This window comes from Phyllostomus discolor, chromosome 1 (assembly GCF_004126475.2).
Source record: "Phyllostomus discolor isolate MPI-MPIP mPhyDis1 chromosome 1, mPhyDis1.pri.v3, whole genome shotgun sequence".
NCBI classification, from domain to species: domain Eukaryota; kingdom Metazoa; phylum Chordata; class Mammalia; order Chiroptera; family Phyllostomidae; genus Phyllostomus; species Phyllostomus discolor.
The window spans coordinates 185,956,122-186,028,210 of record NC_040903.2 but is presented as its reverse complement, the minus strand read 5'-3'; the positions used below and the strand labels follow the sequence as shown (position 1 = coordinate 186,028,210).

At 39.3% G+C, this 72,089-nt stretch overlaps 1 protein-coding gene across 3 annotated transcripts; it reads right to left on the bottom strand.

The window, feature by feature from the left end:
- Positions 1-35,690: 35,690 nt before the first annotated feature.
- On the bottom strand, positions 35,691-71,296 carry PPM1A (protein phosphatase, Mg2+/Mn2+ dependent 1A). Of its 3 annotated transcripts, XM_028505958.2 has the most exons (7): positions 70,866-71,003; positions 66,802-66,877; positions 50,315-51,168; positions 47,837-47,954; positions 43,575-43,683; positions 41,755-41,812; positions 36,309-40,766 (listed from the first exon to the last, which is right to left on the bottom strand). In XM_028505958.2, exons 3-7 carry the CDS (start codon positions 51,146-51,148, stop codon positions 40,737-40,739), a joined length of 1,149 nt encoding a protein of 382 aa, XP_028361759.1. In that variant the 5' UTR covers positions 51,149-51,168; positions 66,802-66,877; positions 70,866-71,003; the 3' UTR covers positions 36,309-40,736. The 3 variants fall into 3 exon arrangements, with proteins under 3 accessions (XP_028361758.1, XP_035866524.1, XP_028361759.1); XM_028505957.2 differs by lacking the exon at positions 66,802-66,877 and having other exon boundaries at positions 35,691-40,766; positions 70,866-71,296; XM_036010631.1 differs by lacking the exons at positions 66,802-66,877; positions 70,866-71,003 and adding an exon at positions 61,087-61,442 and having other exon boundaries at positions 35,691-40,766.
- Positions 71,297-72,089: the final 793 nt, after the last annotated feature.

The following is a 72,089-nucleotide window of genomic DNA, read 5'->3' as shown; positions in this document are numbered from 1 at the left end:
GCGGCAGAACAATGGCAGATGCCTGCAAAGGGAAACTTCTGAGGATTCACTGGAGCCTGAGATTGAGGAGTTAACGATTTGGCCACCAGCAGCAGCAAGGGATGACAGGCAGATTCCTGTAACAATTTCGAGGGGTCCCTGGAAATACTTTAGGAAGAGGGGAATATGTAAAAGAAGGTGTTTCCTATGGCCAAGTAGGGAGCAAGGGACTTGGGGCCACTGAAATTCGGGCACAAGGGGGTTGATGTCCCTCTCGCCCACTGCGGAAGGCTGAGAGGTGTGGCCTACGCCCCGGAGACACGCTAGTGTGGCTAAACAGGAGCTGCTGTGCGGGTGAGTCCCCTGTAGTCCTTACTGCATGTCTTCCACTGAGCAAAATGTTGGACATGTTTGGCAGTTTAGTGACTTCCATCACATCCTCCTATTTGATCTTTCTAGAAGGAAAACTCCTGCCCGCGGAGGCATGGGGACTCTGGTGACACAGAAGGAGGTACGTGTAGTCCTAGGCTTGTGCTAGCAGAGGAACGTGTGAAACTCCCTTCCTGGGGCATCGATTTTTTTAAAGATTTTTTTTGGACAAAAACCAAACTTTTTAAAAAAACGATTATTTGTTTATTTATTTTTAGACAGAGGGGAAGGGAGGGAGAAAGAAAGGGAGAGAAACATCAATGTGTGGTTGCTTCTCATGCTCCCCGCACTGAGGAACCTGGCCTGCAACCCAGGCACATGCCCTGACTGGGAATCGAACCAGTGACCCTCTTCTTTGCAGTCCAGCACTCAGTCCACTGAGCCACGCCAGCCAGGGCCCAAACATTTTAACTAGTAAGAATTTAAGGTATTTTGTATTAGAACCATCATGGTTATATGAAGCAATAGTACAAGTTTAAAAAGCACACTGAACTGTGTGTACTGTGTAAGCAATATATGAAACTGAATATAAAACAAAGATAAAACCATTGACTTCAAAGAAATACCGGGCTTGCATGTGGGCACTGGGAACCTCACCTCCGCTCCATCCCCCGGGCGTGCGCCTTCACCACCTGTGGCCAGTGAAGATACTTGAAAAGTCTGGAGATCACTGGTCAGATGTGTGCGTGAGGGGGAGGGGGGTCAGAAGATAACGTGCTTTCTACTTAATAATAATCCATTTCTACCTAATGATAACAATAGCAGCAACAAAAATAGCTAGTGTTTTTCAAACTCACTAAGTGCAAAGTACTTTTAATGCCTTAACTCCATCCCTACACATACATGTTTCTCGAGGTCTACACTGTTAACGTCAATTTACCCACAAGAGGCTGAGGAACAAGACAACTGAAGTTGCCCAGGGGTTTTGGGATGGATCTGGCTTTCAAACCCTGGCAGACTGCCTTCAAAATCTAGCTATGCTGCCCCCTGCTGGGTAAATAGGCTGTTGGTCCTAAGCCCAAACAACCAGCCTCAGGCTGCATGGGTGGCCTCTGGGGTAGCCTGGGAGACAGCTCTGCCCCAAGAGCATGCTTTATGTTGGTGATGTCCAATGATCCCATTTGTATTTTCTTGAGAAAAGTGTGAATGTAAGACAATCAGAAAGAGGGTAACAGGGTAGAGGCCATAAGGAAATGGTCTGAGGGGAAGCAAAGCAGGAAAAAAAACCAGCAGAAGATGATGCCCTTAGAGGAAAGCCAAGTGCCCTGTGCCCTTGAGCACCTGGGACAGATGGCATGCTGGCCAGGTCCCTGGAGCTGCCCCTGAGAGCGCACATCTGCTGTTGAATCTGCAGCGGTGAGAGACGGTGCTCTGCCTCTCCGTTAGGCTGGGACACCCCTGAGTTGCTTCCTAGGTCTCCTCACCCACACTGTAACCTTTCAGTCATCTCCAGTGTCTGAGGTGGTCTGACGCTCTCTTCTTTTCTGCCTGGAAACCCACACGATACCAATTAGGTGTCATTTTGAGGGGGGATCCCTTGTCCTTTCTGGATGTCAGGTTCCTTTGAATAAGTAAGGCAGTTGTGTTCTCAAGCAAGGGAGATACTGCCCACTGGGGACGGGTGTGGAGGGGGAGGTGGCGGTTAATTGTCACAGACACTTGGAGGGGCGCTCCTGGCAGTTAGCACCATGAGGCAGCAATGCTAAACTACTGGCCCAGGCCCTGAGCACCCCTGCTGAGAAGCACTGGATGATTCCGTCTACGTGGTTATTTCTTCTTTTAAAAACATAAATAAATCCATTTTAAGTTTTGAAGTTCTGTTAAAGAAGCTTCTTGGAGCTGAGAGTTGAAATGTTAAAGGGAAGCAAAAACATAGCTCATGATTGACATGGAGCTTTCCGAACAGGCTTTAAAATAGTGGGCGGTTTTCTAAAGGAAGCTTTGCTGTGACTGGAGGGCTTCTGGCATGTTCCTAATGCCCGTGAGCTCTAAAGACCTAAAGCCATGATCGCACTGAACACAGATGACCTTGGAGCTGGACAGTGTTCTGTTCATAACATTGTGTGGAAGAATTGTCTTGAGTTGCAGAGAAAATAAATATTTTACTGAAGCCATGGGCACCTGGTTGGTTTTATTCGTCTGCTAGTGAGGGCTAATGGGCTGTCTGGCAAATTCAGACTGGAGCATATTTTATTAAGGGCTCTTTCTGTAGGGCCAACAGCAGTTGCCCTTTTCGGTCCTCCTGGGTCATATATGAACCTGTGACCAGTTTTAGGCCTTGCTTCCTGCCTGCATTATTTTTGTTGTATCTGAGAACCATGTGCCTTATATGTACCTTGATTTAAAAAAAAACAAAAACTTGTTTGCATCCTGAGTGATTTCTGTGAAATGAGTTTGATAATCCATTTATATATTTTAAATAGACTTTTAAAACATACACAACTATATGCTCGGTGTGGCTCAGTGGGTTTGGCATCATCCCACAGAGCAAAAGGTCACAGGTTCGATTCCAGTCAGGACACACACCTAAGCTGCAGGCCAGGTCCGAGACTGGGGGAGTGCAAGAGGAAACCGATTGGTGTTTCTCTCACACATCCATGTTTTTCTCCCCTTCTTTCTCCCTTCCCTTCTCTCTAAAAATAAGTAAATAAGTAAAGATAGACATAACTATTATAAAATTTTAAAGTTCATCCATATATTTCCTTAAATTATCTTGAGTACATGTAACTATAACTATAATCTACAATGATAAAATAAAGTATTTTTAAAAATCCAGATTCTATATAGAAAACAAAGGGAATAAAAGAGGATACATAAACCCATGTTTGTAAAATGGGCACATATAGGCTTGATAATAGAGTTGACTCAAGCCCGAGTGTGAGTGTGTGAGTCCGTGTGTGTGTGAGTCTGTGTGTGTGAGTGCGTGCAATCAGTTGTATCTAATATTCATTGTGGCCTTGTACGGCATTCTGGTATTAACGTCCAAATACTCCTTAGTAAGTAACTGGGAACTGCTCAGCCACTGTCACCACAGCGGATAACGATTGCTGTCAGAAGCAGAGGAATTGGACAGGTAGGTTAGTCTGTTCCAGCTTATCTAGGATAGATACACAATTACCTCTAGGCTTTGGAAACCATTGAAACAGGACCCTGTGGCAGAGATAAGGGAATAATTACACTGCCTGCCCACAGAAGTGAAGGTGGGGAAGGAGGGGGGGGGGGGGACATGAGGGGGCAGAGGGGGAGTTAAAAAGGGTTAATAGATTGTGGTCCCAGTGAACTCAGGTACCAGAGGCCCTGCATTTTCTGTCTGACCTAAGAGTTCCCAAGAATGGAGACAGAAAGCTCATTTTCTTAAGGCCCCACAATCACACGTTTACTTGACTCACAGACCAACATTACTGGGGAGAAGTTCGTATGTAGCCCAAGACCCCTCCACCAGATGAACTTCCTAAGTTCGTAAGAAGGAATTAGAACTTTCTTCTATCCCTTCAAACAAATGGGTTCTTCCATCAACTCTGCCTTTTACTTTGAAATTGCTGAGTAACCACCATAATAACTTCACACGAGGTGGGGACCCTTCCTGTTTCAGTTTCTCATTAAGTCAAAAGGAAGGATTCTGTTTGCAGGAGACTGTCACCAGCCCATTGCAGGTGGACACTGTTCACAGATTTTACTGGTTTATCTTGCTCCTTACAAGTGCCACACAAACAGGGATTCCCACCTATGTTGTTTAGAGTGTGAGTACCTGGGCTTAACACATAAAAGACTCTCAAACAGTTCTTGAACGAATGAATGAAACTTGGGCTTACTTAGCATCAATGGAAAGCACTGTAAAGTGACTGAGGGGAAAAGAGGGAAGCCTGGGTCCCTGCCAGGTATTGATGGAGGGTCAAGAAGCCTGTGAGGGGTGGGGAAGAGGAGACTTTTTCACGGACTCTGCCACGCAAGCCAGAGTGGAGCATGACAACCCGTGAGATCATTGTCGTGATCTGTTGCAGAGACTCAGAACCTTAGCCGGAAGTCTGGGCACAGTTCCTCGCCTCCCCAGTGATTTAGAGATAAACTGTCTGATGTACAATTTGTCTGCCCTTCAATCCCAATGATCTTTGCAGCTTGAAAATTATAGTAACTATGGCTATTCTGTCCTCAGAAGTCTCAAATACCTGCCCCCTTGCCCCCAGCCCCAGCTCAGAAGCCTACCTGCCTCTTTCTGTCCTCCAGGAAGCTTCCCTGACTGCCAGTGCTGTCCAGTGTCATTTGATTTTTACTATTTTCTGTAAAAGTATTAAAATCTGTACTATATCTCTAAAAAGCACTTAATTTTGCCAGTTTTGTAGGACCTTCCACATCTGAATAAATCTCCCAATCAGAGAAAAAAGTCATCTGACAGATGATTGATTTGAGGTTTGGAAAATAGGTTTATCACGTGGAAATCGTGGCTGAGACCCATTGCACATGAAATTAAGCCTCCAACGTCGTTCCATATCATTCTTAGTGCGGGCGTGTCTGCTGCTTTACCAGCAGCACTGGGGCCTTGTAAGGCTGCAAGAGTTACCGCATCCCAGCATCACGCGCGTACCCTGGCAGGGCGACGAGCCGCGCCGGCCTGGATGAATGCTTGCTGGGCTCAGTCACCCAGGGAGGTGAAAGAGGGGAGCCTCCTGAGCGCCGCTCGGGGGTGGGCGCCGGGCGGGGTGGGAGGGCAGATGAAGCCAGCGAAAGGCCTCTTCTGTCCCGCCCAACCCGAGCCGCGCAGTTAGACCGCCCGCACCTTGCACTCCAGGGGCCTCGCAGGAGGGCAGCCTTCTCCCGGGTCCTCGGAGCGGGGCGGGGCGGGCGGCTGCACCACGTCAGCAGCCCGCCGCCTCCCGAGCGCCCCAGGCCGCCCTGGGGATTTGTCAGTGCGCCCTATATAGCCGCAGACAGCTGCCATCTGTTATGTTTAGTAACCACCCCACGCTGCTCGCCCGTCCCCGAGAATATCTGTCTTGGTCTTGAAGCTAGGAAGTTGTTGTTGTTGTTGTTATTTATTATTATTATTATTTTTTAATGACTCCCACACTCTCTCGAAAGCAGGCATGGCTCATTAGGCACCGGCTGAGTCCTCAGCGCCGGATCCTCCTCTCTCCTGCCTCCAGGCTCAGGGAGGGTGCAGAAGGCCCATTCACGGTTAGCCTGGATCTTGAGGCAGGTGCTTCAGCGAAAGGACGGAGTGAGCCCCCATCTGCATGAGTTCAGTGAAGAGAATAATCGGTGATGTTCGTACCATCTTAATGCACCGCACTTCAGTTCTGCAAATTCAAAGTGTAAATTGGGCTAGAATATGATTGTGAATCAGACCAGACGTCATGATTAATTTATCACCATGCTCCAGATACATCAGCTAAAATAATATGAATTTAAAGTAATGGTTCTTCCTGCCTTTGTGTTTGATGGTGAACTCCAAAGAATAGATCACTAGAGAAATAAAGGATCTAAGATCCTTGCATTGGCAAAGCATGTATGTAATTACACATTCTCAACCACGTTTCTTCCACTGATCGAAATTGAATTTTCCCACTGACACTTGACATCAACCTGTGTCCCATTCTCAATGACACACCCTGAGCTATTGATGAACACTGAAAATGGGCTTTTCATGTTTCAAGCAATATTTGCGATGCCTAAAAAGTTCTGATTCCTCAGCTTGATGATTGTCAGATTTTCAAGGGCATTGCCACTCGGAATGTGGTCCATGACCCAGCAGCACAGCATCACATTCAAGACGGTCAGAGACAAAGAATCTCAGCCCCCACCCAGACCTATGGAACGGGAATCTAAATTTAACAAGAATTCTGCCTTAAAGTTAAGAGCTAGCTTCTTAAAACCACAAATACCTTTGTCCAAACATCTATGTAAGCAACCCAGGTGACTTAATAAATTGAGTAGTCAGGTTGGGAGCTCACCCTCTGAGGTCTAAGGTTCAGGTGACTTTTATGCTGAGGACATCAGCCAAATTTTTTGAGTCAGCATAACTGCCTTCATGTTTGGTCATCCGTGAATTACAGAAGCAGGAAAGCTGATGAATTACTTGGTTAAATAACAGCACATTGATTGCTCCACTAGGAAAACTCAACACTGGGAAGGTAGAGTTTCTCCTCGCATAACTGGCTCATTCACTCCCAGGCTGAGTGTGGGCATGAGAAGACCTTTCGCTTGGTCATTAAGTTGCGCCCCCCCCTACCCCATTCAAATGGTCTGACATGTTTATCACAGTACCTTTCATTCAGAAGGACACAATCGTCCTCTATGCTGATGCTCAGTGCTATTTAAGGCTGAACGGGAGGACGGTGTCTGTGCCGGACTTCACAATAAAAGGGATGTGGAGACCTTGGCAAAGGTTCAGAAAACAATTCCTAAGGGTTATTTTTAAAATTGAAAGTGAGTCATCAAATTGTGTGGCACTCTCTAGGAAGTGCTCATCCATTCAGTGATATAAACAATGGGGAGAGATTTTCACTGTTAGAGAAATAAATATTGTAGGACTAAGTATAGGACAAGGAAAGGATGTGTCTGAAGCTCAAGTTCTCCACCTTATTGGCTTATTGCAGTTACCTGGGAAGGCTTTAAAAATCCCAGTGCCAACTGTGTCGGGATCTTTGTGGGCAGGACCCAGGGATCAGTGCTTCCTAAGGCTCCCCAGTGACTCTGATATGCAGCTAAGATGGAGAAGATGGCAGCGTGTCTCTCACATACTACACATTAGCCCCACACAGGAACTTTGTTAAAATGCAGGTGCTGGTTCAGTAGGTCTGGATGTGGCCAGACCTTCTGCAGGTTTTTTTTAATTTTTAAAAATATATTTTATTGATTATGATATTACAGTTGTCCTATCCCCCCACCTTTATTCCCCTCTGCCCTGCACACCCTCTCCTACCCGCATTTGCCTATTTAGTTTATGTCCATGGGTTGTACATATAAGTTTTTTGGCTTCTACATTTCCTATACTATTCTTAACCTCCCCCTTTCTATTTTCTACCTACTATTTATGCTACTTATTCTCTGTACCTTTTCTCCCTCCCACTCCCCCTCTGATAACCCTCCATGTGATCTCCATTTCTGTGATTATGTTCCTGTTCTAGTTGTTTGCTTTGTGTGTGTGTGTGTGTGTGTGTGTGTTTAGCTTTGGTTGTTAATAACTGTGAGTTTGCTGTCATTTTACTGTTCATATTTTTTACCTTTTTTTCTTAAATAAGTCCCTTTAACATTTCATATAATAAGGGCTTGGTGATGATGAACTCCTTTAACTTGACCTTATCTGAGAAGCACTTTATCTGACCTTCCATTCTAAATGATAGCTTTGCTGGATAGAGTAATCTTGGATGTAGGTCCTTGACTTTCATGACTTGGAATGCTTCTTTCCAGCCCCTTCTTGCCTGCAAGACTTCTTTTGAGAAATCAGCTGAAAGTCTAATGGGAACTCCTTTGTAGGTAACTCTCTCCTTTTCTCTTTGCTGCTTTTAAGATTCTCTCCTTATCTTTCATCTTGACTAATGTAATTATGATGTGCCTTGGTGTGTTCTTCCTTGGGTTCAACTTCTTTGGGACTCTCTGAGCTTCCTGGACTTCCTGGAAGTTTATTTCCTTTGCCAGATTGGGGAAGTTCTCCTTCATTATTTGTTCAAACAAGTTTTCAACTTCTTGCTCTTCTTTTTCTCTTTCTGGCACCCCTATGATTTGGATGTTGGAATGTTTAAAGATGTCCTGGAGGTTCCTAAGCCTCTCCTCATTTTTTTGAATTCTTGTTTCTTCATTCTGTTCTGGTTGAATGTTTCTTTCTTCCTTCTGCTCAAACTGTTGATTTGAGTCCTGGCTTCCTTCCCATCACTCTTAATTCCTTGTACATTTTCCTTTATTTCACTTAGCATAGCCTTCATTTTTTCCTGTAATTTTTTATCATAGTCAACCAAATCTGTGAGCATCCTGATCACCAGTGTTTTGAACTGTGCATCTGATAGGCTGGCTATCTCTTTGTCGCTTAGTTGTATTTTTTCTGGAGCTTTGATCTGTTCTTTCATTTGGACCTTTTTTTTTTTGTCTCATTACGACTGTTACGTAATAAGGGGTGGAGCCTTAGGTGTTCACGTGGGCGAGGTAAATTACCTTGCCGCATTGTGATGCTGAACTTGGAGAAGGGGTCCGAGAGGGAACAGTGCCGTTTGCTCCGCATTCTGCTGGTTTTGTCACTTTCTCAGCTATCCACAAACAATTTGGGCCTTTCTGGTGCTAATTCCCGGTAGGTGGGCTTGTGTACATTCTCAGACCCTGTGGGTCTCTCCAATGAACTCTCCTGTGAAGCTGGGAACTTCTCCCACTGCTGCCTCAACCCCCACAGGTGTTTTCAATCTGAGGTTTTAGGCTTTATTTCCCCGAGCTGGAGCCCTGGGTTGCCTGGTCTGTCTCACTCCCCAGTTGTTCCTCCCAGTTTATCTACATGACAATGTGGGACCACCCAGTCTGCCAGCTGCAGTCCTGCTGAGAGTCCTCTCTGCCCAGCTGCCCCTCTCCGCCCCTCCTACTGGTCTGGATGAATATGTCTTCTTTAACTCCTTGGTTGTTGGACTTCCATACAGTTCGATTTTCTGTCAGTTCTGGTTGTTTTTTTGTTTTTAAATTTGTTGTTGACATTCTTTTGGTTGTGGGAGGAGGCACAGTGTGTCTACCTACGCCTCCATCTTAGCCGGAAGTCCCCCTTCTGCAGTTCTAACAAGTATCCAGGTGATGTCAAAGCTCTGGTCCATGCACCAGGCTTTGTGTAGCAAGGGGCTAGAGGCCTTCAAAATTAGGATAAGCTGTCTCCCAGTAAAACTCCTTGGTTTTATTTTCACATCATCTCACAGTCCCTTTGGCTTAATGACATTTGTCAACATGCAAAAGAGATAACATCATCATAAACCAAAGAAAAGAAGACCAATATCAAGAGCACAGCTTTGGATGAAAATATTTAACAATGATCAATATGTCCTTGAATGGAAAAGTATTTACAGAATTTAAAGGACAGAAATGTTCCTGGCTCTTGTGGACAATATTACTATTCCTAGTCTCATGTTACTCTTCCCTTAAGATGGCTTTAGCAATAGTACGATCACCATAATGGTGTCTGGTCAAGTACAAGGGCAGCTGGGGTGCTAGCGGTGCTTCCTCTGTGCTTCCTCTGTGCTCATAACGTCTGGCCCGAAGCAGAGACATCCTGGAACCTAGAGTTTCCTCTGAGTTCTGTGCGCAGTGAGAACCAGCCATTTAACAGTCAACATAACTGGGTAAGTAGAGCAAAATCTTAAATTTTACAAATCGAACACGTCCACAGTGATATTAATAGCAAACCCAAATGACAGAGCTTTCCCTGTACATCTCATTTAATCCTCTCAACAACCTGATGATGCGGTTACCATTATTATCCCAATTTTACAAATCAGACCACAGAGCTTAGAGAAGGCGAGGCGCTTGCCTGAGGCCGCGGAGCTAGAAAGCGGCAGAGCCAGAGTCAGAACCCACTTCGGTCTGATGCCGGAATCACACAGTGACTTCATCCGTGTGATGGCAAAGCCAGCTTGCTATTTGGAATTTTCTGTAGATATTTCTGCGGCTATAAGCAGTGTGTTCATGTTTTCCCTAGGCTGTGGTCTAGATATTTTTTAAAAGCAGCCTTTTAATTTTTTAATTAGCCTGGTTCTCCAAAGATAAAGCTCTTTAAAGGTCAGATGTTAACTTAATCCTCTTTGGGTTATCATTGAAACAGATCAGCCGAATTGACCTTGACAAAACCGCCCGGAGGCTTGGGGACAGACAAGCCCTTGGATACCAGTGAACACAGACAACTGCTGTCACAGGAAGGGGCACTTCTGCGCCTTTGATAGCAGGCAGACCCGTTTTTCTTGACAAGACCCTGAGTAAAAAGACTTAATATCCATCCTCAGTGTGAATTGAATCATGTCCTACTGACATTAGATCCGCAGCCCCCGGGAACACCAGGCTGGCCGCTGAGCGGCTGCATTAGGCCGATTCAGTGACCACGAGAAGAAACAGAGCGTGACAGGGCTGAGTCACATTGCCAGAAAGGACAGGCTCAGCACACGCTCACCGGCCAGCAGAGCTAACCAACCACACAAGACAGCAAAGGCCCTCGGTTCGTGTAACCCTTTCCTAAGGACGGTCAGAGTTTCCAAGAGTTCAACCTAGAACGCAGAATTTGCCTGAGGACAACAAAGATCTATCAGCTTTGAGTCGACATGGGAACAAACAACTTCACACGTGATGAGCATAAAGCAAGTCTCTGCTGGGAGTGTGCAGAGGAAAGGTGGGGGTCTGTGCCTCCCACCCCAGGCCTGCTGCCTCCCTCGTCCACGTGGCTAGAGTAGGAGCAGGTATGACCACCCGTGGGCAGGTGGAGGCATGGCCCCAGCTTGGCCTATCAGAGTCCTTCCCTGGGATTTTTAAAACTGGAAGTGGGAAAAGGAATCCCTGCCCTCCCCCGAGAGGAAGCTGCTCTGCCTGGCACAGGCGGTACAACAGGCCAGGCAGGGTGCTCAGATGCCAGCTCCCTCCCAGCTGTTCCCGAGGCCCAGCGTCAAATGTAGTTGGGCAGTCTAGATACTCGGAACTAATAAATTCCCCTTCTGCCTACCCTAGTTTGGTTAAGTTTCTATCACTGGTCACCAAGAAAGTCCTGAGTCATCCAGAGGCACTGTGTGAAATACGGTTTTAGCCTTCCACTTGGTCTTCTGAAGTGGACAAGCAGTACCTTCCTGCAGGGACACTGGTTTCTCCCATTTCAGAACCAGCAGGCCGATGGCTCCTTCCAGAGGATTCGGCCCTCAGCTCTCTGCCATGCGGTTTTAAGAAAAAGCTAGGAGTTCCAAAAGTTCTCCTTTGGGGAAAATTTGTATTTTTTTTAATGGAAAAAGGAATGCATTTCAACTCAATGAGTTGATGAGTGCAGATACTGGAGGAAACAGCAGGTCTCCCACACAAATACTTTTTTTTGGTAATTCTAAAAACCTGTTACTAAATACTCAGGGCTAAAGACATAAGGACCTAGGACATAGACTTTATTCTATAAACCAGGGGTCAGCAGGCTAGGCCTGCAGCGGTAAACTTTTATAAATAAAATTGTATTGAAACCTAGTCACACCTGTTTACATCTCCTCTATAGCCTCTTTGGCACCAGAGGAGCGGAGTGGAGTCGTTGCAACAGAGACTGCAGGGGCCTCAAAGTTTAAAACATTTCTTACCTGACCCTCTCTGGAAAGTTTGGGGAATAGTGGACATCCCGACCCCTGTTTCCTAGTCTCCTCAGCCTTGTCTCTGGGGTAACTGCCTGGAGTATTCCTGGTGGGTTCTCACACATAATACAAATGAAGAAGCAAAACACAGAAGGTTTGATGTGAGGAGTCCTCAAGAGCTTTTATTTTGATCCTTACAGGCCATCTGGAGCTGGTGTGGGAATATGGACAAAGGGATCTCAGATAAGGAAGAAAAAAAAACCCAGATTGAAAAGGAAACCCAAGGTAAGGAGAGAAAGGTGGAGGGCCAGGGCTGGGGCGGGAGGTGATGTAACCTCCTCAGCCGCCTGGTTTCCGTTCCTCTGCAGGCTCACCCCTCCCCTGTACACGCCCCACCCCCACCCCAGCCAGTCGCCCGCACCCAGCTGTATTTGGCCTGCCGTCATCCCTTCTTTCCTCCCAGTCCAAGCCTGTAATTACTGCCACCAGGTGCACCTTTCCACTCGTCTCCTGGGACTTTATCATTCTCCCAGCTGTGAGTGGTAATTTGCCAACCTCCATGGATGTTCCTTTTTAAAAGCAGGAGAGGCTGGGATAATGTTACATCACTAAGACTCCATAGACAATAGAAAAGGAAATGGAATTTACCCAGTGAACAAAGCAGTCTGCAGCTCACTTCTCTTTAGCCTTAGATAATTGTGTGGGGGCAACTGCAGGGCTCCGGGGGACAGAGGCTGTGCCCAGGCAGGGAAGGAAGGGGCTTGCTGCAGACGCTCCTGGGGCTGGTGCATTTGCTCTGGTGCCAAATTGAAATTAAGGTAAGGAAGCAGAAGGCTGTGGCTCATCCACTTAACAGATTGCCAGTGGGGACCACGGAGTAGTTAGGAGAGTGGATTTGAAGGCAGACTTCCTGGGTTCAAGCCCTGGCTTAACCAGGGAGTGGTGGTGCACCCTCCCAAAGCCTTAGTTATTCATCTGAGTGATGGGGCAGTTATCATGCGCACGGCGTGGTGTTATCTGGAGGGTTTAGGTGAGACCTGCATGGGAAGCATGTAGCGTAGTACCTGGCACAGGGTACACACACACGTCAGTCCTGTGGTGGTGTTAGTTTGACCTGCTTTGTGAGACGTTGTTGTGGGCAAAGTGGCCATGTTCCTTTGGGTACGTCCAGCTAAACTGTTATGCTCCGTATCTTGGAGAATGGAATGGTGCATCTGAAGCTGAGTTCATGTGTTTCTTGCATCTTGCATCTGTGGGTTTCCCATGCAAGTGTCCTGCCTTAGGAGGCAGGACTGAAAAGGACTGCTTCTTCCTTTCGTGTCTTTGCCTGGCTCAGACCTACCATTCTGGACTGAGGGGTTGGATTGGGAAGTCCCCTCCAGTGAATTAAAAGAGATAAGAAGGGAATAATGTGGTGTCCAACCCGAGGCCCGAGGGCTGCACACGGCCTAGGATGGCTATGAATTTGGCCCAACACAAAATTGTAAATTTATTTAAAACCTTCTTTTTGCTCACCAGCTTTCATTAGTGTTTGTGTATTTAATGTTTTGCCCAAGACAACTCTTCTTCCAGTGTGGCCCAGAGGCTCCAAAAGGTTGGACATCCCTGCATCTTGGAAGAACAAATGGTGTATCATGATACAGTCCCAAATACAAGGGACTCCAAGCCATGTATTCAGCATGTCTCCCTGCTTTGGGGTTTCTCAGCAGGAAGATGAGGAGCTACAAACCTACCCCAAGTGTCCCTAGCAGGTTCTCTGGGTCCAATTTTAGAAATCAGGTTTCCCCCACCTTCTGTGGCCTACCTTGCCTTTGAGTTTGTGAAAATGCCAGTTCCCTGGCCAATTTTCCTTTCTCTGAGAGACATTTATTTAGGAAGAATTTAGCAAGTCAGGGATTTAGGAATAAAGTAGAGTGGAGATGCGGGGCATCTGGGAAGGAGAAGGGACCTGAGGGAGGATCAGATGCCCACCCTTGGGTGAGAAGTATGATGATCAGCCACCAACTGCCCTTCCCTAACCGAGCCTATGAGACTTTTTCACATTAACCCCTGGCAACAGCTGAAAACACTACCTACCCTCCACTGAAAAAAACAAGCAGCCATGGTTCAAAAGTGAGGAATCATGCCAGATTTAGTCCTAGGGAAGTGGTTTTTGTTCGCAGCCCTGGGCCGTGGGGGCACCCTCGGAGGACGGCGCCTCTGTCCTTGCTCCTAGTTCCGTGGGAGGTGGGGAGGGAGACCACAGTGCCCGCTTCTGTCTCCCAACAGCCGAGAACCTGCCTGCATATATTTCAAAGGTGATTTTTCAAAAGTCACGCTTACTGCCCTGGCTGCTGTGGCCCAATGGGTTGAGCACCGGCCTGCAAACCAAAAGGTTGTGGGTTCGATTCCTGGTCAGGCACATGCCTGGGTCTCGGGCCAGGTCTCCAAGTGGGGGCGTGCAAGAGGCAACACACTGCTGTTTCTTTCTTTCTCCCTCCCTTCTCCTCTCTCTAAAAAAACTTTTAAAAAGTTTTAAAAGTCATACTTACTACATGATGATCTTAAGTTTTTGTGGGAAAAAGATTAGTTTTGGCCAGTTTACACTCAAGCCCCAAATGGAATTTACAAGCAGCATTTGCAGTGCTACATAAAATATTCCTGGTTAATCACTCAACTCGACTCACTCGGCCCTGGGAAGCATGCATCTGAGACCAAGGGCTCACCCTGTGTGCCCCAAGGGAGCCTTCCTCCTGCCCAGGGAGACCAAAGGCTGGCTCTTGAGGGGCTGGGGCACTCGGGGAAACACAGTCACTTGCTGTTCAGGAAGAACCTCCAGCCAACCACTGTGATTATGGCTTTAAAGAAGTCAAAGGTGCCACAAAGAACCCAGCAAGAGAAGTTCATTTGAATCCACAAATTTCCAGACAGACATCGGAGCTAGGCATGTAAAAGAATGGCGTCTGCTGACCTGCTAACAAGCAGAGGTTGGGATGACTGGAGCATTGAATGCACTTAAGCTTCCTCGGGTCTCAGGTGAATACCTCCCAGTGGCCCAGCCAAAGCACCCACCTGGGCTGGGGGCAGCCCTGGGGAAATAGTCGGGAGGGGTTTGACAGTGGACGGATGCTCTGTGGACTCTGCCCCTGCTGTGCTCTCTCCTATTTTCGCAAAAACACCTGTATCACCTGGCTGAGTTCGTCTTGATGTGCCAAGTTTCGGGTTTGATCTCTGGGCAGGGCACATGCGAGACTCAACCAATGAATGCGTGAATGAGTGGAACAGCAAACTGATACCTGTCTGTTTCTCTCAGTCTCTCTCTTTCTCCACTCCCTCTCTCTCAACAACAAGAAAGCAAGCAGGTGCATCACCACAGACTGGCTCTGTCTGCCCCCCACTGTTCTTGGTCCAGAACTGGGTGGGACACAGGAACAGGCCTGGGAGGCTCCAGGATGGGGCTCTGTCTTCTGTCTCCATGATAACTACTATCACTTACTGAGCTCTCATTAGGGAGCAGGCCACAATCAGCCACAGGCTTGGCTCGGGGCACAACTAACCTGCACCAATTGCCATTTTTCCACTCTCTGTTCATTCACAGGCTTGTCTCATAACTGTGTACAGCATCTAACACTGTTCCTAGGCAACAGGAATGAAGTGTTTCCCACACCTTTACCTTCTATGGAGATTAGCCCAGGGGCTTGTGTGTACTATTGGAAACATTACATTAAACCCTCCATTTCTGTAGTGGATGTAATGGGGCTGAGTGCCTGCCATACTCACTGGTGATCTGGCCTTATCCCACGTGACCTTGCTGCTCTAGGTCCAGGGTTGGCCCCTGAGTCTAAGGCAGCTGTTTCACAGGCTGGCTGTGGCCCATGGGGTGGCCATGGGAGGGAGCTCAGCCCAGCAGGCCTGGAGAATGGATGCCGACTGGCCAGCCACTCAGGTCCTCTCTTTGGGGAAATTTGGGTTAAAGATCTATGGAGGGAGCCCATCAGTTTGTGGCGGCCAAAGTAGTAGGAACAAGCCGAGTCACAAATGTGGTGGAACCTTGAAAGCAACCAGCAATGGCTGCCCACCATAAGGCTGGAGCTGTTACAGCTTTGAATGATGTCACCCTGAGGCTTCGTCTGTCTAGCTAAAATTACATGCTATATTTAGAAACGTGTTTACTCTTCTATAACCATCATCCAAAGGTAAGAATGCTGTAAAAGAGTTTGGGAAAATAAACCCAAATGAAAAACAGCCCAACAGTTTCTTAGCTGAGTTAATTGTTTTGAAATTCAGGACAAAGTCAAGTGCTTTCCATTGCCCAGGTCCTCTTTCTCCCTCCCCTTCCAAACCCAATTCCATGGTCTCACGAGGCTGAATAGAATGGATCTCTGGCCACACAGGCTGCTATTCCTAGACAACAGGGCACTGCCTTGCTCTTGTAGGGGCTGTGAGTTGGGAAATCAAGCTTTGTGTGGATAAATTGTACTTCTGTTTGGCCAGGGAGGGGCATTTCTATGTTATGGTAGATCCAGCATGGGGTCTACTGTTCCCACACAGTGCAAACGATTGATGCCTTCCAATGTGCTGATGATTTTTGCCTACACCTAGGTCATTTGAAGTTTTTCTGTTGTGCATTGTCTTTTCCTATCTCATTATAGTTTATCGACACCAGGGAACTGAATATATTTAGTAAATCTACATATACCCACACATGTCCATGTAAGATACAAACATGTTTACATGATAAATGTTGCATACAAATGTGACACGAGAAACAACAAAAAATGACTACATTCTAGAAAATAAGTCTTGGGTTTAGGTAGTAACAGGAAAAGCTAATACCATAACATGATTTTGTAATAACATATAATCTCCTTTCCCAAATCACTGCAGATTTGAGGGTATCCACCACTGATGGGTGAGAAGAAATAAAATGTCACTGAGTTCTCATTAGGATGTTTTTATATAAATGTTGTCCAGAAGACGCAGCAGTTCCCAAGAGTTCTGCTCACAGGCTGGTGCACCCAGGCTGACTGTGGGGTTATCAAGAAGCAAGGGGCTTCAGATTCCAATCAAGATGGAGTGTCAGGGACCAGATTTATCCTTCCACATGAAGCAATGAAAGAAACAGACAAAATATATGAAATGATGTTTTTTGGGACATTGGACAATCATCCAGCAAGGCACAGGGATCTTCCCTGAAAGAAGGGACACATAAAACATGAGCCTCATGAATGGCCCAGTGTCCTGCCTGCGGAGGGACAGGCTATGGTGCAGGGAGGGGGAACCGTGTGGGCCCTGGTGACCTCCCTGTGTTGAGCAGATAGAGTTGGGAGCCCAGGGAAGCCGAGACCACTAAAATCCTTAGGAGAGAGTCTCAGGAAAGTTGAAGAGGGGAGCAGCTCGAGAGATCTGCAGAGGTTCATGCAAGTCTTCACTTGAGTATCAGTCAGCACACGCATGTGAGGAAGCTATGTAAGGCCGGTGACAGAACCACCCAGCACTGAGTACGAGTAAAAATAACCCTCATTTTCAGTAGCAAACTTTGTTATTTAAATTTTGATCCTCTCTATTTGATGAATAAAGGTAACAAGTTAATGATTAAAACTCCTTTTGCACTAGCTACTAGGAAGTCCCAAAGCAAGCAAAGCCCATAGGACATGCATTCTATATACTAGCCTTACTCCAGGCTTAACCTTACTTTTGCTATTTTTGCTTCCTGTCTTAGTCATATGGGCTGCGATAACAAAGGCCCGTAGACTGGGTGGCTTATTAACAAAAATGTATTGCTCACAGTTCTGGAGCCTGGAAGTCTGCAATCAAGGTGCCAGCATGGCTGGGTTCTGGTTAGGGCTCTCTTCTGGCTTGCACACCACTAACTTTTTGTATCTTCACTCGGTGGAAAGAGCTGGCCAGCTCTTTGGCCTCTTCTCATAAAGGTGCAAGTCCCATTCATGAAGCCTCCATCCTCATGACCTAATTCCCTCTCAAAGGTCCCACCTCCAAATACCACCACTCGGGAGATTAGGGTTTCAACACAGGAGTTTTTTATATATGAATATATGAAACAAATGTTCATTCCACTGTACTTCCCTTAGTCCCTATTTTCTCTCCTTCAAAAAAATCATGGGATTGTATATTTTTGAAAACCATCTTTTAAAATAAGGTATTTTAAAAAGTCAAATCAGGACTCGTGTTTTAAGAAAAAAAATACTAGTTTTGACTTTTGGAAAAGCCAGTGAAACAAAGAGTAGCAATGAAAGTATGTCTGTAACTTTGAGGATTGATGGAAAATAATAGAAACCTATAATATATGAGAGGGAATAAAAATACTTAAAAACAGAAGATTGATGTAATGTTCTCTGAGATAAATGCTCTTGCTAACAGATTATCAATGTCCACTCTGCTTCCCAGGGCATACTGTTCGGGCTCTAGGCCAAAACCACGTGGGTCAGGGAAACAGGAAAACCTGGAGATGGGTGAAGCCCAGAGATGGACTAGGAGTCAGATGGGATGGCAGGCAGCCAAAGGCAAGGCTCAGGACCAGTGGGGCCCAGCAGTGGGTTAAGAAAAGGGTAAGTCAGGCATGGGGTGAGAATATGTTGGAAAAAGAGAAAGCCTTTCCTTAGAATATAGAAGGACTGGAGTTGGAAAATCAATTGTTAAAGCTGGGGGATGAGAGTTTGATGTGGAGCAGACCACTTATAGTCTCAAATAATTGTTAATTGCACAAATTACATGTCAATTGCAAAGGGGGGGAAAAGCCCAATGATTTCAGTGGAGAAAACAAGCATCACTGCGCCTCTTGAGGGGAAGCACTAAGGACAATGACATTAGTTCTGTGGTGGTTCTGCCAAAATTGCATAATCTGAAATTAAGAATGAAAAAAACATCGGGCCAACCAAACTGAGGAATATTCTTAGAACAACTGGCTTCCACTCCTCAAAAGGGGCAAAGCTGTTGAAGACATAGGCAAACCGAGGACCTGCTCCAGAATAAGGAAACTAAGGGACATGGCAACTGAATGCAATGCACGATCCTGGGTTGAAACTTGGAGAAAAAAAGAGCCATGCTAGACATTTTGGGGTAATTGACAAACTTTGAATGTGGACTGTAGATTAGGTAACTGTATCTTATCAATGTTGGTATTTCCTGATTGTAATAGAAGCTGTTCTATAAGAAAACATGCTTGTTACACATTGAAGTATTCAGAGGTAAAGAAGTACAATGTTTCCAATGTACTCTCAGATTATTCAGAAATTTACATACACATATACACCATACATACACACACACAGCACAGAGAAATCCTGGACTTGGAACAGAAACGGACACTTCGTAGTCTCTCCCTCTGGGGAGAGGGTAGTGCATTGTGAGATATGAACATTCTGGGGGGTAATATTGGATGAGAAGGATGTGGATGTTGGGAAACCAATCAGATAAGTTATAGCAGACAATTCCCATAATGGTTGCCCAGCATTCACTCCCTCTTCCTAACTGTGGCAGATTTCCTTTAGAAAATCTCTTGTACAGCATTATGTACAGACTTGCTTCACTGAATTTTGGTGTCTGCCTCATTATGAAGCTAAGATTATAGACCCATCCACTAATAACCTTGGTTCCTATCCATTTCCAAGCCTGGTTTTCCACTCTTCCTATTCTGTGAGCTTCTAATGGCCCTTCTATAAATTTCACCCTTTGCTTAAGTTTATTGAGAGGCAGGATGTATTGCCTGGAGAGGAGAGCCCTAACTGATCCATCCACCAGTGGTTAGCCACAGTGGTATGTGTTTAGATGCATTGTCTCATTAATTCTCAGGCCACCTACTAGCCTCATGGGGACGACAGGCATATAAAGCAACTTGCTGGTAGCAAGAACCACAGAACCCATTTGTCTTGACAAACTAGGAATTTTAAATGGGGAGCAGAAGTGCTCTTATTACTGTAGAATCAGGGTTGATCTTCACCAGCCAGGCAATAGGAAGGGGGAGAAGCAGTTTGCAAGCTTTCTGTCTCTAGCCTGTGTGTCCACTGTCAGGTGACGCAGTAAGAAAAAAGAAATAGCTCAATCTGATAGGGGCGTTAAAGAGTTAAATATTTTAGCTTTAGTTATAATTTATAGGCTTAAATGATTATGCACGTGAAAGCTGTTATTCCAGGAATTGGAATACATGACTCTAGGAATCTACAAGCAGTTTAACCTTTGTGCCCCAGGGTCTGCAAGCAATCAAGGTGGTTTTCTGAGCCATTGTGCTCTATGGAGGTTAGATAAAGAACTGTTGACAGCAGATAAGACATACTAGGAAAATCATTACTGGACTCCAACTCTTACCTAATTAACCTTTCCACAAACCCCTTACTAACCCTTTTCTTCTCCTTATAAATGGTCAGCTCAAGATGTTAAGATGGCTTTTAGGGTACAAAACCTACCATCTTCTCAGAGTGCGGCATCCGATTAAGCTCCCATAAAGATTCAGTCCTTGTCCTAACGTATTGGTTCTGGTAGTGACAGGCGCACAAGACGCCAACTTTTCCAGTTTCAGAATCCATTATCATGGAATAACGCGGTAATCTTTTCAAGAAATGGTGCTGGGAAAACTGTATCACATGCAAAGAACGAAGTTTGGATCTTACCGAACACCACAATATAAAAATAACCTACAAAATGGGATCAGAGGGCCCTGGCCAGTGTGGCTCAGTTGGTTGGAGTGTTGTCCCAAAATGTCTTGGGTTCGATTCTGGTCAGGACTCATTCCTAGATTGAGGGTGGCCATCCCCAGGCAGGAGGAGTGCAAGAGGCAGCCGGTGGATGTTTCTCACATCGACGTTTCCCCTCCCTTACTCCCTCCCTTCCCCTCTCTTCCAAAATCAGTAGGTATGTCCTTGGTAAGGATTTTTAAAAGTTCATCCATCAGAGGGCAAGTGGGGAAGGATCACTGGGAGATCCCAAGGTGAGGCTCGCGTGTCCACCCCCACAAAGGCACCTGGCTCAGCCACGATTAAAGCAAGCATCATCGTCAGCAACACACGGGTAGCTGTGGCTCTCCAAGGTCTACCAGCCTGCAGTGGAGCTATCCAACAGCCAATAATCAGGGAGACATTCCACTGATATGTGAGGTTGGAAATGTTGGTAATTTCTAGGAGGACTATAATTGGAGGATCTGACAACAAACTGATTTCACAGACATTATGCAACATTATATTTTGCCTTCTGTGTGGATTCTTCAGAAAGTGAGCTGGCATTTTCAGATCTAATTCAAACATCTGTGGAAACATTAGACAAGTGTTTTTGAAAATGTCTGTGAAATGGATTTAATTTTCTATGTAGACAAGGTTCACAATATTCTTGCAGAAATGGTGATAGGGAGAATGGTATTAGAGACCAACATGAATGAGACTGTTACATAAATTTACACACAAAATAAACTGGAGAAATCTGAGGCTGGCTTAGTGGAGCTCCAGCCTGCACTGTACCAGCTATAAAAGAATATAAATATTCCTGAGATTCTAAGAAATATTAACATTGGTAACATTGATACAAAAGAGTCAAAACTTAGCCTCTTTTAAATTAAAAAAAAAAAAAAAGGCTTGAAAGGCCACTGCAGAATCCAGAACGAAGAGTCAATCTACAGGACTTCCAGTCAAGGAAGAGTCATAGGTAAACAGGGTTCACCCTCCTTGCACAACCATATCAAAATTAAAACTAAACTATAGAACACCACACTCAGAACCATCAGAAATCAAGTTGAATAGAAAGTCTGACAACTACAGAATTAAGAAACCACATCCATCCAGACTGGTAGAAGGGGCAGAGATGCAGAAATGATGAACAGGCAAGTGCCACGCCATGTATGGTGGAATAAAAATTCAGGAGAGAAAATTTCAGGAGTGAGGAGTCCCAGTTCCACACCAAGCCTCCCAGTCCAGAGTGCAGTGGCAGGAAGACAAGTCACCACAACCTCTGGCTGCAAAAACCAGTGGGCGTAGAGTAGGTGGAAGAAATTTCTGGAGTCCCAAGCAGTTCCTCTTGAAGGGCTTGCTTACTCAGGTTCACTCCCTCTGAGAATCCAGTACTGGGGTAGCAGCTGAAAAGCACAGTGGCATACAGTGAGGAACTGAAATGTCTGGCATCAAAGCAAGAGCCTGGAGACAGCTTCGCCCAGAAAGGCAGGTAGAGGCCATTGTCCCTTTTCTAAATCCTCCCCCCAGAGAGCCACAGGGCTGGCAGGTAGGTGCCGTATCTGAGACACCAACAGCCTGGCTAACATTGTTTCCCTTGCCTTGGAGATCCCTTGAGAATTCCACCCAACTTATGGGCCCACCCAAGTGTTAACAGTGGCTTTTCCATATGAATGGCTGGTCCTGGCTCATGCTTCACAACTTCCTAAATCCTTTCAAATAGGCAACAGCCAGCCTCAGTGAGCCCTCAGGTGCCTTACACTTGCTAAGCGACCCCAGACCCAGCACTAGCAGCAACCAGCCTTGTGAACCAGCCTAGATTCACAATTTGGTTTTGCCTGGGAACCTCCCAGCCCAGCATAAGTAGCAGCCACTCAGATTGCTTTGTAGCTCATGCAGTGTGACTCCAGGCACAACACAGGTGGGGGCTGACCTTGGCCTGAACCTCCCAGGAAACCACAGAGCCCACACAACCAGTGGACAGTTACAGACCATGTCAGTGCTTCACCACCCTTCCCATGCACAGCTGATCCTCCGTGGAGGGTAGAGGGTTGGTGGTCAGTGGCCACAGCCAATCCTTGCAACTGACTGGCCTAGGTAACTCCCTCCCATTGATCTGCTAACAGCAACCATGGCTCCACTGCAAGAGGAGGGTGTACTAAGCTCACATGAAGGGTGCACCTTGAGTACCAAGCTTGGGTGACAGGGGAAGCTGTGCCATGGGATTCTACGGGACACGTACTACATTAGGCCACACTACCAAGACACAGAATCATAGAGGCTCTACCTAATACATACAAACACAGGGAAGCTACCAAAATGAGGAGACAAGGAAACATGCTCCCTCCCAAAAAAGATCAAAACTCCAGAAAAAGAACTAAACAAAAGGGAGATAAGCAATCTATCAGATGTATTGTTCAAAACACTGGTTATAAGGGTGCTTATATTTAGTGAGGATCTCAGCAGCATAAAAAGACCCAGTCAGAAACAAGGACTACACCAATTAAAATGAAGAACAATTTACAGGGAAACAACAGTAGAGTGGATGAAGCTGAGAATCAGATCAATGATTTGGAACATAAGGAAGCAAAAAGCAATCAGAACAGAAGAAAAAGGAATAAAAAAAAAAACTGAGGATAGTGTAAGCAACCTTTGGGACCTCAAGCATTCCAACATTTAGATCATAAGGATGCCAGAAGAATAAGAGAAAAAACAGGTAATTGGTAATCTATTTGTAAAAATAATGAAAGAAAACTTCCCTAATTTGGTGAAGGAAATAGACATGCAAGTACAAGAAGCACAGAGAGTCCCACACAAGATGGCTGCGAAGTGACCCACTCCAAGGCACATCATCATTTAAATGCCAAAGGTTAAAGATAAGGAGAGAATCTTAAAAGCAGCAAGAGAAAAGTAGTTACCTACCTACTGGGCAGTTCCCATAAGACTGTCAGCTGATTTCTCAAAAGGAACTTTGCAGGCTAGAAGAGATTAGCAAGAAATATTCAAAGTCATGAAAAGCAGGGACCTACGGCCAAGATGGCCCTACCCAGCAAAGCTATCATTTAGAATTGAAGGGCAGACAAAGAGCTTCCCAGACAAGAAAAAAACTAAAGGAGTTCATCATCACCAAACCATTATTATATGAAATGTTAAAGGGACTTATTTAAGAAAAAGATAATAAAAACTATGACTAGTAGAAGGGCAATAAATATCAACAACTGAATCTAAAAAAACAACTAGGTCAATAAGAAGAGAGAAAGAATCATGGATATCCAGAGTATTTTGATGGTTGCCAGATGGGAAGTGGATCTGGGGGAATAGGTGAAGAGGTGAGGGGATTAAGAAGTACAAATAGGTAGTTCAAGAATAGCCATGGTGATGTAAAGTACGGCCTAGAAAATGTAGTCATGTTAAGAACTTCTAAACGTGACCCATGGACATGAACAATGGCGTGGGGATTGCCTGAGGGAGTGGGGCTATTGGGTGGAGGGGGTAAAGTGGGAAAAATTGGGAAAACTTAATAGCATAATAAATAAAATATAATAATATAAAAAACTATAAGTCATCTAAGCTTACCATGCAGTTGTTTACCAGAAATAGAAGTGGAGAGTTTTAATTTTTGCTCTTGGATTTAAGTCCAGGTACTGCATAGAAGCTGTGTAAAACCAGTGGCAGGTTGCTGTTGTTTTCTTGCTCAGTGATTTTGAAGATCGAGTAGTTCCAGTGTGATTTTTTTCTCTTTGTTTTCTAAACTTCATTCCTATGCCCAGTTAAGTCATGCCCCTGTGTATTGGCTACAACAGTATTTTGAAAAGTGTTTTGAGACGAAATGTTGGTGTTTTGCAAGGATAAGTGGAGAATTCCTTATTCTTTCTGTTATTTGTCACAACTGTTATTTAAAAAACCAAGTATGTTTAACATGAAAACATTATGACCCTTTCCTCTTAGTTTAAATAAATTCCAAGGTAACTGGACTTGTAAAGCCCCTTTCTGTTTGCTGATATGTACTTAAGCAAAAATTTTTTATGACCCTCTGACCCAACAAAGTAAATAAAAGTATTTTATGTATTAAAAAATAAAAATAACAAATGGATCAAAGACCTAAATTTAAGAGCTATGTACCCCTTAGGATAAAACATGGGTGAAAACCTTCATGACCTTGGATTAGGCAATGATTTCTTAGGTATGACACCAAAAGCACAGACAATAAAAGCAAAAAATTGGACTTCCTCAAAATGAAGTTTTGTGCATTAAAAGACACTAAACAATGTAAAATCAACAGAGTAAAAAGACAACCCATAGAATGGGAGTACATATTTGCACATCACCTATCTGATAAGGTATTATTATTCAGAATACATAAAGAACTCCTACAACACAATATGCCAAAAAAAATAAACAACCCAATTAAAAAAATGGACAAAGAACATACACATTTCTCCAAAGATGCATAAATAGCCAATAAGCACATGAAAAGATGCTTAACATCATTAGTCATCAAGGAAATGCAAATCTAATCCATAGAGAGATACCACTGCACACCTATTAGGACAGCTATTATTCAAACAAACAAGCAAACAAACGAAGAAATAGAAAGTAAGTAGTGGTGAGGATGTGGAGAAATTGGAACCCTCATGCACCATTGGTAGAAATTTAAAATGGTGAGCCACTGTGAAAACATCTGGCACTTCCTATAAATGTAACACAGAATTAAAATACGACCCAGCTATTCCACTCTTAGGTATATACCGAAAAGAACTGAAAACAGGGACTTAAACTTGTACACGCCCATGTTCATAGCAGCATTATTCACAATAGCCAAAAGGTGGGAAAAAAACCCCAAGTGTCTATCAATGGATGGATAAAACCTGATATATACATCATGGGAATAATACTCAGCTATAAAAAGGAATGAAATTCCTACACATGCTATAACATAAATTAGACTTGAAAACATTATACTAAGTTAAATAAGCCAGACACAAAAGGGCAAGTAGTGTGTGATTTCACTTGTATAAAATATTTAGGACAGGCAAAGTCCTAGAGATAGATGGCAGCCGCCAAGGGCTGAGGGGAGACTGGGGGGTTATGGCCTAACAGGCACCAAGTTTCCATCTGGGATGATGAAAATGCTCTGGAAATAGTGGTGATAGTTAAACAACACTGTGAATGTACTTACTGTCACTGACTTTTATGTTTAAAATGGTTAAAATGACAAATTTTATTATGTTACTTTACAGTAAAAATTATGTCAAAAGTTAACCAAGCATGTGGGACCTTCCCTAAGAAGTTAATTCAGGCAATTAATATTGATCAAAGATGGTTGAAAAAACACTGTTTTCAGTCTGAGAATTTTCTTTTACAGGTTACTTTAAATTACACTGGGAGATAAACCTAATGCATTTTAATTATTAATATTCCTCAGTTTCTACAATAATCCATGTTTAGATTTTGTATTTGATTTGTCCTTTCCCTCCCTGCATCACAAGAAAAAGATCAGAAAGCCTGACATCAAATTTGGAGGCTTAAGGTAGTCTAACTTAAAATACAGACTTTGTGGCAAACATAAAGTTCACGTTAGTGCCCCAGGAGCACCTCCGAGATAAGCTATCATTATCTAGAGAAGATGAGATTGAGGCCCACGTGTCTGCTGGTGCGAGGGAGCACAGAGACAGCAAACAAGTTTCCACATGAACTGCCTCCTGAGTCGCAAAGGTAGAAACGCCCACTGCAGGTGTGGACGGCAGTGGAGAGGCCTCTGAAACAGAGGCCTTCAGCATGTTTCAGCGTTAGTGACAGCCCGGGTTATTTACGTAATACTGGTTAGTAATTCTCCCCTACAATGTGGGACAGGATGGCAGGACAGCTGAAAAAGCAGGAAGATGTAGTGTTCAGTGGGTGAGAAAAGCCCATGCTGCTGGGTTTTGCTTTTGTTTTTTGCTCACCATTCATATTCAGATAATTTCTACTCCAAAGAATCACATGGACTAAGAAGAAAATACGTTGTTTTACCTCATATGCCCCAGCCACACCTGGTATTCGTTCCTACTTTAGAATGGAAGCAAGCAGAGCACCATGGGTGGAAGGAAGCTTTCTGATTAAACAAAGGGTCTTGTCATGTTTACATCCAAATGATCTTATTCACAGAATGAACTTAGGTAATAGCTTCAGAAACAGCTCAGAAATGTGCACATAATGATACATCTTTAAGACAGTCACATTAGAAACAAGTTGCTGGTAAACTGAAGACTGTTTTTTAAAATTATGAAACATGCTATCCATTGTTAAAACTTGGAACATGATGAACTATCAAATACCTGACTGCTTTTAGCTCTCTTTGGTGGTGGTGGAGGCGGCGGCAGCAGCGGCAGTAGCAGCAACAGCAGCAGCAGAGCTGGAGCAAACAGGAAACCTCAAGTGGCATTTCATGTGGTCCCCGCCTCTCTGCTCGCATGCACTTGCCTCAAACAGTTCAAATCATACCACAGCTCCTGGCTGGTGCTTGCCAGGTGCTGGCCAGGCTAGGCCAGCCCAGTGGGGCTCAGCTAAGGTTATGAAGAATGTCTTCTGCACGGACCTACAGGACTGCCAGGTCACTGTCAAGGCTCTATACAGTCCACATCTCTTCCTGAGGCCCCAGAACACCCCATTTGGGTCGGGGCTTGACAAATTTTTCTGACTGGACAATCAACCAAAATTATTTAAAGACTTAGGTTTGGGACAGCACTGCATTGGACGTGTATGGGCGGAAAACTCCATGTGTTAACTGAAATGCCACTGCACTTTAAAGGTTATTTGAGATAAGCAGTATCATATAACTCTTTTCAAGAAGGGCAGGACATATAAAGCAGGCTTTCTTAGGCACGTAGCTCTTTCTCAGTCCCCTTAACAGAGCAGAGTATGGGAAGTTCCTGCTAGGACCAACATCCTCACTGGTTTCAGCTCCCTTCCCTACCTCCTACTTTGCTCTCCGCCTTTGCAAATTTAACCTCACCCTCAATGCAAGGTGATCCACTTCATTCCCAAAGACACAAGAACACTGACCTCTTCCTAACAATCATGAGTGCTTACAATAAAGAGACAACCCATAGGCCCCCAGCCTGGCACTTGTTCAAGAAGACTGTCTCCTGAAGCGTATATAACACCAATCTCATTTTCTGTAGGCACAGTCAAACCCACAGGCTTATTCAGCCATCAAATGCAGAGTGGGCCACCATAGTTCACAAGTAATCGTTTGTGCTCCTTTCATGTCCCCTCGGAGTTAGATTTGACCTTGGCCAATGACACAATCCAGGCAGAATGAACAACTAAACCAAGTGCCTGTCAAACCCTAGGGTTTGAGTGAAACAAAGTTCTGAGGATAGCCAGGACGACCAGTGTGGCTAAAGCAGACCGAGATGAGTCTGAGAGGCCGTAGGGACCAGATCCCATAGGGGGCTTCACAGGCACTGTAAGGACGTCGGCTTGTACAGCATGAGATAGGAGCCATCACAAGGATTTGAACAGAGGATGTGAGGATGCAGGAATTCACTAGGGTTGTGAAGCAGGTAGAGAACCAGGCTTTTAGTGTGATCCTCCAGTGTAACCTTTACTGCTGAAGGATTTCTTAAGCTTCCCAGGTCATTCTACAATATCTTGCTGGTAGGTGGCAGGTTGAGAACCTGGGAATAAAACTGATAATGAAAGGGAAACCTGAAATCCTTATCTTAACGCTCACTTTAACTGCTTTCCTAATCAAACACACAAGCAATAGTTAACAAACTGAAGCTAGCTTATCTCCTTCTTCCGCTAATACTCTGTGTGGGACATAATGGAGGGAGAACAAAAGGAGATTTGACTAATCTACCAACCAGTGATGCTTTATTGACTGCAATAAAACCTAACCATGAGTTATGGGGCCTAAATTGATTAATTCCATTTGAATTTCAGAGAAATAGAATTTTCTTTACTTAAAAAAAGATACCTTTTAAAAAAACTTTAAAGCCTCCTCTTCTTGCCTCTTTTCCTCTTACTTCCTTGCCACCCCCCCCAAAAAGTCAACTTTGTTATATTTTAGGTAAGATCACAGATTCTAAAATTAAAAATACAATTATTTTCACATATTCAATTTTTTATGCCTGAACAAATCAAGACAATTTAAGCAGTATTAGAGGACCAACTGTGATCTTCAAAAATCGCTCCTGTTTTCTTCCTTATCTCAAATTATGGAGACTTTCCCTCCAGGAAGTTTCCTTTTCAGAACCCTGCTCCTCCTGACGTGAAGGGTTTACCAATATTGGTCCCTGTTAGATGTCAAATCCATCTGGTCATGAAGCAAGTAAAACTCTCTGAAGGTCAAGTTGAACCAGTAACACCTAGTGACAGGCCCTATGGAGTTGACAAGGATACTTAAACATGCACATGTAATACACTTATAGCCATAATGTCATTAAACATACAGTTGTAAAGAAATCAGGACAGAGCACACCGCCAATCCTTATAATATCCAAGGATGCAGAATTCAATACCCTCAGACTTTTCTAAAAAAGAAAATTTACAAAAGTCCTAAAGCAGAATGTCATCTAGGAACTTAATGTATTCAAAATAAAACCAAAGGAAAGTAACAAGGCAAGCATTCTGACTTCAGACATAAAAGTAAATATTAAGAAAGGAGGACACCGAGCAAGCTTCTCTGTGATCTAGGCACAAATGCAGTTTCATTGCCCTTATCAAATGGTTAAGACCCCCCCTCTCTATTTCATTAAGGATCACTGCAGCAAAGAATGTCAAAATATACCAAGAAAGGCAGACAGTTAAAAGGTTGAATTTAAATCAGTTACATATGGCTTTTATTTGCCTAAAATGACAAGTTTCAAAAGCTACTTCTTATGTGCTTCTACTACATCCAATCACTAGGAAACTTTAGTAGTTTTGTTAGAAAATTTCTGGAGACTTTTAGTTTTTAAAAACCTTTCAGTTTTGTTGGTAAGCAGTTAAAATACCACTGATTAAAATAATTAATAATAATTCTGATTTTATAATGATATATAGTAAATCTTTTGTTTTCCTCATTAAATATAATCAAATACACATTCAAGACTGTTTGAATTTAGAAGAAAACCCACCCTGTAATGGTTTCAGTAAGCTAATAGGAGGTACACATACAACTCCTTTGACCTGAAACAGCCATACTCTCCTAGCAAACCCTCTGATTTTAAAATACTAGACAATTTTAGTCAACGGTTACCAAAACAAATAGCAAAATATAATACAAAAAAAGATCTTTAGGAAGGGCACAGCAGAGCTACAGCCCAAGCCAGAGTCTGTCGCCCAGAGCAGAGCTGGCGCCCTCATCCCCTGGCAGGCTGCACTGAAAGGACGGTGCAGAGGGCGGGTGACCTCTCCCGTCACAGAGGCCGCGCCGCCGCGCATCCCAGCGCCTTTGATGGGAACTCTCCACTCATCTCACCTGATTATGTAATTCAAAATAAAACATTAAAAGCGTTTTCACATCTTATCATTATGTTTTATTATAATCCTACCTGAACACTAAATTCAGTATTATTTCCTTTCCAGGTCACCCACTGTTAACACAACATTTCTCATACCAACGTCTAAGTAGTAAGTTGAGCATCTGTGAAAAGTTGGAGTGACTGTAAGTTTATTTAAAACAAATTATACATTTGGTATTGTTCAACTATATATGGCTTTCTTTTAAACCTGCCATCCAGTTCTAAGGAGACATGATTAGATTAAATTAAATAACAAGAAGTACTGACTTGCAATCTTATCATTCAAGAACTAATTTCAGAAACTAGTAAATTGAACCAGATAAAACTGCCATTTTGGCAGATTGAAAATTGCCAACTATTGGAAATTTCACTGTTTTAAATTAACACATGGCAAAGCTTTTGTGCATTTATCAAGGAGGCCAGAGAAAGTGCTTTAGTCTAGAAGATCCAAGCCTGGACCTAAACTATAGCAGAGAACAGATGGCACACATTTAGTCTGTTTAACAAATGCACTATTTAAGTAACAATACAGCTATTAACATGAAACAAGTGATCTAATGCAAAGTTTTTTAGATACTCTGAATCACCTTATTTAAGGTACTGGAACAAATAAATATAAATCTCATGTAGAGAAGAGGCAGCAGCTGAGCACAAGTTTTGCAGCAAGTAAACAAAGTCCTATGGAAGGCATGCAAGACAAGTTTCTCTGGGGTAGTTAATCTACAAACTGATTTTCAACTGGAATCGAAATTTCTATGACTTGATAAGAATGTCAATCTGAGCTATTAAACAGTAACAAGGAAAAAAGAGAAAGTTGAGTACCTCAATATTAGTTTCTCAGTCAGTGATCAATTAAGGAGAGAAAAGTAAGGGAAATAAACAAGTTTTACTAAAAACCCCCCACAAAAACGTAGCTTCAACTTGCAAATGAAAAACTACAAAAAAAAAGGATATACTTGGCAAGTGAACAGGTACTAGCTATACAGAGTCAGGTAAATCCTTATTTGCCTCAACCTTACTTAGGTCTAAGGCTTGCTGTATCTTTGGTTAGGAGGCCTCATTACTGTGTTTCATTGCACATTTTACAAGGAACAAAAGAGCTCTTACAGTCACAGAGGTTCACTTACATCACCAATTCAATATACTCTAAAACTCCCCTAATTTAATTGTGCAAGCCTATGAAATAAGTCATACTTTCAGACAAGAAAGTAAGTCATACTTTCAGACACTGGCAGGACAACCACTTAATACAATTAATAGAGCAAGTATCCTAACCACGCACACATGTATATCTATTAAGAAGCAGGCATCAAACCAGGGACACAATGCGTGTGAGTAAGTTCTTTTCCAGACCACACCCAAATCCCAATCGCAACTCTTTAAGGGGGTCAGAAATATATATATATACCATCTACAAGACGACAATGGAAATGTTCTTGCCAAAAAGAAACTATCTTTGGCTTCTTTATTTCTGCAGAGTTTCCCTGAAAATAACCATTGGCCCAAACTTACTGGCTTTCACTAATATTCCTAAAGTCAGGAGGCAACAGGCCTAGTTCAAACTGTGACCATTAGATCTATCTTTTACAGCAAATTAACCAAGTTTAGTTGATAAAAATTCTCTTAAGGTCTCCTAATAACTGGAAATTTCAAAATTTCTAGATTTCTAGCCAGAACAAAAACACTGCTTGTAGTATCAATCATAAATACACATGCATTATGCAACTGCCTGTTTATTTAGTGGCACTAATTTTGCAAACCAGAAATTATTTTTGCTTTTCATCTCACATCATTTGCAAGCATTCACAGGCTGAATGAAATTTCTTCAGTGGACTTGAAAACAAAAAGTACAGTATTTCACTGTGTATAATGCTCACTTTTTTTGCCCAAATCTCTGAGAGAAAAATAAGGATGTGCGATATACATGGCCATAATGATTCCATACCATGGGCATAACAACAGGTATAATAATCCTGTGTATAATGTGCACAAAAACATGGATACACATACACAGAAGTACATTATACACAGAAGTGCATTATATACAGCAAAATACGGTACACTCTTAGGACTTCTGGTCCAGATGGCAGCGTAGGCAGACATGGCTCACTTCTTTGCACAACCCTATCAAAATTACAACTAAACTATAGAACAACCATCACTCAGAAGCATCCAAAATCAAGTTGAATGGAAGTCTGACAACTACAGAATAAAAGAAAAAAACAAAACACATCCATCCAGACTGAGCCACAAAGCCGGTAAGCTGGTGTCATGTCAGAGGCTCCATTAACCTGGCTAACACTGTATGACCGGCCTTGGAGATTTTTGGGACTCTGCCCCACCCAATTTACCAACCCACCCCAGCTACTTTTCCATATGAATGGCTAATCTTGGCTCATGGTGCAAAACATCCTAAATCCTCTCAAACAAGCAACAGCTGGACTCAGTAAGCCCCAGGCTTGGTACTAGCAGCAGCCAGCTTAGATTAACAGCTTGGCTTTGTCTGGGATTCTTCAAGCCCAACACAAGCAGCAGCCATCTCAGATTGTTTTATAGCTCAGCTTAGGCAGGGTGGCCACAGGCAAAACATAGGTGGGGGGGCTGACCGTGACCAGCACCCCCCAGGACCAGCATACCTAGAGGACAGCTACAGACCATGTCAGAGCATCACCATACTTCCCCTGTATAGCTGATCCTCCACGGAGGGTGGAGGTTGGTGATAAGTGGTCACAGCCAATCATTGCAGCTGACTGGCCTGGGTAACTCCCTCCCACTGATCTGCCAACAGCAACCAAGGCTAAATAAACTACAAGAGGAAGGTGTACTGAGCCCACATGAAGGGTGCACCTCAAGTACGCAGCTTGGGTGACAGGGGAGGTTGTGCCACTGGACCCTATAGGACACCTACTACATTAGGCCATGCTACCAAGACACAGAATCAAAGCAGCTCTACTTAAAACATACAAACACAGGGAGGCTACCACAATGAGGAGACCAAGAAACATAGCCCAAATGAAAGAAAAGATCAAAACTCCAGAAAAAGAACTAAACAAAAGGGAGATAAGCAATCTATCAGATACAACATTCAAAACACTGGTACAAGGATGCTCAAGGAACTTAGTGAGGATCTCAGCAGCATAAAAAAAGACCCAGTCAGAAACAAGGACTACACCAATTAAAATGAAGAACAATTTACAGGGAAACAACAGTAGAGTGGATGAAGCCAAGGATCAAATCAATGATTTGAAACATAAGGAAGCAAAAAACAACCAATCAGAAGAAGAAAAAGGAATCCAAAAAAAATGAGGATGATATAAGCAGCCTCTGGGACAACCTCAAGCAATCCAACATTTGCCTCATAGGGGTACCAGAAGGATAAGAGAAAGAGCAAAAAATTGGAAATCCATTTGAAAAAAATGAGAGAAAACTTCCCTAATTTGGTGAAGGAAATAGACATGCAAGTCCAGGAAGCACAGAGAGTCCCACAAAAGATGGATAAAAAGAGGCCCACTCCAAGACACATCATCATTAAAATGCCAAAAGTTAAAGATAAAGAGAGAATCTTAAAAGCAGCAAGAGAAAAGTAGTTACCTACCTATGGGCAACTCCATAAGACTGTCATCTGATTTCTCAAAAGGAACTTTGCAGGCTAGAAGAGATTAGCAAGAAATATTCAAAGTCATGAAAAGCAGGGACCTACAGCCAAGATGGCCCTACCCAGCAAAGCTATCATTTAGAATTGAAGGGCAGACAAAGAGCTTCCCAGACAAGAAAAAACTAAAGGAGTTCATCATCACAAACCAATTATTATATGAAATGCTAAAGGGACTTATTTAAGAAAAAGATGATAATAAAAACTATGACTAGTAGAAGGGCAATAAATATCAACAACTGAATCTAAAAAAACAACTAGGTCAATAAGAAGAGAGAGAGAATCATGGATATCCAGAGCATTTTGATGGTTGCCAGATGGAAGGGGGGTGGGGGGAATGGGTGAAGAGGTGAGAGGATTAAGAAGTACAAATAGGTAGTCACAGAATAGCCAATGGGGATGTAACAGAGTATAGGAAATGGAGTAGCCAAAGAACGTCTAAGCATGACCCATGGACACGAACAATGGTGGAGGGTACTGCCTGAGGGAGAGGGGGTGCCGGCAAAAGGGGAAAATCAGGACAACTATAATAGCATAATAAAATATAATTTAAAGAAGTACATTCTTAAGGTTAAAACTGAATATATTTTCTTTGAACTAGGAAATAGTACATAATACAAAATATACACTTATGTAATTTCTTTAAAAGTCTGAATCACATAAACTTCAAAGAATGGGTGAATTACTGTAGGGAATTTTGTTAGACACTGTTTGGAAAAAACATTTCTGCAGCTGTATTAGTTTTACACTTACAAATTAAAAAAGATCAATATACATATAATGCAACATGCTTTTAATATGTACATGGTCTCTCCACTCATCACATTGATACAAATTAAGCGAAATAAATCATTTCAATAGTGAAACCAACCAGAATGGAGCATATAACTACAAACAAGATATTTTCCTATAAGTACGTACACTGTTGACTTAGTTAAGAACTAATCAACTAAGGCAATGAATGGTTTCTGTTTCAAAATTTCCACAAATGGTGATTAAATAAGCTGTAACTGAACATCTAATTGTGGTAAAAAATGCAACAAGCTAATGAATTTTTTCATGGTAGTTACATTTTAGTAGAAATCACGTTAATCCTGTACACATTGGTGGCTGCCATGTTATTACATCTTATTTTCAACATTCTGTATCAGTACTCAAATATCTAATTCCTTGGAACCTGAAGCGAATTAAACATTTAATGAAACCTAACACCGGGAAGCTCAAAATCTTCAAGCCTGAGTGAGACCTGACAATGAAATGTGCTGAATGTAGTAAGTGTGCTGCAATGTGCAGACTGCATCTGCACCATGAAGGTCAGAAACAGTCTAGAAACACTCAATTTGTGTTTTACCTCTTTTCTGTTGACTTTTAAAAGTGGCAAAAGCAGAGAATGTTATCTTCCAAAACTATCCTAATACTGTTTTTTTCATTTTTAATCACTCTCCATTTCCCCAAAACACAATCTTTAAAAAGATATTTTAGCACTGGCACAGTGGCTTAGTTGGTTGGAGCATCATACTGTACAGCAAGAGGTTGTGGGTTCGCTCCCCAGTCAAGACACATACCTAGTTTGTGGGTTTGATCCCTGGTTGGGGCAACCAGTTGATGTTTCTTTCTCTCTCTCTAAAATCAATAAACATATCCTCAGGTGAAGATTAAAAGAAAATTTTTTTAAAGAATATTTTAATGTCAGATTCTTGCCTGGGCCCATGCCTGCCTCTTCTACCTTTTAAAAAGTGAAACAATTCTTTAAAAGAGTCAAATTATTTTGATGCCCTTGAAATATTTCTTATGGCTTTGCAGGAAAAGTCAATGCCCTATAATTCTACAGTATGAGATCTTAACCAGAAGCCCCTGAACCACTGCAATATTGTAAACTTTGGGGAGTTATGTCTATTTTCCTGGGTAAGGAAGTTCCTAGGATTCATCAGTCTCAAAGTAACCCTAAAGGGTTAAAACACATTGCTATAGTGAATTTATACCTATACTTAAATATAATCATTACCCAACCTCCTAAAAAACTACAACTTCAGATAGTACCATACAAACACAAACATTATTATATGTCCTTTACTGTGTCAGGAGGACTATGTATAAAGAAAGGAAAAACTATTGAACTTTTTTAACATTTAGTTCAATGACAAAGCTATTAGTGGAAAACTGGGTTTGAAACAATGAAAAGAACTGAAAGGTTGGGTTTTGTGGTGAAGAAACACTGCATTCATTTTTTTGTTCTATGTTGAAGCAGCAGTATTTTTTTTTATCATTTCCCCTGGTGGAAAAACCAAATCATCTGAAGAAGGTTGTTTCTTGCTGGTTAATGTGACGCAACAGTTCTTAATACACAGCTGGGTCCAAGAAGACCTTCCTATGACTTTAAAAATAATTAAGAATAATTTTCCTCTGTCATCCTCACTGGTATAACCTCACTCCTTCATCTCCCAAATTTCCTTATTTTTGGCCCAGTTTTACATAGTATTAATTGGCCTTGGTGAGGTAATAAACTAAGTTTTCTTGCTCAAACAAATAGAATTGGCCTGTTTCAGTCTGAAGAAAGAGAGAACACCAAGAGGCTAGTACAGGAAATGAAGCAACATTTCATGCAGGATAAGGCAGGGGGATGGTGGGGGGGCGGGGAGTCACTTTGTTATTATACCAATTTAAATAACCTTTCCCGACAACTAATGAAAGTATAGGTTTTCAACTACAATTTCAATATATTTTAGTTTTTCTAATTGGCACATTCCTCCCTGTTGGTAATATACTTAGAAAAAGATGAGATCAGAAGCCACAAGTTTAATATGTACAGCAGGTAAAAGGGAAACCTGTGTTGAGGTGAACGAAGTGGAAATGTTTATTTGACAATGAAGTGGAGTCTAACACCTCTCATAATTTCTGCATATAGCATCCTGACTATCAGTAATAACTAACACTTGACTGACACATTATTCTGACCAATAAAACAATACTCATAACACTTAGAAAATGTATTCTTAAATATTTCAAGCATATTCTAAACTAACATTTAATTGAAAAGAAATACAATCCAAAACTCGTGGCACATTATTGAAAGAAATAAAGTAAACTTAGGCTTGGAAAATTTTAAACTACAAAGAAGTCTTCCTAAGTGCTTAAAAAAAAAAAACCCAACTAACTAGAAGACTAGATGACTCAATTAAAAAACAGTCACCTTACCAGCAGGATTTGCAAGCAAGAAGTATATGAAACTCTTTACAGTCCTTTCAAAGAAAAACCTCAAATGAGTGACATTTATACATAAATATTTACATAATATTTTCTAATACCAAATTCTAACATAATACTGTACAAATAGCAATCAAAACATTAAAAGGCTTAGACCTCTCAAACTTTATGAATTGAAAGTATACACATCATGAAATGTAAAATTAAAACAGAAAAGAACACCCTTAACCAATTTAATCATTTCTTTCAGAAATCACAAACTGAATTTCCATATGAATTTGTCCAGTCAAGATAGGCAGTGAAATTATTTAAAAATATTAAAACACATAGTAATCATTTAGCTAAAATTGGATATTAGCACTGGCAGTATGTTTTCAAGAACAGAACACAGAGTTGTACTTATAAATAAGATAAATTTAGCCAATATATATTTACGTATATTTTTAAATGCCTTAAAACTCAAAATACACCAAAATTTCGAGGGCTGCAGAATTCTAAGAAAACTATTACCTCTCTCGTTGACTTGCTTCTCTCAGCAGGAGAGTAAAGGCCATTTGTTAAACACAATCAAGCATGCTGAATAGACTTGAGCTTCATCAGTCCAACTTTATTCCTCTGCTGAGCAAAATTTATGGGATTTTCAACTTTGTTGTGGAGAAAATAAACAGATTTTTCAAGGGAATGAAAGAAATACAGACCAGTCTTTAGGGCAGAGATCTGCCTTATTCAGGAAATTATCTGGCAGGTAATATAACTATTAGGTGGACATTAACTATTTTTTTGGATGAGTGATCCAGTTATATTAGTAACATACATTAGAATATAAATTCTACTCAAAATATAAACTCCTTGAGGACAAGGACCTATTTATTCATTTCTTTATAGTCCAAGGTGCTTTGCCTAGAACAGTGTTTTGCAAATAACTACTCAATACATTTTGTGGAAAAGCTGAGTTATTAGCTGGATTAATATATTGCCAAATGGATGATCACTAAAAGTACTGCTATAACTCAGACTATTTGAATTACATAATTGATTTATTCTTTGATCCAAATTTCTTAATGTTATTAAGTTAGTAAAAAAAATTAAGTGGCTGAAGCAGTACACTAATTGCATAGTACTCTAGAAGCAAGTTAATGCTTTATAATTAAAAATACATTTGAAATAGTTCTAAAGCTGAGTAAGAAAAATACCTCTTGGATTTTTAAAAGTTAATGCTAATACTGAGAAATGCTTCTGTTATCTGTAAAAGTATATTCCCTAAGAAAGTAGAAATTATGAGTTTACCTTGCTAAAACAATAAGAGATCAGCGAAATTGTTTAATGTTAGGGTAACAAGAGCCTGCTATACAAAATGAATTTCCTATTAAAAGCAGCAAAGTAGGTTCATACTACTAAAACATTTAAATGAAAGTACATTTTGAACAGTATGCTATCATCACACATGAACTGCCCCTCCAAAGAAAATAACAAACAACACACCAAAATATTTTGAGGCATTGCCCTGAGATGCTAGTTAGCACACAAAAGGGGGTGGGACATCAAGAATTGAAGTGGTACAAAAATGAAGTGCACAAAAGAGGTGCAAAAGTGCCTTTTAAAAGTGTGGTTGGTTCCCTACCACCACCATTACCCCCAGAAATGAAGAACACATAGTCTGCTGTTATGATGTATACTTCCTGCATTTTTATAATGAAAAACTATATCTAATGTGGCAATGCTGACTCATGTGGAAAAGATTTAGTCTTCTTAGATCACACTTATTACAGACTTTTCTCACTTCCAAGCCTAATATTTCAGTACTAATAATTTTAACAGAGGAATATTTTAACCTCTTTTCTATTTAAAGACTCTCAAATTAAAAGAGTATATATGCTGTTATTAGTTTAAAATATAGCTTTCTACCATATATTTTACTTATAATTTAAGATTTTGCATTTCAAAATCTAATTCAAGGTTTTGAAATTTCTAGAACTAAAAAGTTGAGTCTACTTAAAAAGTTAAGAACCTGGCTTCTCGTAATAGGGACTTAGTTTTAAGTACCAGTATGTCTGGTAATTAATCTATACTAGAAGCACTACTATTCATTAAATGCACATTTAGATGCTTGCAAAGCCGTAACTTAAAACATTATCATACTTCGCACTCTACCACAGATTTAGACATTATGCATTTATTTGTATGTTAAGTATGGAATTGGTTCTCTAATTCCAACTGTTATGAATTTCTAAATATAAATAGTACTTGTTTTTCTCCATTCATGCTGGATTAAGATAAATTAAATACAATTAAGTTACATTTAATCACCTCACAAATAAGAGGGATAATGAAAAGATTTTGCTGGTATGTAACTACTTAAATCTGAGACATTTCACATTACTTTTTCCACTACTCCCCTAACTTTACATTAGTTTTAAGGCTATATATACAAATATGTATATTTCCAAGTTATGGAAAAACAAATATAACAGAACTGATTATATTACCTTTTATACAAAAAATTTTGATTTTGTATTCCAATGTTGTATTTTAATAATTTTCTAGTGGGGAATCTGCCTACTGAGTGATTAATTAACACGGTGATAAATACAATATTCAACCTAAAGAGACAAAAATACAGAAGGGCACAGAACAGTAGTTTTTTCAACGTGACAGATTTTAAAATTACTTTCACATGCTTAATCAGAGTGATTTAAGCCTAAATTAAATTAGGTTATTTTTATATACAGTTCCTTAAATTTTGAAAGTTATTTTTAAAGGCCAACAGCTAAATATTATCAACATGCTATATTTCAAATCACAAATACATCTTAACTTGGATTCTAAAGACATGGGCCAATTAAAAATCACAGGCAAACACACACTCACAAACATACACACACCTATCATAAGAGTGTTAAGATTGTCAAGCTCTGACAATTATTTTAATTAAACAGTAGGCAAATCTGAACTGATACAATCTTAATGAAATACAAGCAGCCAGAAAGAAACCCATTTAAAAAATAGATTAAGGAACAACAGAGACTTAAATCTTTTAGTCTTGCTAATGGAAGGGAAACAGTTCCATCTATGCCTTGAGTAACAGGATTTTCCAATTAAAAGAGACTAAGATCTTTCCCAATGAGAAACTTCTCATTTACAATGGCATGGTGTTTTAAAAGGGCAGGGTAAAGGAGGAATTACACATACATGATTTAATTTCTTGTTTGTTAAATCAAGCTTTATTGATAAAATGGAATTCAGAATATCTTACTAGGAACAGCAGCAGGCCCAGCCGATCATGATAGCAAAATGTGGCAGTCTCCTACTATATGTAGGAAGCTGCTGCTTATCAATTAATAATTAAATGTAAGGACTTTTAAAAGAGGTGCAAAGAATCAAGGCATTTTAGCCCCCAAGACTGATATTTTTATGAATATACTGCATAACCTGCAATACTCACGGCAACAAGTAGAGAACAACCTAAAAGACAGTTAAATGAAAGGACCAGCTTTATCAACAACGCCAATCCCGCTGCCAAGAACATTAAGATAGTTTCCAATTAACTCTCTGGATGTTTGGCTTTATGAAATTTTGGAATTTTTCTCCATAATCAAGTGTACATTTGAGTGTCTAGGTGACATGGCTGCTGCTCTCCCTGTCCCAACCCCGAGTCCAAACACATGACTTGAAAGATCTATATATCTGTTGCGTCACACAACAAGCCAAACATTTCTTGCAACTTTGATAGTGATTTAAAGCGGTTCATAATTAAATATGAGCATTTTGTACAAAGGACAATTACACTTTACAAAAAACAAAATCATACAACAAAAATTGCTGGAGTCTGATTTACAACATGAATTATGGTTTGAAATCACGTTTACGTAAGTCTCAAATTTACAAAAAAAAAAAATCAGTTCTGGGCTAGCTGTTGTACTGCTGAAGTTCTCTGGTGTAACCACTCTCACCCATGTCATACGCCCTTCTTTAAAGTTGATGATGGATGTTTAAAAGGTTCAATGAAGATGAGCTGTACTCTCCTCCTTTGGAGGTGAAGGTAAATTCCATGGCTAGATGAGCAGTTTTACCACATATCATCAGTTGATGTAGAGTCCTTTATAAAAGGAAACAAAGCAAAACAAGGAACTAAATTAAAGCTTAGAGGTGCCAAAATAGATTACTTTCTGGATAGTGCAGGAAGATAGGTTTTGTAAAGTGGACTTTCAGAAATATAAATGTTTTTTAAAGTAATATAAGAATGTGTATATGTGTATATGAAATATCAACATTCAATCTTTAAAAAAATTGTTAACCCTTTGTTTGGTTTTGGAATAAAATACTACTTGAAGTATTTTACCATGAGGTTGACCAAATGTACTGCTAAACCAATAAAACTACTAAAAATTTCATTTTTTTCTTCAAAGAACCCAATTTATTTTACTAAAAGATTACTTTTATACATTTTTTATTGCATAAGAGATTAAGAACTCAAGTAATGAAATTCAAGGAGGCTTCATAATGCAATACACAAAATATTTCAGGGCCTGTCCAAATGATTTGAAGTTATCACTTTTCTTTGCATACCATATGACAACACAGCTGTAATAAGAAACTTAATTGAGAAAAGGCATGTTAATATCTATTTATATAAGACAGAATGCTCTAATATTTAAATGAAGTGTATACTTCAGGGGTCTTGGCAAAGGTATTTCTAACTATAAAAACTAGTGGAGATGGGCACCGTGAAGTTCTGCTGCAGCTGCTGCTTACAAACTCAGAGTAATTTAAGATTCTGAGTAACAATATTATTTCCAACTTCAAAAAAAAATGTTTAATGGAGGCAAATCTTTAGTTGATCGCTTGTAGAGGCTTAAAAAACCCACGATAATTCAAAGGGACTTTCTTCTTTTTTAGAAGGTGGCCACTCACCATGATTATGTCCTCAATCACTAGAACTGTGGTGCAGGCAGAGTTCAGAGCAATCAATCAGGGGTGTGTGTAAGAGAATGGGTGCAGTGAACAGCTCTGCAAAAACAGGTAGGAAGGATATGCATTTAGAGTGGAGGGGAAGGGAAAGCAGAGAGAACTAAAATGCTACTTACAGTGTCATCATTTTTGTAAGGATTCAGTCTATTGTAAACGGCTTCAATTACATTCCGCCTAAATTTTAAAAAATGCAGAAAGTTAATTTTTCTTCAGAGCACAAAACTGTTTAATAACTCACAGCCAAGTGTTCATTAAAATGTCAAAGATAATCTTAAACATTATTTTAGTTGTTTCTTACTGAGCCTCACTTGAAGATACTTGGGGCTCCAATTAAAAAAGAGGTAAACTTACTATAAAATGTACCCTTCCGCCAACCCAATTAATGCAAGACTAAAAGTCATGATGTTAAAAAATAATCAGCCTATATAGTTTATTTCTATTTGAACTGGCTTAAGTGGTTATGAGTCAGCAATGATGATGCAGGTTTATTTTTATCCTCACCTGAGGACATGCTTATTGATTTTCGAGATAGGGGAAGGGAGGGAGAGAAACATCAATGTAAGAGAGAAATATCAATTAGTTGCCTCTTGTACATGCCCTGACCAGAGGCTGAATCCACAACCCAGACATGTGCACTGACTGGGAATTGAACCCACGACCCTTTGGTCTACCAGATAATGCTCTAATCAACTGAGTCACACTGGCCAGGGTGAGCAATGATGATGCAGGTTTTAAGATATAATACTAATATATTCTGATTAAGAGTTGAATGTTGTAGTAAAATAATTTACATATGTTTTACATTTAAGTTTGTGCTTTTTGTAATGCCCCTTTAAAACACCTTTATTAAAACTGAAATGTGCCCTGGCTGGCGTAGCTCAGTGGATTGAGCGCGGGCTGCGAACCAAAGTGTCACAGGTTCGATTCCCAGTCAGGGTACATGCCTGGGTTGCAGGCCATGACTCTCAGCAACCACACATTGATGTTTCTCTCTCTCTCTATCTCCCTCTCTTCCCTCTCTAAAAATAAATAAAAACTAGGAATTAGTTTTAGAATAATGTTATGTTAAAAAAAAAACCTGTAGAGGTATTTATAAGTTATGACTTCCCTACTTCTAAAATCAATTTGAAGTAATTTTATAGGCAATCATATCACATTTGGAAGGAAAGGTTTCCAAAAAAATAAAGGCTTCAAACAGGAGACTTTATAATCACTATTCAGTGAAATAATAATAAAGAACAGAGCTACACTTACAGAACACAGTGGAGAATAAAAAAGTAGTCAATATATAGTTGTAGGTCAATTATCTGGATATCTGAGGTAAAAATGTTTCAAGCCTTATATTATAAAATGGCTTAAAATGTCCACTTTAGCTTATAAAGATGAAAGCTTAATATTTAATACAGTATTTCCAGCTCTTTGAAATAAAATGCAAGGAGAAAAAGGCAAGAAATGCAACTCTTATACCAAAACCCAACCTACCAGCAATCGACAACTGAAACCACTGGGAAAAGTCAAATGTAAAAAAAGGGCCCCAGTGGAAAAGAAGGAAATGCTCATCTCTGGGGTAAATTATTCAGGGCTTGACCAGATCAAATTATAATAATGACACATAATTTTGTAGTACTATGTAAGTTAATTTAAAAAATTATTTTACTATATTATCTCATTTATGGTATATGAGGAAATCAGTATAACCCAAACCTCCACTAAGAACAGCTTTTGGTGTCATTAGTTAAAAACAGTAATATTCTGATACTTATTCTAACAAGTACCATATATCATTAATACTGAAAAACAGTGAACCACAAATTAAATGTTCTGAAGATATAGATAATTGCATCACTTTAGAAATTAGGTAAATATACAATCAACAAACACCTAAAATTTTCATGTACTGAGATAAATCATTAAGAGTATGCAGAATGTAACTTACTTGCTTGCCAATTCACCCCCTGGTGGGAGGTTGGGGATGTTCTCACTTGCTAATGTGCGCATCACATGGACTAAGTCAGGGACGCCTTCCCCCTGCTTCTTTATGATTTCTGGGAATCAGAAGTACTTTTTTTGTAAATGTTATCCAAATTTAATTAAAAAAAATTGAAACAAAGATAACTTAGGTTTTTAAAGATGGCATTTACCACATTTGAGATTTTTCTAAACTGGTATAAAAAAATTAAGTTGACCTTTGAAAATTTATGACAAAGGGATGCACAAAAGGACATAAAAGATATTTTCCATAATTAACTGCAAAGAACGAAAATAAACAAGACAAAAATATGAAAATGAAATTTCATGTTAAAAATCAATATATTACATAATCAGAAATACATGTGTACAAATGAGAATCCTTAAGATGCCAACTAGTTATTTCTGACATCAACTCCTCTCTTTAGATTGGAAACAGGTTTCCTGAACTTTGCCCTGAAAACAAACTGCATAAATTTTTTAAAAATAGACACTTTCAAGACTTGGAAAAAAAGTAATCTTTAAGTAAAGAGGACTTTACTGACTATATACGAATGTAAATTATTTTTACACGTAATTTTATATTTGCAAAATGATACTTTAAGTAGCACTGCAGATGAGGTTATGTACTCAAACACCATTCTCAGTTTAATTTTTTGTCTAATGTATTTTTAAGCAATAAATAGATACATAATACTTTTTCCTTAGTTGATTATTTGAACAAAGCATATAGAGTGGGCAAAAAGTCTAAGTTTGATGAATTTTTAAAAAGAAAACACTAAAAATCACATCACTGTATTTAAAATCATTAATTTCAAACCATTCAGTTACTAAATGGATATAGTGATATGGTCTGCAGTCTTGCCATGCAGATGCATATTGTTATTCATACCACAGAACACGAAGAATTATGTACAAGCAATTTAAAGAACTCTCCTACTATTCACTTTAAGTACAAGAAGTTTTTACTTGGAGTTTTAGCATATTTATTCTAAAAGCAAGATCATGCCAAAGGTATCTGTGTAAGTTTTATGTTGAAGTTTTGTTTTTTGTTTTTTAATGTTTATACTAAGGTATTTTGTCACCATTGGGGGAAGAAATTATCATTCTGGTACTCAATTTGTAAATACCTTTGAAAATACCAATGCATATAAAGATATTCCATCCTTTAATCAAATCTCAAAATATTAATTCATCCTTAAAGCCACATATTAAAAGACAGACAATACTACCCATATTTCTTTAAATGGCTCAAACTATCCTTTTAGAATTAAGGCCAAATTTACCACCTATTTATTTTGCCTTTAAAAAAAAACAGTCTTAAATCTGAATAAAAAGCAAGGATCTCAGATTTGGTTTGCCAAGTTCCTTTATTGTGTAATCTTTAACATCTAGTATATTTATTCTACATGGTTCTAATGCTGGAAATCTGCTGTACAAAAATAAAAGAATTGGATGTTTACCTAAACTGCACAATTTCACAATCTAAAGCTGTGTTACACTTAACATACAGTCTCTGCTAAGCCAATACAATTATTGGATAGATAACTAGACATAATAGAAATGAACACTGATGATAAAGTCAATCAATGATAGTTTCAGGTCTAAAAAACATTACTTTTAATTGACTATAATTGATGTATCTGACATCTCTGTTAAAATAAAAATTAGGATGTTTTAATTGTGGAGAAAATTACAATAAGACAAATTCTTAAAAAGAATAATGCAAGACTTTAAAAAACTGTTACTATCTCCTATTCCACATGGGACAATATGTTTAAACTATCTGACAATTAATACTATGGTAGCCTTGCTTCTTTCTGTTTTAAAAAATAAAAAGAAATGAATTTTAATAAATATTCCTTTAAATATTCTTGGACTATACATTTTAATTAGAATTGTAAAAAGACTGTTTCATTGAAGAACACACATATATAGAAAATCTATGTTTCACATACCCATAAACACATTCTGCTCCTCCACACTTCCCTCCAAGTCTGAGGGATTCTAGCAGTTATCTCCAAATTAGCAACTTTAAAGCCTGGGCAGTCAGTAGCAAAGATTTTTAAAATATGCACGTACAAGTATAATTTTAAATTGGCTTAGAAGGACCAAACGTTAGGCAGTATTTTAAATTATGAGCTAAATCTTTTCACAATCTGAAAGTCAAATTGTAGAAGGACACAGATAATAGGAGAAGAGTTGAAAAGCCTCAGTCCTTTTCTGTGATATAAACGGAGAAGCCAAAAGTATTAAAAACAAATGAGATTTAGGTCACAGCAATTTAGTGAACATATGTATTTAAAAGAAAAAAAAAAAAAGGTCCTCGATGTATCTTTTGGAAGATAAATGCAGTATTTTTCACTTTTAAGACATTTATACTACAAATAGTTACATTCTTTCTACATTTTAAAATATAGTAGTGATTTTAATTAATGAAATATTTATTCTCTAGCTTTAGTCTCATCAAATTTACCTCAATAAAGGATATGGTATTTAATTTATGACATAATCTCCAACTGAATGATACAAGTGTAATAACACTACATATATCAAAATATTTAGTATTAATGTAAACTTTTCAGGTAGCAATTCTTGCTCAATAATAAGCAGTATAAAACTTAATACTATACTATAAAATTATGTTCCTAAAGGAATGATTTAGAATTGCATCAAAAACTTGTGAGTACACACTAAAAAAGAAAAGTAGCAATTTATTTCTAAAATTTGATCTCATTTCATAGTAATAAGTACTACAGTACTTATTCTTATTTCTTTGAATCAGTGAGAAAACATGTATGCCCAGGTTACTTTAAAGAGCCAATAAATTAAACATCAACTTATCCCAATACATATTCTTCTTATGCCTTCATAGTTTTCCACTCACCAGCAGTTTGAACCAATGTGATATGATTTGGTACCATTCTAAATATTTTATTTTTCTGGATTATAAATAAATAACTTACATTGAAATGATTCACTTAAAATAAAAATTCTAAGACCCTTGGCAATAGTGAGGAAACAAACTCATCAAATAGTATGTGCAATGAATGAAATACTAAACAGTACATACACACAGTACACTAAAATATTCACTATCAAGTGGGGGACAACTATCAAAACATAATAGCACCTCCAGATAGTACTGCAAATCAAAACTAATCATGATTCTAATATCAGATAGATTATAACTGATATTAAACAGAAAAGGGGAAAAAATTAAAGTGCAGACTGATTTTAATAAAGCAGGCACAGCAGGGTATAATAGTGTGTAGGTCAATGCTTACATGCTATTAGAGGTCTTTAACGTGCAAATTAACGACATTAGAAACCCCAAATGCATTTTAACACTATTATAGGCATGCCAAGTTTTTCTGCTTAAAAAAAAAAACTGCATAACTTACATGCTTAGTGCATATATGCAGTAAACTGGACTTCTCTGGGGAGATTTAATATATACCAAGTAGTATCTGCATTGAAGATCATTTAAATTTTTCACATATTTAAAGGCATTACACTTGAGAGTTACAAACACCTTTCTAATGGTCTCAAAGTAATTTGCAGAATTTTAACAAGTATGCTCCTAGAATTCCAAACTTATTTCTTGATTTAGTCAGCATTTACATTTCTGCCAGGTAGAGACCTAGTATGTCTTTCTATTCAGGTCTATGTTTTCTAGGTAAGGCAGTTTATGACTTAGGCAAGAAAGCCTTAAAACAGTTTAAAATTAAAATTTAAAAGCTGTGGCACATGAAAGTTGTTAATAACCAGGCTGCAATCTTCAAGTTATTTAAAAACATAACAAAACAAAACTTAAATTCAGATCTTAAATTCATACACACAGCTTTACAGAAAAAGATGGTAATCAAATTATCACCATCATAAATAATCTGTTTATAATTAAATAAATAACAAATCAGACTTTCCTGGCATAAAATTACTCATGCCAGTGAATTCATCCAGAATTTCAAAGCATACAAACACTTAAGCCTTTTTAAACAAAAGTATCCTGAACAGAATTTACAGGGCCATACTGGTTGTTATTTCTAATATAACTGACGAAAACATTACAAGCATCTAAACAGCTACTACAGAAATGCCCTTTCCCACTATTGTACACTAATCACTAGATGTCACAGGCATGTAAATATCTAAAAGCTAAAATGTTAAAGTCTGATTGTGTTGAGGTTTTTCTTTAATAAAGCTACTTATTTTTGTTAAATGATCCACCTTCTACTCTGCTTTCCAGGTACTTGTCCAACTCTGCCTCCTTCTTCACTGCTTCTGGTGATACTTTGGGTGCATTTGGAAAACAGATCAATATCACACTCATGTTGTCTCGACTTCCCTGGGAAGAAAGAAGTTTGAGAAAATATTTTGGTTTTCTTTTTGCTCTTGGAAGCCTTGAGAACCTTTATAGCCATGCCAATTATATTTGTTTTAGTAAAAACATATAGTTTTTAAGGAGGAAAAAATATATACATATGTGGAAGGGGTACCCCTCCCTACACATATAATATATAGTAAACAGTATAATAAACACTAAAAAGAAACACTGTGGGTTAAATTCTACTGCAATAAACACTTAAAAAATTCTATGAAACAAAAACACTTATGAACATTTATTGGTGGCCTACTTAACTTGAAGTGATACAAAGACAAATACACATATACACAGACATTAATTTACTTCAACAAAGTAGAAAATTCTAGTGGTACTCCTTAAACAGTACTTGATGGGTAGTTATACTATACTTGACAAATTTACATTTAAAATAAATTCTGGTAAACTGTGGGGCTAATTAATTTGCTTACGTAGACATGGAATTAGAAAACTACACACATGAAGTTTATAAATCAGCTTTTACCTTCCATAATTCAAAAACACTGACAACTATTAGAAAACACATCTTTTTTAAAGACACCTAGGTATTCAAAATGCTATAATTAAAATACTTGAATAGATGCTGGCCTCCTCATACCCCCCCTTTCCTATTAGTAATTAGAGTTAACTTCAACATTTTAAATTTAATCTCACTATATGGGAAAATCGACATTATATTCTTAGTTTGAGCAAATAACACAAAGAATTTAATAATAAAATACCTTGAGGGATAACTACATAAAATGTGGCATATAATAAAGTATTGAATAATTTTGAAAATAGAGTGGAATACAGAAGAGAAGTGGAATCTGAGCCATAATTTACTAATATTTGAATCAGACAATTTTCTTAAGAAAAACACCTTTTAATGTAGCTAACAAGTATTTAATACTCAAGTGCTACAGAATAAATGTGTCAAATAGATGCTACTTTTATGCATATTACTAAGAGACAAAGAACATATGCATCATTGTTTGGTTCTCCTCAAAATCAGAAATTAACAGTGTACACTATTAAGTTGTAGCTCTACTGATCTATTGATTTTTTTTAACTTAAGTGTTGAATGTTACATAAATTTGGTTTGGTTTGGATGTCACATAAAGCTGGTTTCTAAGTATGATCAGATTTTAAGTAGAGCTGGCACTGTGCATATAAAAACTACAATTATGTTGACTTACTCTTTCTGCATGTTAAAAAGAAAATTAAATATATAGCCTAAGTTGCACATAATCAGCATTTGCTTAAAACAATCAAAGAATTAGTCAAGTGTTACTGACAAAAGAGAACACTACACTTAAGTCAGGACTTAGGTTCTAGCCTTAGTGCTACCAAAGAAGTAAATTATATAAACCTGTAGAAGTCTTTTTTAACTTCTCTAGGATAGGGAGCAGTTTGTTCCCAGTACACACTATTTGCTAAACTAGGCACTTCATATGTATACATTAGTTCATTAATTTAGTTCCTTAACATCCTGAGTTAGACACTATTATCTCCATTCAATAGCTGAGAGAGGCTGAACAATTTGTTCAACACTTTAGAGTACAAAAGTAACAGCAGTCAGTCTTGATTCCAGGGCTGTATGACTCTTAAGTTACAGAGCCTTCTCTGGCTTCAGCTTCCTCCGTAAAATAAAGGTGGGAGCTGGCTCATCTATATACACAATCCCATTTGATCACCCCAACAACCACATGAAACAGGGTATTAATATTTCTTATCTTTTTTACAATAAAGAAACTGATTTTCCATATAAAAGCTTACCTTAAGTCTTACACAGTTACATACCAAATTATTCTGACTCCATGTCCCAGACTATTTCTATTATACACACCAACTGATCACTAAATTCTCTGTTGGTGCTATAGTTCCATTAGACCATAGTCTCAAAGTACTAAATGTACTGAGATATCACTGGTAAAAATAAAATATTAAAATTCTAAAAAAAAAAAAAAAAAAAATAAAAAAAAAAAAAAAAAAAATACTTTTTACTTAAAAATACTGAGGCCTAACCTCTCACTATTCTCTTTTTAAAAAAGATTGTACTTTATATACTAATCTTTTTACCTTTGACAATCTTCCACAATATTAATACATTGAGGGAAAAGTAGTCATACTTAATAAAAGACTAAACATTCCAATTATAACCCTTGCATATTTGGTAACTGGGTAATTTTATAAACATGTTCCTGTAGTTTCATAACAGGTGAAGAGTGTCTGCAATATGCCAAAATCTTATTTCTGAGAACTACAGGTCTAAGATGATTAAATACTATAGTAATTAAGATGGCATAAAATAATTTTATCTTAAAATGAAAAAGTCTAGCTACCTTATACAAACAGGTGTCGACCACTTCATTGCAAACTTTCTCAAGGTCATCAGTGACTTCAAGTCTGGATCTTACAAAATCACAGAGCTCTTCATTTCCCATAACATCCCAAATACCATCACATGCAAGGATAATGAACTGATCATCTTCTTCAGATCTTTCAATATCATGGACTTCAGGCTCTGGTGAGACAAGCTGCTCTGTAGGACCTTTTCCGTGGACACATTTGTAATCAAAGTCCCCAAGGGCCCTCGATACAGCCAGAGAGCCATTCACACGCTGAATCATTACAGAACCACCTGCATTCTGAATTCGTTCTTTTTCCAGCGGATTACTTGGTTTGTGATCTTGTGTAAAGAAGTGAACTTTCCTGTTCCTACAAAGTAAACCTCTCGAGTCTCCACAGTTAATAAAATAAGTGTGTTGAGGAGAAATTAAGACACCCACAGCTGTTGACCCACTTCTATCTGCACCATGTTTCTTCTCTGACATAACTCTCATGTGTTCATCAATCTCCAGAAAACCTGTTCTGATTCCATTCTTTACATTTTCCACAGAAGGTGCTCCTGCAGACCCTTTAAAATCCTGGTTATTGGTGATGTGATCTAACAAATGCTCACAGCAGTATTTGGCAACCTGAGAACCAGCATGCCCATCATATACAGCAAAGAATGACCATGTTTCAAGTCCACTTGGCAAACCAATGACAGCTGTATGTGCATCCTCCATTTCAACTCGCCAGCCTTGCATGCTGCTTAGCCCATATCGCAACCCATTACCCTGCCCCTGGGCATTGTGTTTTTCCATCTTTGGCTTGTCTAAAAATGCTCCCATTATGTCTTGATCCTTTAGGTCTGCAAAAGAAGAGAAACAACTAAGTTAATAACTATTTTAAACAAAATACATATCCAACCACCTTTTTAAGAGTGAAGGAGATACAAAGAAAGCTTTCAATAAGAATTCATAACTCTTGTGATAAGCAGACACTCACTGTATTGCTGACTTGTAATCTGGAGATTAACAAGCAACAAGCAGAGACAGACTGATCAGGAACAGCTAAGAATGGACAACAGGCAGAGAGAACTAAAGCATCGGGATAAAAATGGCAGATCTGGCACTCTTCAAGGCATAACCACTTAAGGTAAAAAGATGACTTGGCAATAGTTACCAACTTACATAAACTAGGCCATGCGTTTAAGGATGCATTGAATGTGTGACTCTTTTAGGGAATCCCAGAAGTAAGTTGTATGTGTATATATCAAGAAAAGCCAAATGAATTCACAGGACATACCAAAAACCTACTAATTCAAAAGTCTTAGTGGAACATTAAAACTTTCTAAAGTTTGATTCCAAATTACCTACTCCATCAACCCTCAGAAAAGGTAAAAAGTGATTTACTAACAAAGGTCCAAATCTGCACACTCTTTCCTTTAAGCCTTTGCTCATATCAGCCCGTTACTGGAGTCACTTGCCTCTCCTTCCTACTTATAAAAAAGCAAACCTGCACTGACCCATGTGGCTCAGTTGGTTTGACACTGATTGATGAGGTATGCATGTATGCTGTATACATCTGTACATACTATTCCCAATAAACGCCATTAGGAGAAGAGCTCAAGGCAGTCCCCACTACAGGGAAGCACCACCCCCTTTCCCGCCAGAACAAGATTGTGTCCAGGATGATTTATTTCTTATTAGTGGTGGCTGGGAGGAGCACCACTGGTCAGAGTTCCTCCCACAGGGCATCATTTTGCAAAGCGAAAAGTCACTGGATAGATTCCTGGTCAGGGCACATGCCTGGGTTGTGGGCCTTGTCCATGACTGGGGCATGTTCAAAAGGCAACCAATTGATGTTTCTCTCACACATTGATGTTTCTCTCCTCTCTTTCTTTCTCCCCTCCCCTCTCTCTAAAAGTAAATAAATAAAATCTTTTTTAAAAAGTATACCCATCCTTTAAAGTCTAGCTCAAATTTTATCTTTTCCATGGGTTTTCAGTCTTTGATACAGGCAATAATTAAATTATCCTGAGTGGTCCAGCTTTAATTTTCAAGTTGTAAAGCAATTATACATGAGTTCTGTCCAAAAGTTATCCAGCCATGTAATATGTTTTTCATATTTTTTGAAGACGATACAAAACATAAGAAACATTGTACATAAGACAATGACATCTCAGCCCCCTTCAAAGTAGGCACCTTGGGACCTCACAGTTCTCTCAATCGTCATCATCTGCCCTGTTGTATTTTCCTGAACCTCATCAATGGTCTGAAATATCTTCCCTTTCAAAGGCGATTTTAGTTTTGGAAAACTGTAAGTCACAGGGCACCAAACCTGGGCTGTAGCAGGGCTAAGTCACCTGGGTGATTTGATGTTTTGCCAAAAAACTCTGCATGAGACATGATGCATGAGCGGGCACATTGTCATAATGAAGTTTCCAATCACCAGCTGCCCATAGCTGTGGCCTTCTGAATCATCCAAATAGTTTCCATGAAGGACTGTTCAAGCTTAATGCAAAATATGATGCAGATTTGTTGCTCTATTTGCTCATTTTGAATGCGATGGCCACACAGTGCAAATGTTCACTCAAAGGTGTCTTACTGCCCTCACTGACTAGTACAGAGAAAGTGTCACTATTCACACATGTGCATTCCAGTCCACTCTCCTTGGCTGCCAGGTTACATCGATGTCATGCAAACCATTCTCATTTTATTAACAATGGTTGGACTTTCCCCAGACAGACCTCATACCTATAACAAAGCTTATATATAACAAAATTAATCTACTGGTATTCTATTAATCTAATGGTATTGATATGTATCGTTATCACTGCACTCTATGACCATTAGGTATAAGTTGTAAAAGAGATAAAAGGGTCTGTGGACAAGCCTGAGAGCTTAGCTATCTAATCTTTTCCAGTAATCAAAAGCCAAAACCCCTGGTCTGGAATGGGCCCATACAAGGTAGGGAGATAGCTGGTCAGGATTTAGGTTGGTCTTCCTTAAGTAATAGCCTAGGAATGGAGAGACCAAGTCATCAAAAGGGTCAACAACCGACTACAAAGCAATCCGGAAGAAAAAAAAAAAAGAAAAGAAAAGATAGAATGACATTGAATAGAGGTGAAGGGGAGATGGATTTTCAGGGGTAGGGAACAGAAAAAAGCACCTCAATAAGTCAGGCTACAGTTATAAGACTAGGGCACCAATGATGCTGATGATGCTAAGCTGTGAGCTGCTAGGAGAAAAGGTGGAAGAAGAAAAACCTCTAGGAAAAGAAATAGTTTACCAACAACCTCTCCATGTTCTTTTTCCTACTACGGTCAAACTAATACACAGGCAGACAAGTCTGCCTGGTTAATGCGATAAAATAATCTCCTGCCTAGTCCCGTGCCCCTGTTGTAATTCCACTGATGAAAGGTAAAATAATGAAAACCAGCCATTATTCATTCCTTATGTTGGTATTCATCAGATTACCGTTCCGACACCAAGTTGATAAACATTATGGCAAAGGTGTTTTGACTGGACAATGATTAATATGGTACACCTTAATGGCAGACAACATTTAAGAATTCTCAAAACAATTCTCAGTATTTTATAAGCACTACCTCACTCATTCTCCTCAACAACCCTATACTCAATATGAAGATGTCATAGAATATAGAGCTTTGGGGCAGGCAAAATATGCCAAACAAATATAACCAAAAATAAATCAAGAATTGCAATTTTAATTTCAAACAAAGAAAACATAAGAAATAAAACAATAAACAGGATGACTGTCTTTACAAGTTGATATGGGTGTAGTCTAAAATTATAATTTAACTTACATGCTAAATATTTTATGCCAAATAACTCATGGAAAACTTATCAAAAATACCATATGCTGAAATCAAGATATATTCTGTTCAAATATGCTTAAAACATTAACTAAAAACCAAGTGTTTATTAGACTTTATACCAGAAAACAAAAGCTTTAGAGTTTCCTAACACACTCCCACCACCCTGCCCCGGGGACCAAAAAAAAAAAAAACCCGAAAAAACATACAGACCATATTATCTGCCTTAATAGAATAACAGTAGATACTGGTAACAATAAAAAAGAAAACTTCAAACATCTGAAAACTGCTCTAAAAGCCATGCTTTTAATCAACTATGCATCGAGTTTCTATATTTTTACAATTATAGAATACTTAGAAACAATAATAATGAGAAAAACCTCATATCAAATTCTAATCAAATATTTTTCAGGACAACTCACATTCTCTTAGTAAAAAGTGAAAATCAGTATATTAAATATTCAATTCAAGAAGTAAACAACACAACCATATACACACACACAAAACCTAAGGAAAGCTAAAGATGTGTATTATGAAAGATTAAGGTAAAGACTGTAAGTTATATGGGAAAAAAATGAGCAAAACACGTAAACCAATAGTTAGCCTAATTGAAAAAAACTATTATTAAAATTAGAAACCAAATAGGCTATACTTATCTTACAGATAGGAGCATATTTTATTTTTTATCAAACACACTGTACAATTCTTTGCTAATACATTTGCAAATATAAAGGAGAATGACAATGTTCTTGGAAACAAATTACCAAATTTTTTCCAAGAACTGACAGCATATAACCTGTCCCTTTGGGACAAAATGAGAAAGTTATTAGAGAACTATCCCTCAAAAAAAGCTCCAGGGCTCATTAAAAACAAAAACAAAAATGAAGAACGTTCTAGGTTCAAGAAGGCCGAAGTGGTATTACAACAAAGTGTCAGGGGTAATATGCACTGCCTTATATATATTTGTGTGTGTAAAGAGAATATGCACGTGCATACACAAAGAGGGGGAAAATGTTTATCAATGCTAACAATAGCTGGTCATTTAGGTAAATATGGAAGTTCACTGTACTTTTTTTAATTCAAATTTTCTGTAAATTTCAACTGCTTTCAAAATAAAGTAATTAAAAGTAAAAGTGCACTGGGTAAGACCATTTCATAACCAAGATCTTTCAAGCCTTAAAAAGAACATATAACCCCAAATTACCTAAATTACCTAAAGAACAGAGGAAAAACCTTCCCACTTCTTTTCATAAACCTTCCATAACCCAGATATAAAAATTGACAGCACTAAAAAACTTATAAACACACTCATTAATACAGATGCAAAAAAACCAAAGAAAGACATAAGCATTATTACAAATCACCAAGAGGGTTCATTTTAGGAATTTAACTGTGAGCCAACATTCAGAGACCTATTAATACAATATTAATCTTTTAAAAAGTTAAAAGGAGAAAAACCTCATGGTCATCTTTTCATATGCCAAGAGGTATCTGATAAAATTCATCCTGTAATAGGATAACATATATTTCAAGCCAAATAAAAAGCATAGTGATTAGAACAATTCCAAGAAAACAAGGATACCTGCTCTTATTCCTATCATTTAGCGGTATCTAGAAATGTGATCAATGCAGTAAGTCCAGATTTTTTTTTAACAAGAGGCATAAAGTTATGAGGCAAGATCAAACTGTTACTTGCAGATAATAACCAAATGGATGGCAAACTCAAAATCTAAAATATTATTGGGGGAAAAAGTTCAGTAAGGTTACCTGGCTATAGAAATAATACTACCACTTACAAACACAAATATATCTGATTAAAAATTAACAAGAAATATTCAGTACCTTTAAGAAGAGAGCCTCAGGCCCTGGCCAGGTAACCCAATTGGTTAGAGCATCATCCTGACAGACCAAAGTTGAAGGTTCAATCTCTAGTCAGGGCACATACAAGAATCAACCAGATGAATGCATAAACAAGTGGAAGAACAAATTGATGTTTCTCTCCCCCTAACCCAAAATCAATAAAAAATTTCTTTTAAAAAGAGAGCCTCAGGATAAAAGACATAGAAAGAGTCAATATTGTAAAGATGTTTTTTTCTACCTTTATTAATCAATAAATTCAATATAGTCACAACTGGATCTTCTTGTTCCCAGACCTTGATTCCAAAATTCAAATGAAAGAATTTCTGAGAATAGCCAAGAGTTAAAAAAAAAAAAAAGAGAGAATCTGCCATGCCTAATACTAAAACAATTCCAATTATGGTTTTGAATTGATCAGTGGATTATAACTGAGAATCCAGAAAGAGAGCTGGAGAACAAAAATTCAGTAAATGGTGTTAGAACAGCTAGCCTATTATTTCACTCTTGCCATCCTGTGGAGGGTACCTGAATCCTTACTGCACATCTTAAAAGAAGTACCAGGAGATTAAAGTACCAGCAAAGTAATGGTACCTTAATTCTTTATAGTAATGATGCTTAATCTCATTTAACAAATGCTCCTGTGGTATTTCTCCCCACCTCCCCCTCAACTATACTTAAGTCACAGCACCTTTAAATTCTCACATCTTACTTTAGTAAAAGGTAGGAATTTCTTGTAAGATTCATTAGTTTGTAGTTCATGGGATCACAGTCTACATTTCTCCAATCTCAGTCAGGAGTAAATTTTTACAGGTTTTTCTGGTTAAATATTTTTTTAATAAAGCTCAATCCTGTATTACTCAGTTAAATCAACAATTATTCTGAAGCTTTTCTTTCTAAAATGTAACTAATCTATGAAACAGTTATGAATACTTACAGTTGACCCTTGAACTACACCGGAGTTGGTGTCACAATCCATGGACATGAACTAAAGTGAGAGGGGATTGCTGGAGGGAAGTGGGATGCTGGGCGGAGGGGTTGGACAAGGGGAAAAAACTGGAACAGCTGTAATAGTTTAATCAATAAAATATACTTAAGAAAAAAGCCCCCCTGAAAAAAGAATATCAGAAAAAATATATTTGTAGCATTTATTGAAAAAATCTGTATCTAAATGGACCTGTGCAGTTCAAACCCATGTTGTTCAAGGGTCAAATGTATAAGGTAGGCAGAAGAAGGTTTATAGTTGTGAGTACATAAAACACAGAGTTTATCCTTGTACTATTATTATTGTATTATTTTCCATAGACACAACTGTAAACTTACTTTTTGCCCACCCCTGTACATAGAGTTCTTTTGTAAAGAAAGGAATACTTGCTATTGAAACAAAATTATACAGATATTTGGTTAACTTGGTTTCCAATACTAAAAACATTCATTTAAATCAGATTATTATACTTCATCTGTTAAGTAAAAATTCTCAGTTGTTCTAAAAAAAAGGTAGCCTATTGTTCTTTTTTTAAAAAGTAACCTATCTGTATCACCAGCTCTTTTAAAAAGTTATATACAAAGTACTGTAGGCAATATTGCTGATCAAGGAACTGAATACGGGGTTTGAAACATATCATCTAAGCAGTCAAGTACAGGTACTAACAGTTCTTATTAGTTTGTACTCCTCTTTTCCCAAATTTCCAGTTTGCTTATTATAGGACTTGACTCAACTTGAAAGCTAAATGTGGGATTCTGGCGCTCTCGAGGCACTTTTACTGACTATCCATAAAATCCTGCTAACAATTCAAATCCCACCAGAAGGCCCTTGATTTTTCAAATTGAGTAAGATTTTCTTAGGCAGTGGCAACTTTTCAGTTAGCAGTCATACTCGGGCTAATTCTAGACCTCTGAAGCAACCCATTGAATATGGGGGCACCCAGAAGAGGATTCTGCCACTCCAGTTAGGAAACTCCAAGGGGACAGTGCCTATAGCTCCCTGTGGACTTCTTTGAATAATCCCAAGGTGAAATGAATTTCCCATTCTATAATGGTTCAAACCTGAAGATCTCTGAACAATCCAAAAGACAATTCATGACTGCAGTTCAGCTTATAAATGCCTACACAAAGTTCTAGAAAGAAAAAAGGTCAAGGGTACAAATCCTCATCAGAAAATGAAATTATCACCTATGATTCACTGACATACCACTAAGACTCAAAATTCAGAACTGAAAATTTAAGAAATTTCACCTATCTTATCTTTTATTACATTATAACATCTTTGCCTTCTATGTCTTCATTGTTGCATTCTCATCCTAAGCAGCAGCCAAATTTTATTCTCCTTACAAACTGTCTTCCTGCAAATTTTACATCATTTCCATTCTTGCCTTACCACCTTGTCCCTCCCCAGCTTGAAGTCTCTTCTATTTTTCCTTTCTTGCTTTTAATTTTCCACATTCTTGGTTTTAGGGGAATGAGAAGGTAGAGTTCAGGCAAGCCAGCTGCAAGGGGAAGTATTTCAATGAACTCATGCAAATCTGAGTTTCAGAGGTAGAAGAGAAAGGGCTGCTACAGCAACATTTTAGGGAAAGCTGGGCTACCAAGCACAGATCACAGTGAAAAGCACTACTAGAAGTGAGGACAAATGGTATATATTCGTTGAAGTTTTAATACTAATGGAAAGCCTGAATCTTGGTTTAAATTTGGATAGTTTTCCAATTATTGAATACATTTTCCTGGTCAGAGGAGAAATCAGCTATTATTTAACGCTATAAAAGGAAGTTAAATTATTCATAGCAGCCTGTTTCATGAGATATACAAGATTTTGATTAAGTCTAGAACACTGATCAAAAGGTATCTGCATTTACCTATAGGAAATACCCAAAAGACCAAAACCTATAGAGGACAGAAGTATAAGAGTGGTTGACAAGGGCTGGGGGAAAGGAGAATAGGGAGTGGCTGCTAATGAGTATAAGATTTTGGGGGGGTGTAATGAAAATGAATCTAAATTAAATTGTAGTAATGGTTGCAAAATTCTGTGAATACACTAAAAAACTACTGAGCTATAAACTTTAAATGGGTAAATTTATGATATGTGAGTTTTATCTCAATGATGCCACTTAAAAAGATAGCTATGCTTTATATGGTTTTCTATAGTTTTTACACAAGGTTTAAAAGATGGCTATAGATGTATATATGTAGTAATATGAAAATACTATAGCAAAATATTTTCAAGATTAAAAAGTTACCTAAAAACTTCTCAGCAGCCCATATTTCTTCAGCTTATAACTTCAATTAAGTATTTACTTCCCTCTTTCAATTTAATATTTACTTAACCTCTCCAACAAACCAAATTTCATTGAAATGAATTCTAACGCAAGACTGATATTGGGTTAAGCAATACCCTAATTTAAATGCCCTAAATTAAAACCTTAAAAAACAAAATTTCAAAAAGCAAACCAAAATCAACCAATTGAATCACCAGCTAAATCATATGAATCTTCTCTAAATAGTATTTCCATAAAGCATGACAGTTCACTTTTTTCCTACTAGATATTATTAAAAAATAATTAGTCTTTGCTGAATTAGGTAAAAAACTTACAACTACCTAAACCAGTCAGTTTTTATAGATATTAGCAAGTTTCATTACAAAAAATGTATGAGACAGAACTGCCACTTTTGATGTTTTCCTCATGTTTCAAGATTTTAACATATTACCATCTTCTAGACATGTGCTGTGACCTGAATTATCTACTCCATAAGGTAGTCTTCTTAAATTTCTACACAGGTATGTACTGTACAATTTTTAAAAGATTTTTTAAAAAGATTTTATTTATTTATTTTTAGAGAGAGGGAAAGGGAAGGAGAAAGAGAGGGAGAGAAACATCAATGTGTGGTTTGCCTCTCCTGTGCTCCCTACTGGGGGCCTGGCCCCAACCCAGGCATGTGCCCTGATGGAATCAAACTGGCGACCTTTTGGTCACAGTCGATTGGCCCAGGGCTCAATCCACTGAGCCCCATCATCCAGGGCTCAGTTTGCTAGTTTTTAATATGTGAGGCTTCAGACTTAGACTGACCCAGAAAACAATAACTGGTTTCTCCAGTCAATTCATCTTTTTTCTTTTGCTTAAAACAAAACCCCTCACACAGAGCATTTAGAAGTGTTAGTGATAACCTTGTATAATCAAGTTGAAAGGGAAAAAATAAAACATTAAATATTCAAGATAGTAAAACATCATTCACTCACAAAATATGTGGAGATTCTAAATATTTGACACATATGAAATGTCCCCACTTTGAAAAGGACCAAAAAATATATCTCTAAGAGACAGACTTCTGTCCATATAAAGCTAACATTTTTTAAAAATTTATTTTTAGATAAAGGGAAGGGAGGGAGAAAGAGAGGGAGAGAAGCACCAATGTGTGGTTGTATCTTGTATGCCCCTAACTGGGGACCTGGCTCACAACCCAGGCATGTGCCCTGATGGGGAATTAACCAGAAACCCTTTGGTTTGAAGGCCAGCACTCAATCCACTGAGCCACATCAGCCAGGGCACAACATCAGCTAACATCTTAAGAGAATCATTTGCTGAGTCCATCCATGAGAGGCTTTGTGTGTATGGAAAAGGGTGCTGAGAAAGGAACAGAAAAAAAATTTTTTAAGTGAAATTTCATCTTTCTACTAGCCTTAAACACACACACACTCCCCCCCTCCCCCCGCCCCCCGTCTGGTGGTTCAGTTGGTTGGAGTGTGGCCCTATGCATCAAAAGGTTGCAGGTTCCATCCCCAGTCTGGCACATAGGGAGACAACTGATCAATGTTTCTCTCTTTCATTTTTCTCTCAAATCAATAAACATACCCTCAGGTGAGGATTAAAAAAAGTCCACACAGACACAAACTACCTCCTACACTTGATTAGCCACACCTCAAATGACATGGCCCAAAATGAATTTCTCAACTACCCTACCTCTTCTGCTACCCTGTTCCCTGTCTCAGGAAATAGATCTACCATTAATCATGAGCTCACAGAATCCTGTGAATAAATATCTCTCATTTATATTTTAAGATCCATGAGGGAAGGAATCACGCTTTTTATTCATAGTACTTACCACATCATGACACTTGATTAATATGTAAAACAAATGAATGACAGCCATCATTGTGACTTCTCCCTTGTCAATAGTTAGGAATTCTTTTCCACCCAGGTATTCCCATAGAAGTTGACCTGCAAACAAACTGTATCCTGCCATTTCCACTTTGTTGTTCTATAGACTACAGATCACATTAGATGGCTCAGTATTAGTTGAAGTGCTTGCTTATAGAATCAGGAAGCATTTCTACAGATGGAGAAAATGAAGACAACAGATATGGAGTAACATAGGATTAAGCTGTCAATTCTAAGATCAGCCTCTTGGTGTTCAAAACAGCTTTACAGATTCTGTGCAAGGATAATATTCTACTCTTTCATAAAAAGAACTTTATTTACTGCTACATTCTAAGCATGATGACATATTCAAAGATGTTTTTTAAAGACTGGTTAAGTTTTATCATCCTGTTTGCATAACTAAACCAAAAATAATATACAGCCTTTCCTTGCTTATCATTATTAATATTTTCATTTCCAAATTTTGGTAACAAAAGTAAGCCAGCTTCATCTCCTATTGGCAGGCTACTAATTTAATGCAATTTTTACCACTCATTCTAAAGAATAAAGGAGCAATGCTATGAAGCCAAGATATTCATTCAAACTTGCCAATGATTTATGGTTGTAATTTTTTGAAACAGCATGACAGTTATTGACCATATTCTTTAGATAAGAATTAAACCACATATACCATGACTCAGTACAAAACAAAACTAACCCCTCTTTATCTACACCTTTGCCTAAGACAGTCATATCTCTGATGAATAAAAAGCACCAGCCTAAACTTAAACTGGATTATACATGACCTATGTATAAGTCTGCTATATTTCTCTCATAGTCTGCTATATTTCTGGCTCACATTCAATTTTGTCAAGTGATCATCAGAAAATGAGCAGGGAGACTAAGATTAACCAATCATATACTGAGCACCTATTTAAAACAAATAAAATTTGGTCCCTGCTTTCAAGGAATTTATTTTCATAAATCTTAATGTAACATGTTCCATTTATAGTATAATCTCTACCATAAGACCAATTAGATAGCTTGCATTTAAGACTATCTTCTTAAACTCACTGAACATTTCATTTGAATAAAGGACTTAATGAAACCATTTATGACAGTGGGTTGCAAAGTAAAGAACATGAATAAAATATGCCATAAAACCAAACTGTGTATGGCTTGTGGTCCTAGTTATACTAGTTATGACTATATCTTATATACTTTTTTAATATTAAAAAGTCAGTTCTTCCTGTTGAAAAATTCTAAAGGGAGCTGACATGACATGCAATACTGTACTTTTCAAATTTAGCATATACTTCTACCTCAGAGCCCAACTCAATCACAAGATTCACTTTCTGGGTACAATGGAACTATATAGTTGTATCCTTCCTATACAAACATTTTCTAATCCATCACAACTGCTAATAGATTTTTTTGTAGTAGCAGCAATAAAACTACAGTGACCTGCATATATAATTACTTTGAACAGTCCAATGACATGTGTTAACCTCTGTCTCAATGTCCTCATCTATTAACATACAGGTAATTATGGTATGTATCCCTTAGATATGAATATTTAATCAGATAATACTTGAAAATTTCTATAATAATGCCTGGCATATAAATGCTCAATAATGCTTATTATCATTACTAGCTAATGTCAAAGCTAGAAAAAATTAACAGGCACACACAAAAAAATCAAATTCATTATTCTGGTTTCCTTAGTAGCATACTCCAATAAATGGATCTAAGCAGCCACAGACTGCCTACATGAAATTATTCATTTAATCATTAAATAAGGACAAATTTATATGTATTTTCTAACTACTACAAATAATTTAACAGTTTTGATAAGTTTTAAAGTTTAGCTTAGAAGTTTTAATGAACAGACTATTTATATATTAGACATTTGGCCTTGGCTCATGTAGCTCAGTGGACTGAGTGCCAGCCTGCAAATCAGAGGGTTGCCACAGTTCGATTCCGAGTCGGGGCACATGCCTGGGTTGAGGGCCAGGTCTCCAGCTGGGGGTGCTGAGAGGCAACCACACATACATTAGACATTAGTTTGGTTCACATTAAGTCAGTTGATAGTTGCTAATACAATGTCTCATTATTGTGATTCCACAACTCCTCTCTGTCTAAAAGAATGTATAGTTCATAATATTTGCAAATGTAACTCTGGAAAGAGATGCATGATTATGAATGTCATGTTAAGCTTCAAAGCCCAAACACAGGAAATTAAAATGAAACCTTTAGATCCAGAATCAATCAACCTAATTTTCTATACCAACATGAACTGTCACATTTCAGATCCATATAATCTTCACTCTTAAATACCCAGGTTCAGCCAAAATAATAAATAAGTAATACAATAAATATCTGCTCCCAGAAAGTGCTTAAATTCTTCCATCACTTCCTATAGCAATCACTCCCACTTAGGTAGATTTTGCCTTATACTAACATAATATCTGAATACCTACTATACACAAGACACTGTGATAGGTTTTGGGTATAATAAAGAGTTATGACATTTGCCCTTTAGAATTTTATAATTAAATTGAACACAAATTAGAATTAAAACAAATACTTAATTGTCAATTATATGATTAAAGCTCTACAAATAATACAATAGATACTGCTAGGAAGTAGAGAAAAGGAGAGAGGAAATACTCTGGTGATCAGGGAAGGTTTTGAGGAAAAGGAAATATTATAAATGAGCTTTGATAAAAGAGAAAACAAAAGGTGAAGAAGGATGGGCAAGAATTCCAAGCTACCAATTAGTACAAAAAAGGATCCACTGAAAAGGGTGTGTGTTCCACAGATACAAGTGTACCAGTTTGGTTGAAACAGATCAATCCTGAGGTCCAGTTATGGAAAGTGTCAAAAGTCAAACCAAGAATTCTAAACTTTATTTTAGAGGCAAAAGAGTCACTAAGTACAATATATTGAACAGATAAGTAATACAATGAAAATGGTATTTTAGGACTAATTTTCGATGTTTATAGAATTTTGTGATGTTTATAGAGAGGTGCAGTACAAGATGCTAGTGGTAAAGACCAGTTAGAGTTCTAAAACCAGGGTTTGGGTATGAGGTAATAAGATGGAAATCGCTCCAATATAATTCTTCAACTTTAAATAACCCAGGACCCACATATAAAGCTGTAATGCCTTTTATAAAAACTCCCTATTTCCTTTTACAGCCCTGGTTGGTGTGGCTCAATATATTGAGTGCTGGCCTGCAAATGAAAGGGTCGCCGGTTGGATTCCCAGTCAGGGCACATGCCTGGATTGCAGGCCAGGTCCCCAGGTGGGGGTATGTGGGAGGCAACCACACATTGATGTTTCTCTCCTTCTCCCTCCCTTCCCCTCTCTCTAGAAATAAATAAAATCTTAAAAAAAAAAAAACACCAAAACCTTCCCTATTTCTTTTTACAGAAAGAACTAATTAGAATAATTGTTTTCTTATTCTTTCACCTTTTCCTGTAGCAGTATTTTCTTGCCCATTTCTAACCATGAACTGTTAACTCCTCTTCAAAATTCCAAACCCTTGTATTTCCCTCACTTACTAAGCATTCTAGTCTGAACATTCACCTTTGCTTTACTACTTACTTTTATACTCTATTTAACTATCTACTCCCATCTAATAATAATTAACTCCAAACCCATAACTTTTCTGCAGCTTCATAAAGTCCAATAAACCTACTCATACTCTACTTTGTCTTACCCCTTAACTTTTAGTCTATTCATATATAAGTTCTACATACCCACAACCTTTACAAACTCTTCTAAAGTCTCTACTCACTTTCTTATAGTTCTAATAGTTTCCAGACTCACATTTAAATTTACACGCAAAGACAACCCTCTCACACACACTAAGTCTCTATTCTCCCAGGTATCTGACCATTTCATATACTCAATAATAGCAGCTACCATATTCCTTTGGTACTTTGTTCATGTAGAAAATACATCAACTGCTTTAACATAATTATCTCATATAATCTTCAAGATTACATTGTTAGAAAGGCTCTTCCATTCGACAGATAAAGAAAACTGAGGCCTAAAGAAATCAAGTACCTTGCCCAAGATCAGCCCACTGGGAAGTGTTACCTTCTCCTCTCTATAGGCTGCAATGTGGCTCTACAGTGTGTGTGTACTCAAAAACATTTCCCTTAGTCCTCTCATTAAGGATATCGACATGTGAGAACATGATTCCATTCCTCAACCTGAACAATGATAGTTGAAGACAAAAAATTAGCTCTGCTGATTTCTGAAACTTTGGGAATGAAGAAATGAATTTAATTTCCTAAATCTTTTCTGAATGTTTAATAGGAACCATTGCATTGAAAGGCTTAATTAAATTTACACTCTTAATTCTAGGAATCTGGATCAAAAGTATTAACTTTTCGCCCCGGCTGGCGTAGCTCAGTGGATTGAGCGCAGGCTGCGAACCAAAGTGTCGCAGGTTCGATTCCCAGCCAGGGTACATGCCTGGGTTGCAGGCTATAACCCCCAGCAACCGCACATTGATGTTTCTCTCTCTCTCTCTCTCCCTCCCTTCCCACTCTGAAAATAAATAAATAAATAAAATCTTAAAAAAAAAAGTATTAACTTTTCAAATTTAACTGGTAGGAACAAGAAGGCTCATCTAATTGGGGATTAATCCACTCAAATATTTTGGAAATAATTTTGTATCTAACAATAATTTTAGATCAGATCTTGGCATGTAACTTCAATACTCTGAGCTTATGAGTATCTTCATTTGTGAAAGAGATAACATCACATGTTTTACAAGGTTGTGGTGAAAATTACAGCCTGACATAAATAAATGGTAATAAATTATGGCTTTTATTATTCACTTTCTTCTGATCTCAAAGTAGTTTGTTCTCACAGTATTTTAATTCAAATCATATTAGCCACAAAAATTCTAATGACTTTCAATCTGGATCCTAAATATGAATGCTACATAAATTTGGTCAATGGATTCCAAATGTATTAATAATTATAAAAACTCAAGCTTCCTCCTTTACATTTTTTTACGCAAGGAACATTTGAAACACTTCTAATTTATAAATAGAGTATCAAGTCTACTTTATTAATATACAATATCCAGTTCCTTTCCTTCAGTTTCTCACAAAAACTCTAAAGTCTATTACATTTTAGATAAAGGTATACAGAAGCTCACTTCTAACTATTCATCTTCTCTAGCTCCTCCTACCTGCCTCAGCAAAACAAAAACTAGGTTGAGAGATTATTGAGGTAGGTAGTACAGAGACAGCTAAGACAGGCAAAGGTCAAAATCATTAAGGAATATATCCTGGAGACTCATAACAAAATATAAAATTATTTCTTGAGTAATGTGGAGTACATTAGATATAGAAAGAGGAAAAAAGAATATAATCAATCTTTTGATTTTTATATACTTAACCCAAACTCCTTTCACATAAAGTAGAAGTAATCCCAGGTGGAAATTCAGAGAATTTATACATCAAGGCTAATAGTGACATAATGTATGAAGAAAGTGAGTTTTTAAAATTTTGCCACCAACATTCTCTCACATGGGAAACAACACATTCTGGCATAAACTTACTACCCAAGGTATAGGAAGACACAAATTTTTAACCTAGATGCCTCATAACACCTTCCCCCTTCCCCAAGGTCCATATATTTTACAGGGCCACACCTTGTTTTATCTTCTTGCTTAACCCTTACAGGACTCCTCTTGAGCTTTCTTACATGGCTGCCTTCTTCCTCTGATTCTATTAAGGATGGAAAGTAGTCAATAGTAACATTTGTTACCAAGTCATGTTCATGCCCTAATTTTATATACTTGTATCTATCAATAAACATTGTGATACCTGGGGGGAGGGGGAGAAAAAAAGAGTAACATTCAGGGTCAGGTGCCCATGCAAGAGTTCATCATTTGGGGTGGTCATCAAAATATCAACTTATAATTATTTCTACATGATCACAGACTTATACCTTAAGAAATTAATCTAGCTGTCATGGCTGAGAACTCCTGGGATAATAGGCTCCCTGTGGACATACTATATTTGGCCATGTATAATGTGCATTTTTTCCCCAAAATATTTAAGGGAAAAACAAGGATGCACATTATACATGGGTAATACCTGAGATACCTTGTATCTGTTCTGTGTTTTGCAATTATTCATTACATAAAATTTCTTGTACCACGCTCTGGCTGGTGTGGCTCAGTGGACTGAACCAAAGGGTTGCCAGTTCAAGTCCCAGTTGGGGCACATGCCTGGGTTGCTGGCCAGTCCCAGGTTGGGGGCCTGTGAGAGGCAACTGTTTCTCACACAGTCATGTTTCTCTCCTTCTCTGTCTCCTTCCCTTCCCCTCTCTCTAAAAGTAAATAAATAAAATCTTAAAAAAAAATTCTTATACCCTAACATGTTAAAAAATACATGCTAAAATTCCTTTAGTATAAAAAATAAGTATCTAAATATAAATTTTAATTGAATTAAAATATAAAAATTTTATAAAATTTTAAAATATAAATTTTAAAAAACTGAATTAAAAAATTAAAATGAAAGATTTTTTCCTTGAAAATTTGGGTCAAAAATATGGGTGTGCATTACACACAGGAGCACATGTGTATAGGAGCATGTACAGAAGCACGTTATACACGGCAAAATACGGGTATATCAGTCTTTACTTTTAAATATTCATAGTTAAAATAGAATCAGTTACTGTTAGCCATTATAATAAGTAGTCTAGGTGTAATGTGAACAAATTCAAAGACTGTAGAGTTTTAGTAACTGTTTAGCAATATTTACCATGTGACAACATGATGTTGCTATAGATTTCTTTGGGAAAAAAATAGGTATTAGGGAACAAATTTTCAAATGGAAGTTTATTAACAAGATAAGCAAGACCCAACCAGAACAGACAGAAAAAAACTTCATAATGTGTTCTTGTAATGCCCTTCACACAAACCTATCAAGGGCCACATGATTGTTGTAACCTGTAGTCTCAACCACCCTTTGTCTCCAGGGCAATCTTCCATTCCTCTTCCTCCCAAGGGTTTTCCTAGACTTCCCAATCCTAATAGAAAAGTCAATAAAGGACACCTACTGGAATGTTCTTCCTAAAGAACAATCACCAACTTAAATTTTTTGAAAATAAGACAAAACCCAGACAGAAAATCAGCTTTAGAATGCTGAAACATGGAAAGTACATACCAGGCATTTGGTCAAAGTATATTGAACAAGATAATAAAAAATTTTAACTGGACAGTACATTCAATAATACATCTATCCCTTTGGCTTTACTGATTTGTGAGCTGAGACTCAAAAGGTTAAAGGACTTGTCCACGGACACAGATATTTTGGAGCACAGCCATGACTAAACAATTCTTGTCTCCTAGTGCAATGTTCCCTTCAACAGTTTATACTGTAATTATGGTCACCACTCAGCCCTTCAAACTAAAATATAAACATACACAATCTGTGTTAAAATAATATGTATATACACGTATATATCCATACTTATGCCATGTAAAAAAATTGTGATGACTACAGCATTCATCCTTGTTATTTCTCAAGTATATAACGTACCTAGCAAACGTTACCAGTTTTAATACACCTCTCCCAAAATGACTTCATTGATGTGAAAAATGTTTAATGTCAAATAAAAAAGGTCTTAAGCTATTTCCACTTGCAGCTCATTAAGTTAAAAAGCAGTCATCTCTAAATGATTGAATGTTTATCAGATAAAATGTGAGTTACATTGCAGTGGCCAATAAGTTAGTTTTTTTTCATATGATGGCTCTAGTAGTACTTAGTTGTCTTTAATAACTTTATTTGAAACAATTTTGTTACATTATATTGTGACAGCTGTCATATCAGCATGCATTTAAAAAATCAAAATTGGTGAATTTTTGTGCAGCCATTTTAATATTGAAGATGGAAGAAAATATACCATACTATCCATATATTATGCTTTATTATATCAAGAAAGGTAAAAACACAACTAAAATGCAAAAAAATATTTGTGTAGTGTGTGAAGAAGGTGCCGTGACTGATCCAACATATCAAAAGTGGTTTGCGAATTTTCAGTACTAGTAACTTTTGGCCAAATAGTTCTTTGCTGTGGGGCTGTCTTATGCACTGGGAGATGTTTAGCAGCAGCCCTGGATTCTACCCACTAGAAGCCAACTGCAGGGGATAACTGATATACTCAAAATATCCAAATCAATAAAGTTATTGGTGAAAATGAAAAATGTGTTATTTTATGGAAAAACTAAACGGACTTTTTGGCCAACCCAGTACATAAGAACAGGACCATAACATCAAGCAAGGAATGTCTGTGCTTCAATTTATAGGCAAAGGAAATTATTAAATTAATGAACGTAGCATGTATGACTAGAAAACTGGCAGTGGAGTGGGTCACTATCTTCCTAGTCAATTTTCTAATCTGTAAAGAGTTACAGAAATACAATCTTTGGCAAAGACCCCAACATGTAAAAAGATAAAAGTATAAAAATGAGGGTGTTCCAGTTAAGGAGTTGGAAAGCAAGCCCTGCTGGACTTCTAAGGGTTCTGTAACTCCTAAGGTTCAGCAGAACACTGTTTAAATATAAGTACTCTCTCTTCGTAGCTTTTTGCATCTGAAAAGTGGTTGTGTTTAAAATCTCAAAGTGCAAATTTGAAAAGATGAAGCCTTATTCCTCGGAACATTTTTTAAAATTTCTAATTTCTTCTAATGTCAAAATCATTTACTGTGGGAAAATACCTATCCCTCACAGATTTTGAAACTCAGGTCTCAAAATCTCAGAGTAGGAAGACCTACTCTTCCAATCAGTCCTTAGAATGCATTCGGCTCAATACTCCAATTAGCACAAAACTTAAGGTCGCAGGTGGGGCATAGATTTCTTAGCGTGAACAACAAGTATAACAACCTCTGTGGATTTTTAAGTTCCATGTGGTGCTTGAGAAAAAGGAAAAATATCTCTGGTGATGAAATTTTCAAAACGTATCTAAAACTACGGTTGGTAGAAGGCTCGTCACAACCAGAAAATATTTCAAATCTACAAGCAGAACAAAACCATACCTCAACCAAACGCTAACATCAATTACTTACACAATTTACACGGTTAAAAAGACGAGACGAAATCAGTGTGATTTACTTCAATGGATTTGTTCGATGCCTTAATAATGAATGAATCGGAGGCATCACTGACTTGAGTTCTGAAGGAGCCTCACTCTCAGCTCTGCCCCCTATAAAAACTGAAGCAAATGCTACAGAATTTGGTGTTTCGAGGGTAAGTCTGGTCCAAAGGAAGCCCCTCCCCTTCTTTCTCCGGGCCTCCCTCCCAGGGGTTGGAGCCCAGGGCAGCCGGGCTCCCGGCGCCCCCTCACCGCTCCGGAGAAGTTCCGCGGGCCGCTCTCGGTCCACGCCAGGCCGGCCCACGGCCATCACCCGCGTCGCCGCCTTAACACCCAACCCGGCCGAGGGTCGCGCCCCCTCTCCGGGCCGCTGCCACAAACACCCCGCCCCCGCCTCCCTGCCACCGCCCTCGTGGAGCGTTAACCCCTCACTGTCCGCCGCCCGGCTCCAAGAAGGAGGCCGGCCAGGGGGTGGAGTTGTCGCGTCTCCTCCCGGGAGCGCCCGGGCAGACGCCCGGCTTGTTTACAGGCCCCAGGCCCCAGGCCTGGTCGCCACCGCCGTCGTGCAGGCCCCGCGCCGCCCGCCCGCCCGCCCTCGGCCCGACTTCACGCTTACCCGGAGCAGCCGCGGGCAGGCAGGTCCCTGGTCGGCCGAGGCGGCGGCAGCGACGGCGGCCGGAGAGGGGGCGGGAAGGGGGTCACCACGGCTGCTGCCGACCAGGTCGGGCAGGGGAGGGGGCAGAGGAGGGGAGGAGCCGGGCTGTGTCCGGGACCCCGGCTCTCGGTGCCCTCGCGGCTCAGATCATCCGGGCGTTGGAGCGGGAGGCGGAGAGCGGGTCCCTGAGGAGGAGGAGGAAGAGCCGAAGATTCATCGCTATCGCGCCCCACCTGTCTGGAGCCCCCCCCACCCCCCCTCCCCAACCACCCGTTCCTGAGCTGCAGCCGCCCGAGCACCCGAAGCTGCGGGCCGGGCCGCCCCGAGACCACTGCTCCCTCGCTCCCGCGCGCGCTCCCGCCCCTAGAGCCGCCGCCGCCTCAAGCGCGTCCCCGCGCAGGCGCGCTCACGTCGGAGCCGTGCCGCCCCTCCCCCACCCCTCCGCCAGCCCCGCCCCACCTCGCCCCTCCGGCTCAGCCGCCGCTACCGCTGCGGCGCGGCCGTGCCTTCTGGAGAGACCCGGATGTCGTTGGGCAGGAACTGCGGCGAGGGCCGGCGTGCGGGCGGGGGAGGGGCAGCCATAGGTGACGCCACTCTCCCCAGTTTTTTTCTCCTAGGCCAGGGCCCCAGGACGAAGTTGGAAGGAGGATCCGAATCCCAGATCGAAACTGGGCACCGGAGCTCGACAGTGTGTGCGACTGTTAGAGTAGTGAGAAATCGACCGCCTGTCCAACGCAAGCAGTCTGCGGTGCCCGGACTCAGAAGCTCTCCCTAGGGCGTCCGCGTCTCTCGCATCGGCACTTGTACCTGTCTGCAAATACACACCCATTCCACGACCAGACGCGGTCCATAGAGCCCAGAGGACCGACCCTGCTGCCCTTTGGACCTGTCTCGGGCGCTGCCGCGGCCTGTTTGCCGCCAGGCTGCTGTCGATCTAATGCTCCCTAGGTTCCAGGCCGCCGCCAGACCCCCTGCCTCAGGCTCTACGTCTCTGGAGCCATTCTCTCCCAGAGCCCCTGGGAAGACCACGCAAATGTTCCAGGCACACACCTCGCGTCCCGAAAAACAGCGTTACACGCACCCTACCACCAGCCACTCACATACAGGCGCCGGGCACATGCTCTGGGTTATTAGAAGGTTTTCTGTCTAGTTCATGGGATCCCACATTTTATTTATTTGCACATG

Bases quoted from the DNA above. Each gene is read 5' to 3' on its own strand.
- PPM1A (XM_028505957.2), bottom strand. From the start codon at position 51,148: ATGGGAGCATTTTTAGACAAGCCAAAGATGGAAAAACACAATGCCCAG. The intron at 47,955-50,314 runs GTAGCTAGACTT...CTTTCTTCCCAG, and splicing joins TCGACACCTGTTTGTATAAG to GGAAGTCGAGACAACATGAG. The intron at 40,767-41,754 runs GTAAGTAGCATT...CCTTTTATAAAG, and splicing joins CTTACAAAAATGATGACACT to GACTCTACATCAACTGATGA.